This window comes from Salvelinus alpinus, chromosome 2, assembly GCF_045679555.1.
Source record: "Salvelinus alpinus chromosome 2, SLU_Salpinus.1, whole genome shotgun sequence".
NCBI classification, from domain to species: domain Eukaryota; kingdom Metazoa; phylum Chordata; class Actinopteri; order Salmoniformes; family Salmonidae; genus Salvelinus; species Salvelinus alpinus.
In genome coordinates this window covers 75436030-75507459 of record NC_092087.1, presented here as the reverse complement: position 1 = coordinate 75507459, position 71430 = coordinate 75436030, and the positions used below count along the sequence as shown (strand labels likewise).

General features: G+C 42.1%; 4 protein-coding genes and 1 long non-coding RNA gene across 7 annotated transcripts in view; 1 reads left to right on the top strand and 4 right to left on the bottom strand.

Moving 5' to 3' along the window:
- The window catches only part of LOC139567748 (sodium/potassium/calcium exchanger 3-like), a 74331-nt gene extending 71000 nt beyond the window's left edge, over positions 1-3331 (bottom strand). Inside the window, exon 1 of the mRNA XM_071389213.1 lies at positions 2776-3331. Within this exon, the coding sequence (XP_071245314.1) occupies positions 2776-2974 (199 nt within the window). The 5' untranslated portion in view covers positions 2975-3331. The remainder of the gene's footprint in view (positions 1-2775) is intronic.
- Positions 3332-7041: 3710 nt separating this feature from the next.
- Positions 7042-19349, bottom strand: LOC139567747 (D-aminoacyl-tRNA deacylase 1-like). 2 transcript variants are annotated; one of them, XM_071389212.1, is made up of 6 exons: positions 18977-19349; positions 18426-18516; positions 17882-18117; positions 11841-11938; positions 9012-9179; positions 7042-7456 (listed from the first exon to the last, which is right to left on the bottom strand). In XM_071389212.1, the coding sequence occupies exons 1-5, from the start codon at positions 19017-19019 to the stop codon at positions 9021-9023; spliced, it is 627 nt and encodes a 208-aa protein (XP_071245313.1). In that variant the 5' UTR covers positions 19020-19349; the 3' UTR covers positions 7042-7456; positions 9012-9020. The 2 variants fall into 2 exon arrangements, with proteins under 2 accessions (XP_071245313.1, XP_071245312.1); XM_071389211.1 differs by having other exon boundaries at positions 8980-9179; positions 18977-19130.
- Positions 19350-21303: 1954 nt separating this feature from the next.
- LOC139567746 (uncharacterized) lies at positions 21304-22524 on the bottom strand. The gene is made up of 2 exons (XR_011673463.1): positions 22296-22524; positions 21304-21969 (listed from the first exon to the last, which is right to left on the bottom strand). It is a non-coding gene; the product is annotated as an uncharacterized lncRNA (long non-coding RNA).
- A 10495-nt stretch (positions 22525-33019) lies between these two features.
- On the top strand, positions 33020-62367 carry LOC139567745 (collagen alpha-1(XVII) chain-like). 2 transcript variants are annotated; one of them, XM_071389210.1, is made up of 53 exons: positions 33020-33241; positions 36002-36063; positions 36346-36396; positions 38297-38626; positions 38774-39073; positions 39973-40020; positions 40128-40181; positions 40358-40408; positions 40716-40859; positions 41080-41223; positions 41552-41623; positions 43079-43153; positions 43285-43335; positions 43809-43964; positions 44752-44838; positions 44925-44972; positions 45121-45243; positions 45484-45795; positions 46012-46062; positions 46200-46226; positions 46332-46358; positions 46455-46517; positions 46635-46739; positions 46850-46912; positions 47111-47146; positions 47240-47293; positions 48362-48433; positions 48627-48689; positions 48818-48853; positions 48977-49048; positions 49167-49193; positions 49285-49320; positions 49407-49442; positions 49624-49704; positions 49893-49928; positions 50022-50108; positions 50250-50330; positions 50478-50528; positions 50865-50927; positions 51294-51344; positions 51467-51484; positions 51633-51683; positions 51829-51936; positions 52168-52347; positions 52600-52713; positions 53239-53337; positions 53448-53582; positions 57201-57356; positions 57743-57934; positions 58246-58407; positions 61333-61413; positions 61570-61641; positions 61857-62367. In XM_071389210.1, exons 2-53 carry the CDS (start codon positions 36012-36014, stop codon positions 61904-61906), a joined length of 4734 nt encoding a protein of 1577 aa, XP_071245311.1. In that variant the 5' UTR covers positions 33020-33241; positions 36002-36011; the 3' UTR covers positions 61907-62367. The 2 variants fall into 2 exon arrangements, with proteins under 2 accessions (XP_071245311.1, XP_071245310.1); XM_071389209.1 differs by lacking the exons at positions 33020-33241; positions 36002-36063; positions 36346-36396; positions 38297-38626; positions 46332-46358 and having other exon boundaries at positions 38775-39073.
- Positions 62368-65406: 3039 nt separating this feature from the next.
- LOC139567743 (STE20-like serine/threonine-protein kinase) overlaps positions 65407-71430 on the bottom strand; it is a 35247-nt gene continuing 29223 nt past the window's right edge. Inside the window, exons 15-18 of the mRNA XM_071389205.1 lie at positions 70230-70421; positions 67813-67938; positions 66130-66243; positions 65407-65690 (exon numbers count right to left, since the gene is read on the bottom strand). Of these exons, the coding sequence (XP_071245306.1) occupies positions 65544-65690; positions 66130-66243; positions 67813-67938; positions 70230-70421 (579 nt within the window). The 3' untranslated portion in view covers positions 65407-65543. The remainder of the gene's footprint in view (positions 65691-66129; positions 66244-67812; positions 67939-70229; positions 70422-71430) is intronic.

Here is a 71430-nt window from a genome sequence, read left to right as displayed (position 1 = left end):
TAGCCTACTGACAACATTACATAGGTTAGTGTAGCCTACTGACGATGTTACATAGGTTACTGTAGCCTACTGACAACATTTCATAGGTTACTGTAGCCTACTGACGATGTTACATAGGTTACTGTAGCCTACTGACGATGTTACATAGGTTACTGTAGCCTACTGACAACGTTACATAGGTTACTGTAGCCTACTGACAACATTACATAGGTTACTGTAGCCTACTGACAACATTACATAGGTTACTGTAGCCTACTGACAACGTTACATAGGTTACTGTAGCCTACTGACAACATTACATAGGTTACTGTAGTCTACTGACGATGTTACATAGGTTACTGTAGCCTACTGACAACGTTACATAGGTTACTGTAGCCTACTGACAACATTACTGTAGCCTACTGACAACATTACATAGGTTACTGTAGCCTACTGACAACATTACATAGGTTACTGTAGCCTACTGACAACATTTCATAGGTTACTGTAGCCTACTGACAACATTACATAGGTTACTGTAGCCTACTGACAACATTACTGTAGCCTACTGACAACGTTACATAGGTTACTGTAGCCTACTGACGATGTTACATAGGTTACTGCAGCCTACTGACGATGTTACATAGGTTACTGTAGCCTACTGACAACATTACATAGGTTACTGTAGCCTACTGACAACATTACATAGGTTAGTGTAGTCTACTGACAACGTTACATAGGTTACTGTAGTCTACTGACAACGTTACATAGGTTACTGTAGCCTACTGACAACATTACATAGGTTACTGTAGCCTACTGACAACATTTCATAGGTTACTGTAGCCTACTGACAACGTTACATAGGTTACTGTAGCCTACTGACAACATTACATAGGTTACTGTAGTCTACTGACAACGTTACATAGGTTACTGTAGCCTACTGACAACATTTCATAGGTTACTGTAGCCTACTGACAACGTTACATAGGTTACTGTAGCCTACTGACAACATTTCATAGGTTACTGTAGCCTACTGACAACATTACATAGGTTACTGTAGCCTACTGACAACATTACATAGGTTACTGTAGCCTACTGACAACATTACATAGGTTACTGTAGCCTACTGACAACGTTACATAGGTTACTGTAGTCTACTGACAACATTACATAGGTTACTGTAGCCTACTGACAACGTTACATAGGTTACTGTAGCCTACTGACAACGTTACATAGGTTACTGTAGCCTACTGACAACATTTCATAGGTTACTGTAGCCTACTGACAACATTACATAGGTTACTGTAGCCTACTGACAACATTACATAGGTTACTGTAGCCTACTGACGACGTTACATAGGTTACTGTAGCCTACTGACAACATTACATAGGTTACTGTAGCCTACTGACAACGTTACATAGGTTACTGTAGTCTACTGACGACATTACATAGGTTACTGTAGCCTACTGACAACATTACATAGGTTACTGTAGCCTACTGACAACGTTACATAGGTTACTGTAGCCTACTGACAACATTACATAGGTTACTGTAGCCTACTGACAACATTACATAGGTTACTGTAGCCTACTGACAACGTTACATAGGTTACTGTAGTCTACTGACGACATTACATAGGTTACTGTAGTCTACTGACGACATTACATAGGTTACTGTAGCCTACTGACAACATTATATAGGTTACTGTAGCCTACTGACGACATTACATAGGTTACTGTAGCCTACTGACGACATTACATAGGTTACTGTAGTCTACTGACAACATTACATAGGTTACTGTAGTCTACTGACAACATTACATAGGTTACTGTAGCCTACTGACAACGTTACAAGCGTAATTCAGAAATTAGGGAGAGATGGTTAATTAGAGAAGAATGGATGGACATTTCAACGCTAGCTAAGGATACTATAGTTGTCACATTGGATTTATTAACTACAAAAAAGGTAAGACGTGTTTTTATTCTAGTGCTGCTCTGCACACACAAGCTTGTTAGCTAGCTAGCTGACGTTTGCGGTGGTCCAACTTTAAACCAACAAGCCCACCGCTTCAAGCCAAGCTTCCTCCTCAGAATTTGAGTTGCATATTGCGCTGTGATGGGCAGCACAGTGTGTGTTATTATGATTAAACCGTACTGTTGCGTCAAAATACAATTTGCTCTTAATAACTTTCCTATACAGATTAAATCGCTTACCCGCTCCACAGCAAACTGCTCTATGCACATCGATTGGTGAAGTCATTTATTGTAGAGCTAAATGTAAAAAATATATATATATTTCAGAGGTTTAAAAAGGAATAGAAAGGAACGCCATAAACTGTAACGTTATTTTGTTTCGAACTGGTTCAGAACTTTATTATGCTGGTCAGAACAGTGGAATGGAACGAAATAAAGAATGGTTCTGTTCAGAACGAAACCATTGGGAAATATATTTGGTTCCAACCCATGCTCAACATTGCAGGAGAAAAAAAACCTGTTCAGCTGTTTGACAAATGACCACACACACACATACTTTGTGCCCCCTCAGATTTTTGAGGTGCATGACACCCCTGACCACACTCCAGTCCAGTTCAGAACTGTGCAAAACGAGAACAACTCAAAAGTAGCCTACAATTAAAACACAATTTGCATGATGTGCAAAATCAATGTAACACTGTATTATTACAAAACATGGTAACAAAACAATGGACTCTATGGGCTACATAACAGCCATTATGGAACTCCCACTTCAGCATTCCATCCCTCAACAGGGGGGTAAGTTGATAGGCCTACCCTCACCTGAATTTTCTGCTAGGTAGGAGAACCCCTTGACGAAGAGAAGCATCCCTCCCATCAAGCATATTTGGATCAAAACCAACTCCTTTCGCTTTTTCCGTCTCGCTTTGATCTTTTTCTGGTTCAGCATCACTTGCGGCGGGCGATTCCGGGGTCGGACGCCGGCTGGAGGCATCCTTTCCGCGGCTTCTTCCTCGTCCATGTAGCCGCCGGAGTGAAATGAGCAGCAAAGCCCTCTGAAAGAATTTTACACGAACGGATATAAAGTGGGGGAACGGTGTGAGGGGGGGGGGGGGTCTGGTAAAAGTTTCAAGTCGGTATCGTTGGAAAGTCGCGAGTGTTGAGGTGTGGACGGCAAGGTTTGTTTTCCTTTTGAAGTGCCAGGGCTTCTTGCTTCTATGTCATATTACATTTTTATTCCATGCAATAGTAGGACAGGCTGCAGGAGCGCTCCATAGATGCGACTGTGGCGGCTCGGGCGCGCAACGCGAGATTGCTCACTGATGTGTATGGTGATGTGATTGTAGGATGCTGTGTCCGACAAGAAAGAGAGAGCGAGAGAGAACGATTGATCAAATGTGCAAGCTGTTTGACGTAGAAATTGCCTAGAGACAGTGAGAGTATAACATAATTTTTTTTCGAGGCTCGGTACACTGCCTATCACTACCCTCTTCTTGGAAAGTTTTTTTGCATGATGTTGGCATTAATACATGATAGCTGAATTACATACATTTACATCAATACACAGTTGAAGTCGGAAGTTTACATACACCTTAGCCAAATACATTTAAACTCCGTTTTTCACAATTCCTGACATTTCATCCTAGTAAAAATTACCTGTTTTAGGTCAGTTAGGATCACCACTTTATTTTAAGAATGTGAAATGTCAGAATAATAGTAGAGAGAATTATTTATTTATATATATTATTTTTTCCTTTATTTAACTGGGCAAGACGGTTAAGAACAAATAATTAATTTCAATGACGGCCTAGGACCAGTGTGTTAACTGCCTTGTTCAGGGGCAGAACGACAGATTATTACCTTGTCAGCTCAGGGATTCGATTTTGCAACCTTTCGGTTACTAGTCCAACACTCTAACCACTAGGCTACCTGCCGCTCCATCACATTCCCAGTGGGTCCCATCACATTCCCAGTGGGTCAGAAGTTTACATACACTCATTTAGTATTTCGTAGCATTGCCTTTAAATTGTTTAACTTGGGTCAAACGTTTTGGATAGCCTTCCACAAGCTTCCCACAATAAGTTGGGTGAATTTTGGCCCATTCCTCCTGACAGAGCTGGTGTAACTGAGTCAGGTTTGTAGACTTCCTTGCTCGCACACACTTTTTCAGTTCTGCCCACAAATGTTCTATAGGATTGAGGTCAGGGCTTTGTGATGGCCACTCCAATACTTTGACTTTGTTGTCCTTAAGCCATTTTTCCACAATTTTGGAAGTATGCTTGGGGTCCATTTGGAAGACCCATTTGCGACCAAGCTTCAACATCCTGACTGATGTCTTGAGATGTTGCTTCAATTTATCCACATACTTTTCCTCCCTCATGATGCCATCTATTTTGTGAAGTGCACCAGTCCCACCTGCAGCAAAGCACCCCCACAACATGATGCTGCCACCCCCGTGCTTCACAGTTGGAATGGTGTTCTTCGGCTTGCAAGCCTCCCCCTTTTCCCTCCAAACATAACGATAGTCATTATTTTTGTTTCATCAGTCCAGAGGACATTTCTCCAAAAAGTACGATCTTTGTCCCCATGTGCCGTTGCAAACCGTAGTCTGGCTTTTTTATGGCGGTTTTGGAGCAGTGGCTAATTCCTTGCTGAGCGGCCTTTCAGGTTATGTCGATATAGGACTCGTTTTACTGTGGATATAGTACTTTTGTACCTGTTTCCTCCAGCATCATCACAAGGTCCTTTGCTGTTGTTCTGGGATTGATTTGCACTTTTTGCACCAAAGTATGTTCATCTCTACGAGACAGAACGCATCTCCTTCCTGAGCGGTATGACAGCTGATTTCTTTTGATTTTCCCATGATGTCAAGCAAAGAGGCACTGAGTTTGAAGGTAGTCCTTGAAATACATCCACAGGTACACCTCCAATTGACTCAAATGATGTCAGTTAGCCTATCAGAAGCTTCTAAAGCCATGACATCATTTCTGGGAATTTTCTAAACTGTTTAAAGGCACAGTCAAATTAGTGCATTAACCTCTGACCCACTGGAATTGTGATACAGTGAATTATAAGTGAAATAATCTGTCTGTAAACAATTGTTGGAAAAATGACTTGTGTCATGCACAAAGCAATGTCCTAACTGACTTGCCAAAACTATAGTTTGTTGACAAGAAATGCGTGGAGTGGTTGAAAAACGAGTTTTAATGACTCCAATCTAAGTGTATGTAAACTTCCGACTTCAACTGTATCTTCAGAAGTTGTTTGTGCCCAGGCCACTTTATAGAATATTTGAGTAGACTATAGGCTATTATGCATACGTTACATAATAGATCAATGAATGCATTGCTCATGAATTTTACATTAATTTATATCTATGTCATCAAATAAGATGGACTGTATTTCCCACTTTACAGTGGGAAATATAACTATCTTGACGTTATCTACTATCATTAGACATTGAATAAACAGGCCTAGCCCAGTGAAAGGCTTCACATAATGTAAATGATATGAAATGAGGCAACTTTCCTCCAAACAAATTATATTAGACTATTCACATGAATTATGAAAAAAATAAAAAGGTTTCTAGGATATTTATAATTTTAGGATAATAACTTAATTCTGACAGTCACTCTTGATTGTGAGTTTGATTGTTTGAGTTTTCTTATAAATAGCACTGGAAAGTTTCCAGCAAGAGTGGAAAAAGTGGTTAGGGCTCTTAGCAACTAGGTTTCATTGTGCCTCCTTTAACCCTTTGAGTCAAGGAACGAGAGCGAGAGAAAGAACCAAAAACAAGAGAGAGAACCAGAGAAAGAGAGATAAAAAGTCAAAAGAGATGGCAAAAGGTGGTGTGAGAGAAATGTAAGGGAAAAAAGTAGCATAATAACACAACAAACAAGATAGTGCTTTATGTCTCAGGTTTGTCCTCTCACACTAGTATCATATAAGCTACCTGACCACAGAAGGAAGTATGCCATTGTACTGTCATGAGAAAATACATGAGAAATTAGAGCCAGACATCACACACAACCAAATTGTCGGTTGCGACACAGATGTGGTTTTATGCATAAAACCATCCCTGAAATGAATGATTGCCTATAACCTGTAGAGAGGAATCCTGCACTCAACCCGGGCATGGAGTTATTTAGTATACTAAATAAGATGAATTCCCAAAGTCTCAGAGGTGCACAAAAGAAAAGAAAGAGGGGGAGGAGGGAGGGAAGTGGGGGGGCAACAAATTAAATCCAGTTAAATTGTTTTTCCATAGCCAGTGGGGTTTGGCAAGAGACTGGCTCACACATGAGAGGCAAGATAAAGCCTCCGAAAGAAACAGACAACCCCAAACGCTGTAGCAGTCTCAGATGTAGCAGAATGCCTGGAATTTAACCCACTTTCCCATGTCCAACTGAACTGACACCGCGCCCAGACACAGCTCCAAAGGCCTGGAAGTTGATACACACACGGAAGTGCACACTTCTAGTACAGTACTGAGATCCACAATGAAACATTATCAAAGACGGAACAACCCACACACAAACTGTAGAATACACCCTTCCACCATCAATGAGTCATTGCCAGTAGGGACCCCAATACACACTTGGAACCACACACAGTCTCAACTATGCACCATTAAAATCAAAATGGCTTTCATCACTTCTGCTGTACTGTCTTGGTTGGTATCTACATCCATAATCCAGCAGTCACTTTCCCTGTTGCGATGAAACATAGGTCGGGGCTGTCTGGAGCGTAGAGCCCCCTAAAACCCACAGTAGATCCAGACATATTTGGGTCATGTCTTGTCTTCTCCTCATATGATATCTCCAGAGCCTGACGTTGTTTCTCAGTTTCCTCCCGTTCTGTTCACAACCAGAAATAAACATGGAGAGAAATCTCATCCCAGCACAACATCACGCTGCGAGGGCACAGCAGTTCCTGTAGGCCAGGAATAGATGCTCTGTCAACTAAATACTGGAGTTTTGAAGGTATTTGTGTTCAAATGGGAAGGGAGGTGTGTTCCTCCCTCAGACCATCCAAGAACAAGGATAGAGCATGTACGCACTCACACACAGACAACAAACACAGCATAGGTCCACACACCATGTTTTCTTTTATAAAATGACAACATTTACATTCAAATCCACTAAACAGCAGTATAGCATATCATGTTCACAGCATTCATAAATATCAAATGTGTTGTCCTTATTAAAGACAAGAACTACAAAAGTAAGGTGAGAGAATGTCCTACATCTCCATCTTGTGATGCCACGAGCCCTCTCTGTCATAGGTGCCTTTGGAATTTGGGTGGAAGGTTCCATGTCTTTGCCACGGTCTTCCTCTACTCAGAGAGGGTAGAAGGCAGAGACAGCCAATGTTGTAGAGAAAGATGGAGAGGAAGAGGCCCATACATTCTTCCAGGAGGACAGTCCAGAGTCACATCTCACAGTCTCTGCAGATGAAGTTCATTTTGGCAGACTTGGCTCCTCCCATCATCAATATGGTAAATCTATAAGATACAACGCACATCGTTATCAGTATATTCATATATAGAATATCAATTAGCAGGTGCTATTATCCAGAGCAACTTGTATAGACTGTTAGTAGCATTAAGACATAGTACCATTAGACACAGCAGCACTGCACACAGCAGTATTGGACACAGTAGCACTGGACACACTAGTATTGGACACAGTAGCACTGGACACAGTAGTATTGGACACAGTAGCATTAGTAGGAGTGGTGGCCGTGTAAAGAGCAGTAGTTGTAGTATTGAGTCTTGCAGTAACAGAACCACAAGAACATTTCATTTAAATAGAACATTGCAGGAAGGAAGTGAGGGAAGATAGGACGAAGACTTGTCACAAAATGACTCTAATCATTCTGAGACACACAGTGGTGCACACTGCTCATGTTTAAGTCACAGTAAGCAAACCTCAGGGAAACAAAGTTCCCCTTTAAAAAAATGAAGCGACGGAACTGAGGAAGTGAGAGAGAGGAGAGGAAAGGAGAGGAAGAGATGAGGAGGAGAGTGAGCATTTCTCTACCTTCAAGTTCAAGTCTGAGCTTGCTTATCACACAGAGAGCTGCTGCCTTTGCGTTCCCCCCGAAAGTGAAAAATGAAAACAACTCTCAATCTCTCCCTCCCCCCTCCCTCGGCTTTCGCTCTCTGTCAGACAAAGTGGCCTTATGCAACCATCTCGGGGAGGCCTTGCTGATGTCTTGCGGCATATTTACCCAGCCTACCCCCCTCTCCAGTTTCCTTCTCTCTTTTTGTCTCGTAAAGTGAGGGGAGTACAGTGTCCTCACCACCGGGGAGTCTGGGATACCGCCGGAGGCTGAGGATGAAGATCCATGAGGGACATGGAGTGTGTGTGTTGTGTCTCTAAATTACATATATTGTATGTACCGTGTGTGTGTGCGTATGCATGATGTGGGTAAGTGTATGTGCATGGTTATGAAAGAGAGGATACGTCACCCAGTAGTGACGTCGTGTGGTGGCGTGTTCGCTCCGATGCCACACCAACTCGACCACGGGTCACTGCATTTTCGACCCCAACACGGGGTAAGGCGTAGTCGCGAACACACCACAACACAGGCTCGCTCACGCGAGCAAGCAGGGGCGGGCTGACTGACTAACGCAGTGACTTCTCTGTTTTTAATAAACAAACGCTAGGGATGAATAAGAGCAAAGCCCTCTAATCCGGAGATCTGAACACTTGTATAAGAAACAACCTCCTTCTGGATTTCACCACAAATGTCAACAATAACACGGAGCGACCAAGGACCATGTGCAGTACAACATACACCAATGTGGATTGAAGTGGTTCTATTTCATCCATGATTGTGTGCAATAAATACAGAGAGGGAATCCAGAAGCTGGAACAAAGGACCAGTGACGTGAAGCGTTTCGTAGCAGATGCATACAACACTAGATACCACTACTTTGACCTGACATCAACCCTCCAAAACAGAGGACAACTTTATTGGTTATTTATTTGTACATTTTAAATATAAGTAATATAGCACTACCAGTACAGCAGGTTGGGTGACTCCAGGCTCACCGTGCTGCCCTAAGTCTCCCTCTCTGACGACACGTCTCCGTCTGCTCCACTGCTGGCGTTAGGGTCCTGTGCTCTGGGGCGCGGGGCGGCCCTCTCCCTGCCTGACTCCAAGGGTCCTTTAGAGCGCGGCTTCTCTTTCCTCTGCTGCTGTTTCTCCTGTTTAGCGAGCTGAGGGGGGCGGGGGTAAAGGGTTAAAAAGAGAAGGACAAAACCTGGATTGATCTAATACAATTAGTAGGGACCTGAGTTGTTTGTGGTCACGTGACCTGTTTTTACTGGTCAAGTCACGTGCCCAAGAAAAACCCAGGGACATAGCTATGTAGAACTGTATCAAATAATTGGCTACAGTAAAACAAGAGAAGAGAATATGAAAAGAAAAGGGCAGAACAAGAAAGAGAAATAAACATCAGAGCTTTGTTTCACTGTACTGCTAGTTTCGGAAGCCATGACCATTTCGATGAAGCATTAACTGTCCTGACAATATAAAGCGGTCACGCTCAGAAAGAGCCGAGTCATCTTCCCATTCACTCACCATCTACGGTTAGCTGCGAGGCTAATCTATTGAACTCCTCTCTGAGGAAACTACTGTTGCAGCTATCTCTGTTCTGCTCAAAGAAGAGTAAACAACCACCCTACACTAAAAGGAACACAACTACCCCTGAAAAGGTTTGTAAACATACATGCTAAAACTTTCATGAGCGCCACATGAAATATTTATGACTTAAATGTCATGCTAAAGCCACAACATCCCACAAACTCTTAATTATTTAAAGAAATAAGACAAAAAAAACCACCATGTATCTAGTTATCCCTGTACAAACTACATTGGGGTTAGCTAGCTAGCAAGCAATGATACCATCTTACCCAGGGTGTTGTGTTGCTTTGAAGACCCCCAATAACAATGATCACATGACATTTCAGTGATTAAGACCACTGTTTCATATTCAAAATTACTTTCACAGAACAATAGAAACAGAAAACCTTAATGGTATTGTTTGAAAGGCTCTGTTGTCCATCTCCTAGGATCCGATAAAACTTCTTATTCATGGAAAGGAAGTGTCTGTGTGTGTTTCAGCTGCTCCCCCAGTTGACTGGTGATCCTCTCAGTCTTGGCATACTCCCCTCTAACTGCACAACAACATCCCAAATATCCAAAACAGACTAGATTAAAATTCTGAGGACTGCCGCTTACATCCATTGGACCGAGCAGTCAGCCAAGTTTACACACACAAAGACCACACATGCAAACACAGAAGTGACTGGAATCACGTTCAGGAAGTCTTCAACAATTGACAAATAACAAAAACACTACAATTTCAAAATACTCACTGTACCTCCGCACATTGACTAGGTACCGGTACCCCCTGTATATAGCCTCGATATTGTTATTTTATTGTGTTATTTAAAAAAAAAAAATTAACTTTAATTTATTTGGTAAATATTGTCTTAACTCTTCTTGAACTGCACTGTTGGTTAAGGGCTTGTAAGTAAGCATTTCACGGTAAGGTCTACACTTGTTGTATTCGGAGTATGTGACAAATAAAGTTTGATTTGATTTGAATAAACTACAATGTGAAGCGGACGGTTTAGGAGAAGCGGGGAGGGATGTCCCTACTCCCTCATGGCTGCTGCTATTTGGAGTGGACCTGACTGCTGTCTGCTAAGTTTGGATCATAGCGCGATGTCTTCAAGTAGATGTGGTGGTGTAACACATTCATCAAGGCTTTTGCTCCTTCAAATCCCTCTGTGTTACACAACAGGACTGGGAGATACTGTGGAATCAGCAGTGTTACCCAACGGTTATCCATTTGTCATGTTTAAAGATGGATACATTGCCTAAAATACACTTAAAATGAACTGAAATGACTTTTAACATAGTTTACCATTCAAAAACAGATGCCCAGTAATACACTAAAGGCCAGTTTCTTGGATCAGGATTAAGCCTAGTCCTGAAAGCATGTTCAATGGAGAATTTAGATTGAGCATGCTTTATAGTCCAGAACAGAGCTTAATCTAGGTCTAGGAAACTGGCTCTAAGAGAGGACATCCATTATTAATATACCATTGTGGGTGAACTTGTCACTACTTAGGCTACACATCAGAACTCATAAATCATTATTCCACATTCAAATATATTTCTTAGCCAGCATGGCCTGAGTCTCCCCTGCAGAGGCCGTCGTCATGGTAACAGAGTGCACAGTGACTCAGGAGTCAACCGATCCCTGTGGGGAGAGCGGTGGCGGCGACCCCCCCACCCCACCCCACCTCGCCCTGGCCTGCCAATCATATGTTATGTCTCCCCCACACACACACACACACACACACACTTCTGGACACTTCTGGTCAATCAGTGGTCTTTCAGCTAGGCCAGAGGGGTAATGGGATAGAGCAGGACAGATTCATGGGATAATCAGTACACATCTACAGGATCAGGATTGGTTTTTGTATCAGGGACTGGCAAATCTATGGTTCACCTCCTTAAAGCCAGGGACTAAAATTACAACAAAAAACTGACCAACTAAATGTCTGACAGCTATCTCGGGGACCGCTAAGCCACATCTCAGGGAGCGGTGCCGGTCCATGGACCAGAGGTTGACTAACTAACTGCACTAAGAAAAACAATAGTGCAGCTTTGGAGAAGTTAGGCCTGCATCACCACCTGCTGGAGGATAGCAGGATAGACAGTGAGTGCTGAGAGAAAGTCTGGACAATTTAGAACAAATATAGTCTAGCAATACATAGCCTAATAAAGGGAGACTCCGCAATATGACACCATCATACACCATGGGCCAACTTCCTGCTTGCAGAAATCAACAACAACAACTGTACCTGTTTGGGGTCCATGGAAGCAGAAGGAGACACCAGTTCGATGGTGACTGGTCCGTCATTCTGGATGTGAACCTGCATGTAGGCCCCAAACTGCCCGTCTAAAAACACAAGACAAAAGGAAAATGTAAAGATGAACCTTAATACATATAAATGAGTCTAAAACAGTTAGAGGACCTAGAATCCTCCTTTGTTTCCCCCTTCCTCTACAGGCCCATATAAATGACACCACTCAACGTTCCATCCAGTAACAGCCACTGCAGTTTGCTTATTGTGCATATTAATCTATATCAATGATTTATAAGCAGGTGGCATCTCAGTACAACAGGGACATGGGGGTAGAGGGTGTTAAGATATAATAAGACAGGACGTTTATACTTAAATGTTCCCCGTTGGTCCAGGTATGCTTCGATTTATTACATCATCTGCCCATGAAACCGGTGGCTGGGTGGTGTGTTCTAAAAAGTGCAGAATCATCTCGTTTCTCCCACTCAGGCGATTGGGCCTTGGCAGTGAGAAGACTAATTAGAGAGCTTGCGTCCCGCGACAAGCAGGGACACAGAGTTCCTCCACTACACCTTCTCCCTGGTGGCTTGAACCAATTCACCACCAAACACCATCCTCAACTACGACCTGATAAAAGAAAACCACCCCAATGTGGAACCGCCATAACCCTTGCACTGTGACCCATATAATTAAATATTTTACCTTTATTTAACTAGGCAAGTCAGTGAAGAACAAATTCTGATTTTCAATGACGGCCTAGGAACAGTGGGTTAACTGCCTTGGTTCAGGGGCAGAACGACAGATTTTTGTACCTTGTCAGCTTGGGGATTCGATCTTGCAAACTTTCGGTTACTAGTCCAAAGCTCTAACCACTAGGCTACCTGCCGCAGCGAAAATGTTATATAACAATGTTTATTTCTATGCTGTGACCAACGACCTTATAATTCGCCACCAAACATGGCCTGACAAACCAACCCCCTATGTAGATGTGGAACCACCCTAACCTTTGCACTGTAAAGTCCATGGAGAATAAGAGCACCTCCTCCCAGCTGCCCACTGCACTGAGGCTAGGAAACACTGTCACCACCGATAAATCTACAATAATTGAGAATTTCAATAAGATTTTTTCTACGACTGGCCATGCTCTCCACCTGGCTACCCCTACCCTGGCCAACAGCTCTGCACCCCCCACAGCAACTTGCCCAAGCCTCCCCCACTTCCCCTTCACCCAAATCCAGATAGCTGATGTTCTGAAAGAGCTGCAAAATCCAGACCCCTACAAATCAGCTGGGCTAAACAATCTGGACCCTGTCTTTCTAAAATTATCCGCCGCAATTGTTGCAACCCCTATTACTCGCCTGTTAAATCTCTCTTTCGTATCGTCTGAGATCCCTAAAGTTTGGAAAGCTGCCGCGATCATCCCCCTCTTCAAAGGGGGAGACACTCCAGACCCAAACTGTTAGAGACCTATATCTATCCTACCCTGCTTTTCTAAGGTCTTCGAAAGCCAAGTTAACAAACAGATCACCGACCATTTCGAATCCCACCGTACCTTCTCCGCTATGCAATCTGGTTTCCGAGCTGGTCATTGGTGCACCTCAGCCACCCTCAAGGTCCTAAACGAAATCATAACCGCCATCGATAAAAGACAATACTGTGCAGCCGTCTTCATCGACCTGGCCAAAGCTTTCGACTGTCAAATGACTGCCTCGCCTGGTTCACCAAATACTTCTCAGATAGAGTTCATTGTGTCAAATCGGAGGGCCTGTTGTCCGGACCTCTGGCAGTCTCTATGGAGGTACCACAGGGTTCAATTCTCGGGCCGACTCTTTTCTCTGTATAGATCAATGATGTCGCTCTTGTTCCTTGTGATTCTGATCCACTTCTACGCAGACGACACCATTCTGTATACTTCTGGCCCTTCTTTGGACACTGTGTTAACAAACCTCCAGACGAGCTTCAATGCCATATAACACTCCTTCCATGGCCTCCAACTGCTCTTAAAAGCAAGTAAAACTAAATGCATGCTCTTCAACCGACCGCTGCCCGCACCCGTCCGCCCATCTAGCATCACTACTCTGGACTAGAGGTCGACCGATTAATCGCAATGGCCGATTAATTAGGGCCGATTTCAAGTTTTCATAACAATCGGAAATCGGTATTTTTGGACACCAATTTGTCCGGGTTTTTTTGGGCCTTACCTCCCTAATCTTACTACATTTGCACACACTGTATATAGATTTTTCTATTGTGTTATTGACTGTTAGTTTGTTTATCCCATGTTTAACTCTGTGTTGTTTGTGTCACACTGCTTTGCTTTATCTTGGCCAGGTCGCAGTTGTAAATGAGAACTTGTTCTCAACTGGCTTACCTGGTTAAATAAAGGTTGAATTTTTTTTTTCAACTATGAACTATGACCTTATAGACCAATGTATGTAACCTCTGTTTCAACAGGAAAGCAGGGGATTCAACTAATTCCGAGCCTTTCAGGTTAGGAGTCAAGTCTTCAGTGGCCTCAAGGATAAAGGCTACTGCACGTGACCCTGTAGTCTAGGCTGTTTCACTTAGGAATGCATTGGCTTATCAACCCTAACCCTGGTCAAGCCTTAAGCTTGTGTCTCAATTCCCCAGGCTATGAACAGCAACCCTTCTATTCACTATTGTTCTCCAGGTGTTTGTGATATTGACCTTAGGCTATCAATTACACTGAACAAAAATTTAATGTTGAGTGTTGGTCCCATGTTTCATAAAAATATCCCAGATTTTCCATATGCACAAAAAGCGTATTTCTCTCAAATGTGCACAATTTTTTTTGCATCCCTGTTAGTGAGCATTTCTCCTTCGCAAATATAATCCACCCACCTGACACGTGTGGATAATCAAGAAGCTGGTTAAACAGCATGATCATTACACAGGTGCACCTTGTGCTGAAGACAATAAAAGGACACTTTAAAATTGTCACACAACACAATGCCACAGATGGCTCAAGTTGAGGGAGCATGCAATTGGCATGCTCACTGCAGGAATGTCCACCAGAGCTGTTGCCAGATAATTGAATGTTCATTTCTCTACCATAAGCTGCCTCCAACGTCATTTTACAGAATTTGGCAGTCCATCCAACCGGCGTCACAACCGCATACCACCTCCACATCTGGCTTCTTCACCTGCGGGATCATCTGAGGGGGGTGGTGAGGAATAATTCTGTCTGTAATAATGCCCCTTTGTGGGGAAAAACTCATTCTGATTGGCTGGGCCTGGCTCCCAAGTGGGTGGGCCTATGCCCTCCCAGGCCCACCCATGGCAGCACCCCTTCCCAGTCATGTGAAAACCATAGATTAGGGCCTAATACATTTACTTTAATTGACTTATTTCGTTATATGAACTGTAACTCAGTAAAATCTTTGAAATTGTTGCATGTTGCATTTATATTTTTGTTCAGTTTAGCTTCACCTCTTTGCTTGAACAAATGACCTTTTGCAACCATTACCCTGATCAAGCAAAACATTGACCCAATGCTATTAAATATTAAAACCACACAATTAGAAGAATGCCGATCCGTTTACATATCTATTAAATACCCAAGGTATCAAAATGATCTCTTCATTTAGGCTTTTCCTATCTAGAGTGTCTTATGAGAGTTAATTTCTCTCCGCCCACAAACTGCCTACACAGCAAAGTGTCCTCGACACTTTTGGGTCACTGGATGTGAAATTCTGTTCAATAGCAGTCTATTTTAAAAACTCTATATATGACTCATTTTGCAGTGTTTCTCTCACCAGCCCAGGCCAGTAGATAGCGTATATTACAATATACCCCCTCCCTTTGCCCTCAGAACAGCCTCAATTTGTCGGGGCATGGATTCTAGAAGGTGTCGAAAGCGTTTCACATGGATGCTGGCCCATGTTGACTCCAATGCATCCCACAGTTGTGTCAAGTTGGTTGGATGTCCTTTGGGTGGTGGACCATTCTTGATTCTCACAGGAAACAGTTGAGCGTGAAAAACCCAGCAGCGTTGCAGTTCTTGACAGAAACCAGTGCGCCTGGCACCTACCTATATGTCGTTCAAAGACACTTAAATCTTTTGTCTTGCCCATTCACCCTCTGAATGGCACACATCTGCAATCCATGTATCAATTGTCTCAAGGCTTAAAAATCCTTCTCTAACTTGTCTCCTTCACTTCATCTACACTGATTGAAGTGGATTTAACAAGTGACATCAATAAGGGATCATAGCTTTCACCTGGTCAGTCTATGTCATAATTTTGTACACTCAGTGTATAGGCCTAGTGCTTGTGTAGCCTACTGTATTCTTGTACCCTTTTCACACTATCGCGCTGACCCGATCTATAGTGCTGGCTCTGATATTATCGGTTCACATTGTCCTTTCCAGCATGGTTCCAGCAACTAAAGTGGAAGCGTAACCAGGTCAGCACATAACACACCTCAGCTTGGTTCAACTCAATAGTGAAAAAAGGAAATGGGATACCAAGCAATGTTCCCTAAAAAAAATTGGGCACTGAGCAAATTTAAGGTCTGCTCAGCGCAAACTTGAAGGTTGTGAAAAAAAATTGCAACTTCCGGCACGCGTTTACTGTGAACACTGAGGCTGTACCCGCTTTAAGTTACAGTTGTAAGAGTGGTCAAGTAGGCTACTGTGGCTATTTGATCATAATGTAGACCTACCCGAGTGGCCTACCATCAAAAACAATGGAGAAAAATGCATCCCAAAACATTTTTACACGGAAATAGCTTTTCTATCATTCAGCCTACAGTAGCAGCCAATGTGCCGTGTTCAATGTAAGTCTACATTCCATGAGACTTTTGAAAAAAAACATGCAGAGCTTGACATTAACCTGTTTATACACCTGTCATTCAGACAAGGAGACGACTGAAACTTTTCAAAATAAAATACATTATTTCCATACCATTATTACAGAGAATCAGACAAATTGAGCTATGCTCTGCTTATTGTCTCAAAATACAACACTGCCCCTTTTAAGACCTAAAAAAAGCTATTTACCTGACTCGTTTTCAAAGATGTCAAGAAATGTACACGTTTTATGCTTTTGTAGGAAGCAACCACTCCCACATTGTTGACTAGAAATAATCTATAACTGGGCTAATAACTCACTAACTAGCAAAGAATATGAACAAAAGTGCACAGGTGGCAACATGCAGCTCTCGCTATGATCTCAAAACAAGACCGCTCATACTGCAGCCTAAAAACAGTCCAGTTCAAAGAGAAAGACACAGATCCATATACGGCAATGGTTATTTGCATATAGGCCTACTGCAGCTCTGATTAGTTATGGCGCACTGGTCTGTGTAGAGTACCTGTCTGTCAATACTATAGAATCCTACTCCAATGCGCTCTTGCCTACAAGAAAATATCTTGCACAGTTAGTTTTGCATAGCAAGTCTTGAATAGTTTGTTGTATGGCGGTATGTTACATTGAAATTGGTTAACATTGCGTTGATTCGATCACAACTCCCACAGTAGAGCGACATGTTGATAGTGTTAATTAACTAAAGGGGAAAAGTCAAGAAAGGTGAGTGAAGTTCAAACTCATGCGTCTCTGGCTGGATGGATATTTCTTCTGCGCGGCAGTCTGATGGGAGCTGTACGCAGCTTAGAGGGAACACTGACACCTAGTCAGTTGTACAACTCAATGCATTCAACTGAAATGCGTCTTCCGCGTTTAACCCAGCCCCTCATAACCAGAGAGGTGCGGGGGGGGGGGCTGCCTTAACCGACACCCGGGGAGCAGTTGTTGTTAACTGCCTTGCTCAAGGGCAGAACGGCAGATTTTTACACCTTGCCAGCTCTAGGATTCGAACAAGGAACCTGCCGGTTACTGTACCAACGCTCTAACCGCTAGGCTACCCACCTTTGATCATCTCAGGCTTGTTGAGTAGCTCGTAATATAGTTATAGCAGCTGATATAGGCCTAGTGCGTATTTAGCAGACTGTATGTGTCAGTCAATGATGTTCACCCATAGTAATATCGTTTTCTATTTAGTCCTGTGTGTTCACCCACCTTTGATCATCTCCGGCTTGTAGGTGCTCCTCAGGTGTTCCAGGATGTTATTATAGAAGGGCTGGGACAGCTCTGCAGGCATGGCAGCATGGAAGTCTGGCTTGTTACCCTTCAGTATGCACTGCAGAGTGAACTGACTGACACACAGGACTTCATATTCCTTGTCCATGACGCTTTTGCTCCACGCCCGGCCGTTCTCATCGTCAAACAGACGCAGGTTGAGGATCTTACGAACCCTGAGAAGCAAAGGAATTAATGTTGGGGCGTAGAATTGATTGAAATATATAATTAATTTATTCAAATCTTTATGTGTTGGGGTCACAAAGGAGATGGCTATAGGAGTGAGCAAGTATTTTGTGCAGATGTTCCAAACGTATTGGGCTAAATACAAAAGAATAGCTCTAAGTGAATGATACGGTTGTCTTACAAATTCCTATTACAGATATGAACCTGACCTGGCCCTTATGCCCTGCCTATGTAGGAGAAGGTCTACAGTACCGTAGCGCAAAGACAATGTTTTGTGACTGAATGAACCCACACTCACATGTAGTCAACATCCTTCTGTGTGTCCTCCATGGATATACCCAGCAACACACACAGTCCTCTGCCTATTGAGCTAACGGGCACCTCTCCCACTGTGACAACACAGTACAGAATTATCAAATCAATCATTTTCATTATTCAGTGTCAGACACATCCTCCTAAAAAAGTGTGGTTAATCTAGCACACACTGGCAGTCTTGCAAGTAGTAGTATGCTGCAAATTTATGGAGTAAATTGTACATTATTTTCATTAGGAATGTAGACGTGAAAGTAAAAGTTGTCAAAAATATAAATAGTAAAGTACAGATACCCCCTAAAACGACGTAAGTAGTACTTTAAAGTGTTTTTACTTAAGTTACTTTACACCACTGAAAATGTGTTTTATAAATAACGTTACATTTGATTGGATATCCGTGCGGCTACCAAACTACTGTCGCTAACGTTAGCAATCCTCTGTGCTGCCTGCGAATTGCCTACCGGTGAAGAACTGTCATTCTTTGACACTATGAGCGATATAGAAATAAATTAATAATAAGTAAACAGCGTTACTCACCTGACACGCACGCTGTTGTCACTCTTTGAATGATTGCCTTCATTGTTTTGATTAGCTCGCTCGCTAGAATGAATCAGATTGAAGTGGTGCACATACGTAAACGTCATACTTCCCATGAAACCTTGCTGCGTTGTCAGAGGCATCTAGCGGCAGCAGTTGGGAGTACAGTAGATTACTTTTGTTACCATATCAGACAGCATAAACGTGCTAAAAATACCGTCTGTACTGATTCCTGGGGTTAAATTGGTGTTTTGCACATCTGTCCCAAAAACCTACAGTACTGTCATTATGAGCATTTTCGAAGGGAAGGGAGCACTGTCACTACCTCGCTCTCCACACCAGGATGCATGAACTGTGGAGCAAAATGAAGAGGAAATTCAGCAACTCCTGGAGGGCAGTGTAATAACCATTTCAGACAGAAAATGTGGTATATTACTTGTAAAAAATAAAATATATATTAGGCAGACTCCATGAGGGTGGTATGAAGGCCCGACGTCCACAGGTGGGGGTTGTGCTTACAGCCCAACACCGTGCAGGACGTTTGGCATTTGCCAGAGAACACCAAGATTGGCAAATTCGCCACTGGCGCCCTGTGCTCTTCACAGATGAAAGCAGGTTCACACTGAGCACATGTGACAGACGTGACAGTCTGGAGACGCCGTGGAGAACGTTCTGCTGCCTGCAACATCCTCCAGCATGACCGGTTTGGCGGTGGGTCAGTCATGGTGTGGGGTGGCATTTCTTTGGGGGGCCGCACAGCCCTCCATGTGCTCACCAGAGGTAGCCTGACTGCCATTAGGTACCGAGATGAGATCCTCAGACCCCTTGTGAGACCATATGCTGGTGCGGTTGGCCCTGGGTTCCTCCTAATGCAAGACAATGCTAGACCTCATGTGGCTGGAGTGTGTCAGCAGTTCCTGCAAGAGGAAGGCATTGATGCTATGGACTGGCCCGCCCATTCCCCAGACCTGAATCCGATTGAGCACATCTGGGACATCATGTCTCGCTCCATCCACCAACGCCACGTTGCACCACAGACTGTCCAGGAGTTGGCGGATGCTTTAGTTCAGGTCTGGGAGGAGATCCATCAGGAGACCATCCGCCACCTCATCAGGAGCATGCCCAGGCGTTGTAGGGAGGTCATACAGGCACGTGGAGGCCACACACACTACTGAGCCTCATTTTGACTTGTTTTAAGGACATTACATCAAAGTTGGATCAGCCTGTAGTGTGGTTTTCCACTTTAATTTTGAGTGTGACTCCAAATCCAGACCTCCATGGGTTGATAAATTTGATTTCCATTGATAATTTTTGTGTGATTTTGTTGTCAGCACATTCAACTATGTAAAGAAAAAAGTATTTAATAAGAATATTTCATTCATTCAGATCTAGGATGTGTTATTTTAGTGTTCCCTTTATTTTTTTGAGCAGTGTATATATATGTACTTGTTAAACAAAATCTCTTTCTCTGAGCAATTGTATTAGCATAAAATATTATAATTGCAAGTTTTTTGGGAGCATAAAATATTGTAGTTCAATATTTGTATTATTTATTTTATACAGTCCTTTTTGTTCATCTTTATCAAGGGTGTCAATAATTTTGGACCTGACTGTATGTGGATAAAAACACATTTTTATTAACCAGCCTTTAACCTTCATCAGGGATTAAAATGTAGTAGTAGTAGTAGTAGTTACTCTTGGTGGTATGGCTCAAGAAGCATCTGCTTTATCCAGTGCTTCATTTGTAAATCAGTTGGCGCTGGAACACAAAGCGAACACTAGTGCAGGGTGACCTGGGGGGGATCTGAGGTACCGCTGTGGTGATCCTGATGGCTTCTATGTTCAGCTACGGACAGAAGTGACTTTACGTAGCAGGTTAGGAGAACTAACACAGCAGGCAAGGAGAACTAACGCAGCAGGCAAGGAGAACTAATGCAGCGGGTAAAGAGAACTAATGCAGCAGGTAAGGAGAACTAACGCAGCGGGTAAGGAGAACTAACGCAGCAGGCAAGGAGAACTAACGCAGCAGGTAAGGAGAACTAACGCAGCAGGATAGGAGGCGTTTAAAAAAAGCTACTTTCACTACCCTCCAAGAATTGTTGAATTCCCTCTTCACATCATGAACATTTTCAACTGTGAAATATTTTACTGCTAACAGTTGTCTCCAATTAAAAAGTGGCGAGTGGTACTGGTACTTCCCCAATTTTATCATCCAGACACAATCAACAGATCATAACAGGCTAATGTGTAGTGTGTCCTCAGATAAATGGATATTACATTACTGTGATCAACACAGACGACAGCAAACATTGAATTAGCAGTTGCACTTAATTTACAAACTAAGTTTATTTGACAGAAGTTTTATTGATTTAATCTTGAAGTGCTGAAAATCATGCATGATATAGGCCAGCTTGTCAGACACTGCTAGTTGTATAAAGGTTATGATCCTATTTCAGATTTTTGTAACAAAATGTTACATGGACTGAATGTAATACAGCAGCAATGCACAGGACAGGTTATCACTGCCACATCTAGAAGTTCAACGGCCAGATGTTGTCTACACTTTGCATTGAGAACGTGTGCAGTGTAGGTAGAGGGTTTCAAGGCTTGCAGAGGGGTTCTCGAACAGAGGGATACTGTGGTATTTCAATTCGTACAAGTGACAAATAATTTCAGTCAGTGTATTTTACACAGAGATATATTCAATGTACAATTTACAGTGTTCATTCCTAAGTATTTTGCTACACACATCTCAATTGTGGTAGCCTAGGCAGGCAATGGCATCAGTTCATGTCAATTTTAACTTTTTCACCATTACTTTGTATTGTCTTGGCTATCAGCCGATGCAGAGTCCCGACTGAGCGAGCTGACAAAATTGTAGATCCTTGTAGAATAAGGAACAAAGTTTTCCTTGTAGACGATGGTGGTTTTCATGTGTGCACTCTGGATAGTCACTTCTCTAGGATTTGGAGGTTGTTCCTCCTCTTCTTTGACTGCAGAATGATAAGATGAACACAGAATTTACTAAACATGCAATTTTGTAATTGAAAAGAAAGTACATTTGTGCTGAATTCTGATACAAGTCTAGCTTGAGCTTATCAACAATTGCAAGGTCAAGGAAATTCAATATTGTCAATCTTTGGAAGCACTTCCATTAGAAATCATTAGCAGCTTGTCCAACAACAGTCCATAATATAATGTGATCTGTAGCTATGGTATTGATATTTAGATAAATAGCTACCTAGACAAACTGTGACTGCTAGCTAGTTAGCCAACGTTAGCTAACGCTAGCTGAGTTGCTGTGCCGCGCGTAGCCTACCTGGCTTTACTTCATTGCGCCCCATGTACTGATAATATCCGTATGTGCCGAGCATTGTCCATATACCGAAAGCATACAGCATAGACACCCGTACATTCCACTTTACTACTTCTTTGATTTGCATGTTTAAAAAATTTTGGGAGCTTTACTGTAGATGTATCGTAAATCACAAGGACGCGGCCATGTTGGATTAATCCGGGAAAAAAACGAGTTGGACGATAACTTCCGGGGTAAAATAAATAAACAGATAACATAAATAAAGAATGGAAATGTAAAACAGTAACTTAACTTAATAATATAAATACATAGGCATTTTTTATATTATGGTGCAACTGATTAATACATTATAATAGCCATGTAATTAATGGAAAATAAAACTTATTCGATGTGTATTCAACTCCATTGTTAGTCATCCTATAACTAATTAGCAGAGACTCCTGTTGCCCAGAAATCCACTAACTGCTAGTAGTGTAAAAAGTATACAATTGTCATACTTGAGTAAAAGGAAAGATACCTTCATAGAAATTAACTCAAATAAAAGTGAAAGACACTCAGTAAAATACTAAAGTAAAAGTCTGAAAGTATTTGGTTTTAAATATACGTAAGTATCAAAAGTAAATCTATGTGGACACCTGGTCATCGAACATCTCATTCCAACATCATGGGCATTAATATGGAGTTTGTCCCCCCTTTGCTGCTATAACAGCCTCCTCTCTTCTGGGAAAGCTTTCCAAGAGATTTTGGAACATTGCTGTGGAGATTTGCTTCCATTCAGTCGCAAGAGCATTAATGAGGTCAGGCTATGTTGGGCTATAGGAACTGGCTCGCAGTCGGCGTTCCAATTCATCCCAAAGGTGTTCGATGGGGTTGAGGTCAGGGCTCTGTGCAGGCCAGTCAAGTTTTTCCACACTGATCTCGACAAACCATTTCTGTATGGGCCTCGCTTTGTGCATGGGGGCATTGTCATGCTGAAACAAGAAAGGGTCTTCCCCAAACTGTTGCCGCAAAGTTGGAAGCACAGAATCGTATAGAATGTAATAGAATGCTGTAGCATTAAAATTTCCCTTCACTGGTGGGGCCTAGCCCGAACCATGAAAAACAGCCCCAGACCATTATTCCTCCTTCACCGAACTTTACAGTTGGCAGTATACATTGGGGCAGGTAGCGTTCTCCTGGCATCCGCCAAACCAATATTTGTCCGTTGGACTGCCAGATGGTGAAGCGTGATTCAGAGAACGTGTTTCTACTGCTCCGGACTCCAATGGCGGTGAGCTTTACACCACTCCAGCCGACACTTGGCATTGCGCATAGTGATCTTAGGCTTGTGTGCGGCTGCTCGGCCATGGCAACCCATTTCATGAAGCTCCCGACAAACAGTTATTGTGCTGACATTCGGGACTCCCGAGTGGCGCAGTGGTCTAAGATGCTGCATGTCAGTGCTAGAGGCATCACTACAGACACCCTGGTTCGAATCCAGGCTGTATCACAACTGGCTGTGATTGGGAGTCCCATAGGGCAGCGCACAGTTGTCCGGGTTTGGCCGTGGTAGGCTGTCATTGTAAATAAGAATTTGTTCTTAACTGACATGTCTAGTTAAATTTAAAAAATCCAAAGGAAGTTTGGAACTTGTTAGTGAGTGTTGCAACTGAGGACAGACTATTTTTACAAGCTAGGTGCTTCAGCACTCGGCGGTCCTGTGTTGTGAATTTGTGTTTTTATTTATTTATTTAACCTTTATTTAACCAGGTAGGCAAGTTGAGAACAAGTTCTCATTTACAATTGCGACCTGGCCAAGATAAAGCAAAGCAGTTCGACACATACAACAACACAGAGTTACACATGGAGTAAAACAAACATACAGTCAATAATACAGTAGAAAAATAAGTCTATATACAATGTGAGCAAATGAGGTGAGATAAGGGAGGTAAAGGCAAAAGAAAGGCCATGGTGGCGAAGTAAATACAATATAGCAAGTAAAACACTGGAATGGTAGATTTGCAGTGGAAGTAGAAAATATAAATAATGGGGTGCAAAGGAGCAAAAGGAGCAAAATAAAAAGGAGCAAAATAAATAAATACAGTAGGGGGAGTTGTTTGGGCTAAATTATAGATGGGCTATGTACAGGTGAAGTAATCTGTAAGCTGCTCTGACAGCTGGTGCTTTAAAGCTAGTGAGGGAGATTAGTGTTTCCAGTTTCAGAGATTTTTGTAGTTCATTCCAGTCATTGGCAGCAGAGAACTGGAAGGAGAGGCAGCCAAAGGAAGAATTGGTTTTGTGGGTGTCCAGAGAGATATATCTGCTGGAGCGCGTGCTACAGGCGGGTGCTGCTATGGTGACCAGTGAGCTGAGATAAGGGGGGACTTTACCTAGCAGGGTCTTGTAGATGACCTGGAGCCAGTGGGTTTGGCAACGAATATGAAGCGAGGGCCAGCCAACGAGAGCGTACAGGTCGCAGTGGTGGGTAGTATATGGGGCTTTAGTGACAAAACGGATGGCACTGTGCACTGTGATAGACTGCATCCAATTTATTGAGTAGGGTATTGGAGGCTATTTTGTAAATGACATCGACGAAGTCGAGGATCTGTAGGATGGTCAGTTTTACAAGGGTATGTTTGGCAGCATGAGTGAAGGATGCTTTGTTGCGAAATAGGAAGCCAATTCTAGATTTAACTTTGGATTGGAGATGTTTGATGTGAGTCTGGAAGGAGAGTTTACAGTCTAACCAGACACCTAGGTATTTGTAGTTGTCCACATATTCTAAGTCAGAACCGTCCAGAGTAGTGATGTTGGATGGGCGGGCAGGTGCAGGCAGCGATCGGTTGAAGAGCATGCATTTAGTTTTACTTGTATTTAAGAGCAATTGGAGGCCACGGAAGGAGAGTTGTATGGCATTGAAGCTCGTCTGGAGGGTTGTTAACACAGTGTCCAAAGAAGGGCCAGAAGTATACAGAATGGTGTCGTCTGCGTAGAGGTGGATCAGAGACTCACCAGCAGCAAGAGCGACATCATTGATGTATACAGAGAAGAGAGTCGGTCCAAGAATTGAACCCTGTGGCACCCCCATAGAGACTGCCAGAGGCCCGGACAACAGGCCCTCCGATTTGACACACTGAACTCTATCAGAGAAGCAGTTGGTGAACCAGGCGAGGCAATCATTTGAGAAACCAAGGCTATCGAGTCTGCTGATGAGGATGTGGGGATTGACAGAGTCGAAAGCCTTGGCCAGGTCAATGAATACGGCTGCACAGTATTGTTTCTTATCGATGGCGGTTAGGATATCGTTTAGGACCTTGAGCGTGGCTGAGGACCCATGACCAGCCCTGAAACCAGATTGCATAGCGGAGAAGGTATGGTGGGATTCGAAATGGTCGGTAATCTGTTTGTTGACTTGGCTTTCGAAGACCTTAGAAAGGCAGTGTAGGATAGATATAGGTCTGTAGCAGTTTGGGTCAAGAGTGTCCCCCCCTTTGAAGAGGGGGATGACCGCAGCTGCTTTCCAATCTTTGGGAATCTCAGACGACACGAAAGAGAGGTTGAACAGGCTAGTAATAAGGGTTGCAACAATTTCGGCAGATCATTTTAGAAAGAAAGGGTCCAGATTGTCTAGCCCGGCTGATTTGTAGGGGTCCAGATTTTGCAGCTCTTTCAGAACATCAGCTGACTGGATTTGGGAGAAGGAGAAATGGGGAAGGATTGGGCGAGTTGCTGTTGGGGGTGCAGTGCTGTTGCCCGGGGTAGGGGTAGCCAGGTGGAAAGCATGGGCAACCGTAGAAAAATGCTTATTGAAATTCTCAATTATAGTGGATTTATCGGTGGTGACAGTGTTTCCTGTCCTCAGCGCAGTGGGCAGTTGGGAGGTGTTCTTATTCTCCATGGACTTTACAGTGTCCCAGAACTTTTTTGTGTGGCCTACCACACTTTGTGGCTGAGCCATTGTTGCTCCTAGACGTTTCCACTTCACAATAACAGCACTTACAGTTGACCGGGGCAGCTCTAGCAGGGCGGAAATTTGATGAACTGACTTGTTGGAGCGGTGGCATCCTATGACGGTGCCACGTTGAAAGTCACTGAGCTCTTCAGTAAGGCCATTCTCTGCCAATGTTTGTCTACAGAGATTGCATGACTGTGTGCTCGATTTTATACACCTGTCAGCAACGAGTGTGGCTGAAATAGCCACTAATTTGTGTCCACACACTTTTGTATATAGCCTTCTGTAATCATTGCATCTAAATGGTCTCTATCCTGTGAGTCCTCATGTGTACTTCAAACATACAGTATTTCACAGACTGCAATGATTGTCCCCCTGTACGGGACCTCATGTGTATCTTTTGATGTCCAAATGGATTGAAGCCTGTGCCACAATCAGGGCAAAACATATGTTTTCTCCGCTGTCTGAATTTGTATGATATTTTTTCAGAATCCTTTGCAACTGCAATGCTAAGAACTAAGAACCGTTTTTGGAAGAAAGGGTTCTTTGATGATTATTTGGAAGACAATAAGGGTTCTACATAGTGTTCATCACTTCATAAATAGGCCTAGTGAGAAGTTAAAATGATACATTTACTTAATTATAGATTATATAGAGTTATAGAGTTATAGAGATTTTTTCCTAGCCACTGTGCTTCTACACCTGCATTGCTTGCTGTTTGGGGTTTTAGGCTGGGTTTCTGTACAGCACTTCGAGATATTAGCTGATGTACGAAGGGCTATATAAAATAAACTTGATTTGATTTGATTATATTATTATGAATTATTAATACGTTCTATTGTTAATGCAACTGATTCATATGTTATTATATTCATGCAATTTTGCGTCACTATTGTATAAAGTATAAAGTTGTATAAAAGCAGCTATGTGATTGCTGATTGAAAAATGTATTGTACTCAATGTTTTATTATTTTTACTGGAAGAAAGATAGAGAGAGAGAAAGCTCCACCAAAACTCATTCCCTAACACATCCCGGAATGGATCCCACGCTGCTAAATGACTCAAATGTAAAAATTGTAATAAACAGGGTCAGGTCATGAGTGAGTCATACCTCTGTCGACCTCATGAGATTTATACCCTTCAGAATTCCATCACATGAATGAAATACCATACCATGCAAGCCTCAGCATCACAAGTCGAAACCCCCTGGCATATTCCTTGTAATTTCCCCATTTGATTTAGTCTCTTTGTTTTCACAGAAATATGTCCCAAACTGTGGGTTAGTAGCATAGACTTACAGTACCAGTCAAAATTTGGACACACTTACTCATTCAAGGGTTCTTCTTTATTTATACTATTTTCTAAGTTGTAGAATAATAGTGAAGACATGAAAACTATGAAATAACACATATGGAGTCATGTATTAACCCAAAAAAGTGTTAAATAAATCAAAATATACTTTAGATTTGAGATTTTTTTAAGTTGCCACACTTCGCCTTAATGACAGCTTTGCACATTCTTTGCATTCTCTCAACCAGCTTCACCTGGAATGCTTTTCCAAAAGTCTTGAAGGAGTTCCCACATATGCTTAGCACCTGTTGGCTGCTTTTCCTTTTTCCACTTGCTGGCTGCACTCTGCGGTCCAACTCATCCCAAACCATCTCAATTGGGTTGAGGTCGGGTGATTGTAGAGGCCAGGTCATCTGATGCAGCACTCCATCACTCTCCTTCTTGGTCAAATAGCCCTTACACAGCCTGGAGGTGTGTTTTGGGTCATTGTCCTGTTGAAAAACAAATGATAGTCCCACTAAGCACAAACTAGATGGGATGGAGTATCAAATTTGGACTCATCAGACCAAAAGACAGATTTCCACTGGTTTAATATCCATTGCTCATGTTTCTTGGCCCAAGCAAGTCTCTTCTTATTATTGGTGTCTTTTAGTAGTGATTTCTTTGGCAATTCAATGTGTTTGTTACTTGAACTCTGTGAAGAATTTACTTGGGCTGCAATTTCTGAGGCTGGTAACTCTAATGAACTTTTACTCTGCAGCAGAGGTAACTCTGGGTCTTCCTTTCCTGTGGCGGTCCTCATGAAAGCCAGTTTCATCATAGCGCTTGATGGTTTTTGCGACTGCACTTGAAAAAACTTTCAAAGTAATGATGGACTGTCATTTCTCTTTGCCTATTTGATCTGTTCTTACCATAATATGGACTTGGTCTTTTATCAAATAGGGATATCTTCTGTACACCACCCCTACCTTGTCACAACACAACTGATTGGCTCAAATGCATTAAGAAGGAAAGACATTCCACAAATGAACTTTTAACAAGGCACACCTGTTAATTGAAATGCATTCCAGGTGACTCATTCATGAAGCTGGTTGAGAGAATGCCAAAAGTGTGCAAAGCTGTCATCAAAGCAAAGGGTGGCTACTTTGATGAATGTCAAATATAAAATATATTTTGATTTGTTTAACACTTTTTTGGTTACTACATGATTCCATATGTATTATTTCATAGTTATGATGTCTACAATGTAGAAAATAGTAAAAATAAAGAAAAACCCTTGAATGAGCAGCTGTGTCCAAACTTTTGACTGGTACTGTATACACTGAGTGTACAAAACATTAGGAACACCTGCTCTTTCCATGACATAGACTGACCAGTTGAATCGAGGTGAAAGCTATGATTCCTTATTGATGTCACTTGTTAAATCCCCTTCAATCAATGTAGATGAAGGGGAGGAGACAGCTTAAAGAAGGATTTTAAGGTCTTGAGACAATTAAGATATGGATTGTTTTTGTGTGCCATTCAGAGGGTGAATGGGCAAGACAAAATATTTAAGAGCCTTTGAACGGGGTATGGTAGTAGGTGCCAGGCTCACCTGTTTGTGCCAAGAACTGCAACGCTACTGGGTTTTTCACTCTCATCAGTTTCCTGTGTGTATGAAGAATGGTCCACCACCCAAAGGACTTCAAGCCAACTTGACACAACTGTGGGAGGCACTGGAGTCAACATGGGCCAGCATTCATGTGGAACACTTTCGACACCTTGTAGAGTTCATGCTCTAACAAATGTAGGCTGTTCTGGGGGAAAAGGGGGTACCACTCAATGTTAGGAAGGTGTTCCTAATGTTTTGTACACTCAGTGTAGTTAGGTTAGTAGAGATAGGCCTATCTGCTCCTCAGGGACATGCTATAAGGTTCACCCTTGGATGATTGTGTGTCTGTGGAGATTGTAACATTTAGGCTAATGTCACAATGACTACACGGTAAGATACTAGGGGATGTCACAGGTAAGCTGCCTGCTACTGCTCACTGACACAACTGTTAATCCCTGTCTCTGGTGCATTGGAGTTTTCAGGATCTTGTACCCAATTTGTTACAAGGTGTGACTCAACCAGTCAGTCTTATCTTGAGGCACTGCAGAACAAAAACGGGCTGAGACTAAGCGTTGCTTCAGTCTGTAGTCCACTTCTATAAGGCTTGACCCATACAACCACATAACAGAGAAGGAACTTCACAATGCTGCATTACTTAGAAATGTTTAGAAGATGCCTATAGGCCTAATCTGAAAACACATATTTATCTTGTAAATGGTAAAAGACGCTTCATATAAATAAATAAATAAATAAATAAATAAAGATATAGCCAAATTAATGCTATAGGACTTAGGGCACTGTACAGGACAGGTGTTCAGTGGGGCCTAGTTTCAACATCACCCAGAGGCCAAATGACTAACCATAGTGCATTGTGGGAGGTGATTCATAGCAGTCCTACTAAGGCTATCCTAAGGCATATATTATTCGACGCTATTAAAATCCGTGATTCATCAAAGAAGTCATCAGAATATCTAACCCCTTACGTTACCTTCATGCACACACAATCAGTTGCGTACCGAATAGCTTGGATTGAACTACAAAGTACATGAAAAAAGTTTTGTGTAAATAATTTCCTTCTCGGAGGACTAACTATTATATTCTACTGTTTGTTAAAAAAACAAAACAAGGATGACAAGTACGATGAGGACCTGGCACGAAGCTGCATGCATTTATTAAGATACACGCACCATGTAGGTACAATATGCATTATCTCTCAGGCTTTTCCCAAACATTGTTTACAACCACATGTCTTCAGAAGCAGCCATGGGAACATCGTTTCTGTCTTGTCTATGCCAAGAGACAGAGTCATATGTGATTCATAGGCTACAACCCACTGTTTGTTTGTGAAGGAATATCTTTAGACACTGGCATATGCACTAAATCAACACCATTAGGCATTATTTGACCATTGCCATGGAATTCATAAGATTACCCAAAGCAATGTCTTTTTCCTGGCTAGAAATACAGTGTTTGAAGATCACCTTTGCCAGCCAAAGTAATACCGCTGAGTGATGTTGGCACCTTGGCACCATACTTCACGCAACCTTAGCAGCCTCCAGATTTGTAGAGGGCATATAACTGTCACCTGCTTAGCACCTCAGTAGTTTTCTTAACAACCAATTACGACTTCCAGAGAGATGATGGGAGATGGTTGAAAACGTTGTGGCATGTCTCAGAATTCAAGTACTATATGTCTTTTTCTGTTGGGTAACCTAACCGTTACACCCACTCCCATGTTTAAAACTAGTATTCAACTACATATCTATACTATTTTTTATCCTTCTATGCATATAGAATATACATCCCAAATGGCACCCTATTCCCGATATAGTGCACTACGCCTGACCACAACCCTGGTCAAAAGTAGTGAACTGTAGGGAATAGTTTGGGATACAGACATAGACACTATTTATCCTCTCTCTATAATGTAACAGCAGCAAGGAGTGGGTTGAAATCCACAGTCCATGCCTGCCTAGACTCGAACATGCCTGTGTGATTTTTCTTTGCCTTTAGGTTAAGAGTTTGGGATTTTTAATACCGTCACTAATTTCCCGCTAGGCCTGGGCTATAAGTTAAGACATAGTAAATCTTCATATTACGGGTGCTGAAGTGACAGCTCAGTTTAGCCCAACCAGGCTAACAGGTAAAAACAACTCTGCCAGCCATCCAACTGTCACGTATACTCCCTCTCTGGCCTCCAGGTCACCAGACTGCTGATGATTACGCACACCTGTCACCATCGTCACGCGCACCAGGGCTTATTGACACTCACCTGGACTCCATCACCTCTTTGATTACCTGCCCTATTTATGTCACTCCCTTTGGTTCCTTCCCCAGGTGTTATTGTTTCTGTGTCTGTTTCATGTCGGTGCGCTGTTCGTGTTTCTTGTTTTGTGCATGTTTGTTTATTTACGAAATGTATTCCCTCCCTGAACTTGCTTCCCGACTCTCAGCGGACATCGTTACACTAACCAACCAACCAGTTTTTGTTGTTAGAGTCAATAAAGAGGAATAACATATAGGCCTTGGTAGGATTGCAAAGAATGTAGAAAAAAAGGAAATAAATCATTTGAGGCTACTGATGTATTTTTATAGTCCAGAGAACTCCATGAGTGTTGAATGATCAAAATGGACGCTTATCTGTCACTAAAGAATTTGACAACCTATTTCACTCAGGATGTCTCACTCAGACTTGTTCAGGCAACGACACTGTCTTGTCGAGCGATTTCAACTCCATCAAAAGTACAAAATCTTACACAATTCTTGTCTTCTCAGAAGACTTCTGAGTCTTCTGAGAATCGAACAAATGAGTCTTCTGAGAATCGAACAACTTGAGAGATAAGTGGGTTGCAGAAACAGGGTCGGAGTCATGGCTGTATTGACATAAATGTCTTGCTCTCAGACATTTTTCTTACAGTTAGGGAAAAACAAATGCTTTTTTGTCAGTAATCCATGCACAGCCAATAACAGCCAAAACGTTAGAAGAAAAACCATGTGGGTGTGTACATGGTTGTATTAAAATCGTTTCACTGTAGAATCTCAAATCACTCCAACTTTAAATATACATTTTTATCTAATCCCTGTAAGATCCGGATGCTTGGGGAGGGAAAACAGTGCAAATATTTATTGTTTTTCTCAGCTACACTGGATATAAATAGAGGACATAGTGCATTCCTGGTTCAGGTGGGAGTCTAACACCATGTGGATGTAATACACTTAAACAACAGGCCTCACTGACTCTCCTAGATTCAAGCATGCCAACAAACTCATCCGTGCAAATATACACCCTCACCCGTGTCTTATATTCAGAAGCTTTCTATTTAGTTCATTTGTGTGATTACATGATAGATAGCCTTATGATGAGCAAGGAAGTTATGTACCATTCACTGCCCAAACAAATAAAAAAAACAAATGGCCATTTGGATACACAGTGTGGAATTTGATGCTACTTTATGATTCCCACGCAACTCAAAATAAAACACCCCATCACAGTAGCCTAGGCTTTGCACATGGACTTATGAGTAGACTATGTCACTATTTTTTTAATTTCCAGATTTAAAAGAATGAAGTTACTTTCCTCTCTCCATGTTAACGTTCAGAATTATCTAGGTATGTTTTAATTGTATTTTTCACCTTTTTCAACATCAAGTTAAATTCAACTGCATAATAGGCCATGCATTGCAAAATGCAGCAATGTAATGTGCTACTTCCTTGCTATAGAAAATGTAAATATCCCAAATGGACTAGAATAGCCTATGTATCTTATTTAGAAAAATATTAATCATTACGCAAATCCATCCATATTTTATCAAATCATTTACAGTATTTCATCCACCCATCGACTTTTCTTTTCCCTGGGCATCCCCTCCCCTATCCAAACGCAGAGTCTGTCACCGGCTGAAGTTACAGCACCGTTACAGCTGTTTTGTTCCAACATGTTGGTACGGTAGAAGCAATGAGTCAGAAAAGACTCATACATAAACGGGCCAGGCACATACAGCTCATGAACACCGCTGACCATATCCATAACGCACCTGGAGATATTGCAGAAGAACATAGGATCGCTGGTGCCATCAAATCATTTTCTGTGAAAATAGAGGAGAGGAGAGGAAGATCATCTTTGGGAAAAGGGCTGAGGTAGGCATAATTATTTTCTTTATTTTCTTAATTTTTTTACAATCCAAATAGAGGCAGTACTAATCTATCCCCTGTTTCTGTCTCACCTGTGTAGACCTAATAACACATTCCTTACACATTTTGGGGAGAAATGCTGATTTATTGTTTTGGATCACATTCACATGTTCATCCCTCCAAATTCAAGAGCCGATTGGAATAATTGTGTTGCAGTCTGCATAGTTAAGCCCTTTGAGATATTATGCCTAATTGTCGCCAAATTATGCCTTCCGGTAATTATGCCTACCCTTAATTAGAAGTTCCTAATTTAATTGCAATCCCAAATCCAATGTGCCAATTAGGTAGTATAGTATTATATCGCACCATATCAAGACTGTGATGGATTCAGTGCTTAGTATACCAGTGTTTTTTTCATATACATCAAAGAGGTAAATGGATACATCTGCAGCTGTAAGAGGTCTCCTCTCACCACTATGTGGCTGTGGAAGGGAGAGTGTTGCAAATAGACTGTACCTGAAGGGGTGATACACAGGTGTGAGATACACGTACACACAGCCTATGGCAACTGATACTTCCTTCTCTCAACCTCAACGTCTTTCTCTGCTTTTCTTGAGGGCAAAAAACAAGTAATTGAACTATGTTTGATGGTCATTACCACCACATAGTGATGATTTGATCTGTATCTATTGGTATATATAATCCTATTTACCTCAGGTATTTGTGTGTTAAGTGTCTGAATTGGCACCCTAGAGTAAATAGTCACTACATATTTGTTGCACTACTTTTGACCAGGGTCCATAGGGCTCTGGATTGCCTATAGGAATAGGGTGCCATTTTGGATGCAGACATAGACTGCCCTCCTGACCTGGTGATGCTAATTAGAGGTCATAGGTCATCTACTATGTAACATGACACCTTTGTGTACCATGTGGGGGTAGCTATAAAGCATGAATTACTTTACAAGTGGTCATATTTCATATTCAATAGTTTATATGAATTTCTGAATGACAGTGATTCAAGTAGTAGCCTATTCCTGCGGCTATGGAACTCTGACCTGTTCACCGGACGTGCTACCTGTCACAGACATGCCGTTTTCAACTCTCTAGAGACAGCAGGAGTGGTAGAGATACTCTCAATGATCGGCTATGAAAAGCCAACTGACATTTACTCCTGAGGTGCTGACTTGTTGCACCCTCGACGACTACTGTGATTATTAATATTTGACCATGCTGGTCATTTATGAACATTTGAACATCTTGGCCATGTTCTGTTATAATCTCCACCCGGCACAGCCAGAAGAGGACTGGCCACCCCTCATAGCCTGGTTCCTCTCTAGGTTTCTTCCTAGGTTTTGGCCTTTCTAGGGAGTTCTTCCTAGCCACAGTGCTTCTACACCTGCATTGCTTGCTGTTTGGGGTTTTAGGCTGGGTTTCTGTACAGCACTTTGATATATCAGCTGATGTAAGAAGGGCTACATAAATACATTTTATTTTATTTTATTTGATATTCAGTATTTATAATACATCATAATATCACATAGAATTCAGTATCCAAGTATGTGTTCAAATGATTCAAGTAATCAATTAAAAAAATTCAGGCTTATTTGGATGATGAGATAATTGAGGCAGCCAATAAGGAATCCACACAGGTCTGGCCTTGTTCATGTTAGCGTCCACAATAAATAACATTGATGTGTTAGAGAGAGGATTACATTTCTGTTCTTTAATAAGAAGATGAGCTTACATTAGAATAATGTACACAGTATTTTCCCAATATTTATATCCATTAGCATCCATTTGGGGCTGGTGTATTTGTACATTTTTACAGTTTCATCCTTCCTAGTGTAGGCTAAATCCTTACGCTGACCATGGTTTTGCTGCAGAACCTGTCCACACTACATCCATCAGTCAATGCTATTGAAACAACCTGTCCAAGAGATGCTGTTGTGTCAGATTATATGTTAAGTCATGTTATGCTATGTTATGCTATGTTATGCTATGTTATGCTATGCTGTGTTATGCTATGTTATGCTATGTTATGCTATGTTATGCTATGTTATGCTATGCTGTGTTATGCTATGCTGTGTTATGCTATGTTATGCTATGTTATGCTATGCTGTGTTATGCTATGTTATGCTATGTTATGCTATGCTATGTTATGCTATGTTATGCTATGTTATGTTATGCCATGTTATGTCATGTTATGTTATTAGACAGGAGCCTTTGGCCATGACTGAAATCTTGTATCAGTGGTATAGTGAACTGAACTTATAAATGATTTCAACACCCAGACCTGATTTCAGTCTGAGTCCCTTTCAGTTTCACAGGAAAATCTATAGGCACCGCCAGTAAATCACTGCTCCCTATAAAAAGAGCTCTCATTTATCAGGTGAAGACAATATACAGTACACACCTTGGCTTGCCCAGGGCTAGGGTCTCCGCTTAAATCAACAACACATTCTCAATCAGGGAACTTTGGAATGTTTATAGCAGAGAGAGAGAGAGTGTGAGCGTGAGAGCGAGAGAAACAGAGAGAGAGAGAAATAAAAGAGAGAGAGAGTTATTACTAGTAGGACATAATGCCAAATATGGAGAAATACTTTGTAAAAATGCCATAAAAAATACAAATTCTGACAAATCTATATAGTTTGAAGTCCTGTTAGTTAGATAGATATTTCCATGCAGTGCCTTCCTTAGATTTTTTTCTGCATGCACCAGTGTGATAAATGATGTAAAAAGAAATACATGTTCTGTTTTGAAACAGTTAACATGGGATGGACAATCTAACGACAACCAAGATTGTAAATGCTGGTGCCGGTGGCAAGGGTAAGAAGTCACTGAATATTCTAGAGAAAATACATGTTTTATTTTGCTTTGCTTTTTTGGCTTTGTTAGAAGAAGCTTGTTTTGATGTTGATACAGACTGAAGGTTTGTAGTTTTGTAGTTGTTCTCAATGACCAAATATATATCACCTGTCAGCCACAACACATTATTGCAGTGTACCATGATATTGAACCTGGTACTCTTCAAATATATTATTACAAGTGTATTGGCCAGCAATACATGAAACCTATTTATGAATTGTCAATATATCTTTTTTTTTATAGTCGTCAAAGAAACAGTAACCACAACAACCCGGTTGACATCACTGCCGCCAAGTGAGTTGTGTCCTCTCTGAAGGTTTTCATAATTTATACACACTACATGTACCTGTGAATATAATATCCCATAAATATGAATTTATCCTCTGTCCATCCGAACATTGAGTTTCTATAATTCATTAAACATTTTTTTTTCATACTATCATTATTGGTAGTGGAGATTATTCATGATAATTTTCAGCAGTCTGGGTCCTTGTTCGATTACTTCAGAAAAGCATCCTTCCTTCCTACCTTCCTTGATGTAATCACAGATCTGAGAAAAAAAGAAGGATGAATTTCTAAAGTATTCGAAACAAAACCAGTGGTGTAAAGTACTTAAGTAAAAATACTTGAAAGTACTACTTAAGTAGTTTTTGGTGGTATTTGTACTTTACTTTACTATTTATAGTTTTGACAACTTTTACTTTTACTTTACTACATTCCTAAAGAAAATTATGTACTTTTTACTCCTTACATTTTACCTGACACCCAAAACTATTTGTTACATTTGGAATAATTAGCAGGACAGGAAAATTGTTAAATTCACACCCTTATCAAGAGAACATCCCTGGTCATCCCTACTGCCTTTGATCTGGCAGAATCACTAATCACACATACTTCATTTGCAAATGATGTCTGAGTGTTGGAGTGTGTCCCTGGCTATCCGTACATTTTAAAAACAAGACAATGGTTCTGTCTGGCTTGTTTAATAAAAGGAATTTGAAATAATTTATACTTTCACTTTTGATACTTAAGTATATTTAAAACCAAATACTTTTAGACTTTTACTCAAGTAGTATTTTACTGGGTGACTTTCACTTTTACTTGAGTAATTTTCTATTACGGTATCTTTACTTTTCACTCGAGTATGACATTTGGGCACTTTAACCACCACTGAACAGGACCCATGTCCTCTGCATTGGTCTCTGACTGTACCTCATTTCTCCACAAGAGGGAATCACTAACTCTGTCATCTACAACCAGAAGAGTGTGTCCTCCAGCAGTTCTAGTGGAGTTTCAGTTGTGGAGAGGAAGGTCATCTCTCAGAGCAGTGGCAGCAGCAGTAGCTCTGCCATAACATGTTCAAGACATGCTCAGACAGAGCGCCAGTGGAAAAATTCTAGATTTAAAAAATAATCTATATCCAAAAAAACATCTGTGGTATTTTTCTTTTTTTGGCACAGTGTGACAGTTTTTTTAACACCTGCTCATTTGGAATGCAGTCAGAATCCTGTAAAAGACCGTTTTTCTTGTACTGTCAATCACAGCCTAAACTCTTCCAACGAAAGAGCTTAGAAGCTCCTATAGAACTCCTATGGTCACTGATATATAATCCATTACTTATAGGATTCAATAGATATATAGACAGCTAAGCTACATTCAGCGGTGTCATGCCCATAGGGGGCCCAGGGGCAAGTGCCCCCAGAGATTTGTCCTATATAAAAATATAGATATATACTTTTTTGTTGATTGTTTGTTTATTCTCTGTAATATTACTAGCCACTTAGCAATTTTATAAAGTTGGCTTTAGCTAGCCCAGACAGGTTCCCAATCTCCCAACCTTGTAACTAGCTACCGTGAAGCAATTTCAGGTTATCAATCAAGGTAGAGTAGCTAGCTTGTCTATCTTATCTGGCATGCCTGCTGGCAAAGTCTGTAGACTTTAGAAAAGCAAACAATAACTAAATGTACTGAATAAGACTCACATTCCTTTCAATCTTTTACCCATATTTTACCAGAGAAAAAAACACACCAGTCAGGAGGTATGCTTAGATATGCAGAAAAATATGCATATTTTTTTACATATAATTAAGCATAATGATACATTGTTATATGTCAGGCTACTGTATAAGAAAAAGTCACTTTCTCTAAGCTCTGTATAAGTCCTAATCATTATTTTTCTCCTTTCCTCTTCTAGCCTCAGGTGGTCTCTCTTCGAGGAGTGGGCTGCTCTCTATTGGAGGAGGAGAGTCTACCAGTAGAGCCATCACAGGAGGCAGTAGCTCAGTGTCAGTATCCTCCTCTGCTGCAGCCGGGTCTGTGGGTGGAGCTAAGTCTGGGTACGGAGGGGGATCCGTCAGCAAATCAACCACCATTACCACTATAGAGTCCCCCTCTTTATCCTCCGGTGCTTCAGGGGCCTCTGGCGCAGCTTTTCGGTCTTCAGGGGCTTCGGGGTCATCGTTCGGGGCGAGCAAGACCAGCGGCTCCCTCTCCGTTTCTGGAGAGGGTCTTATGTCTAGCTCCAGTTCCAGTTTTGTCACTGGTTCCAGTTCTGGTGGTTCCAGTTCTGGTTTTGTCTCTAGTTCCAAAGGAGCAGGAGCAGGAGGAGGCGGTTTTGTCACTGGTTCTAGTTCTGGTTTTGTCTCTAGTTCCAAAGGAGCAGGAGGAGGAGGAAACAGTTTTGTGACTGGTTCCAGTTCTGGTTCTAGTTCTGGTTTTGCCTCTAGTTCTGGTACCGGAATCGGAGGAGGGGATTCTTCTAGTGCCAAAATGTCGACCGGCGGCTTGGGCTCTGTGACCGTTTCCACGGTTACCAAGTCCAACTACAGCTCCTTGGCGGGGGCGGGTTCAGGGGGCGTGAAAAGGGGCGGGGCACAGGGGTCTGCATCCTCTTCTGTCAGCTACTCCCCCACCCCCATGGAGAGAAAGAGCATGACCACCACCATGATCGCCCGCTCCATGGGCTACGAAGGTCAGTGACAAGGTCAAAGGTCAAAGGTTAACCATATTCATATGCTGCGTTCATAACCAAGTGGGAAGGTGGTAATTACCTGTTGTGAAGTCGTAAATACCAGTTGGATGCATGCAAGTTCTTTGAACTCATTGAGAAACACAGATTGGCTAATGGCCAACAAGCTGCGTCAACCATAATCTAAACGTACAGCTATATGTGCTTGTAAACTAATTATAGTGTTCAAAAACCGTATTAATAGATTGCTTTTAAAAAATAATGTTCTGTTGTTGCATTTAACCGCGGAAAATGCTGTTATCAAGGTCATTTCCTTAGTAGATGTCAGAGGTCAGCATGTGGGAGAAGTCGAAGCTCAGGGATAATAGTCGAGGTTCCTACTAGTAATTACCAGTTGGAGGGGCGTTCAAGTGGACTTTTCCCAGTCATATGTGGTAAATACCACCTTCCCACTTGGTTATGAACGTAGCCTTATATCCAGGGCTAGGATTTTTTTCCTGACCACAAAACCTCTGGGTACCTAAGATCATATATCGGGCGCTTTCCTCTGCCCAGGTGTTGCTGATGCCTGCCAGATCTTACAACGCCTGGATAGGTATTTTACGTATTAGCTAACCACATCATATGTTACAACAATCTGTCGGTCAATGACACCGTCGATGACATGGCACGTAACCATTGGTTGCAACGTCTGAGGGAGGGAGCGCAACCATTTCTTGGTTCATGTCATGTGCTCAGGAAACTACTGGCCCTACGTAAGGTCCTCTGATGCTCTTTAGTACAGGTGCAGATATCAATAATAACGTCATTAAGAATATCATTAGGAAGTTGAAGTATGACTTCAGTTATGACACGAAGAAGGAAAAGTAATCAATAGTGGTGTTTTTCTTCTGTGTATTCAGGAAGATCCAGTGGAAACTCATCTCCGGAATACACAAGGAGAGAATATGGTAACTACCAATCTTAAATGTGACTTCAAAATGTTTTTAATTCCGATGTTTAATAAAAGTGGATATTAAAAATGACATAATTGATTTTTGATAATTGATTGTTTCAGCTGCAGAAAGTGCAGCTGCCAGGTCACCCACCAGAGGGCGGAGCCACAGCAGAGGTACTAGCTGTTAGCGCACAGCACCATCAATCAGACCATACACTACTGCAGAATGCACTTATTCTTTTTTGGCAATTTGAAGTGGCTGCATTTGATTAAAATAGAACACTACACTACTCTATTCTAATCTATTCTATACTTTTCTATTCTATTCTATTCTGTGTGTCCTGTTCCAGAGAGTGAGATCAGATGCAGACTGCAGAGTGCCTCTCCCACTGCCAAAAGATGTGAGTTGCCTAATGCCACGCGGGCTCTTATCACTAACCTATGACTCACCCGATCTGCCCTGGAAAATACACGTGGACCAAGATGATATTAGTTTGACTTCAACAAATAGGGAGACAATATGACTCAGTCAGAAAACGTAGAAAGGAAATGGAACGTGGATGCTTGAAGATATGCTGAATATGGAAGATAAATACAGTTTGATAAAAATCGGTCTTTATAATTAAAAAGCGGTTGAAAAGCCTGCACCCTGTACATTTCCTAAGTGACATTAGATGACACTAGAGTCTGTTCTCCCGTGGCTTGTAGGGACGGAGCTGGATGATGTGAAGCGGCTGCTGAAGGGGAGTCGCTCCAGCAGCATCAGCCCCCCTCGCTCCCCCACCAGCACCCTCCCTATCCCCAGGAAGGCCAGTGTAGAGACCAGAACCATGCCAAACAGCTCCCAGTCAGGTACACACCCTCACCAATATAATCATGATCAAACTAGGTAAATAGGTACATGAGTTGTAATTACACAAGTAAGAAAGTACATAAATAATCACTGATGCATTAGATGGCCAGAATATGTTCTTAATTAACTGACTCACCTGGTTAAATAAAGGTTAAATAAAGGTTAAATAAACATACATAAACATACATAAAACCAGTTAACCCTTTCCCTCTCTCCCAGGCCAGTACGACAGTGCCACCCTGGACTCCGTAATGCCTTCCTACGTGTGGTCAGGCCCCACGGCTGGAGGCTATGGTTACCACAGCAACGCCATCAACCGGTCCCCCACCTCCACCCTCCAACACTCACCCACCACACTCACAGGTCAGCAATAGACAGCAATCACCAAATATACAGTCACAATTATTCTAACAAGAATGGCATGATACGTAGTGATAATAGTGCCAACAGAAATGTAATCTGAATTTAATCCTTCACACCATCAACAAAGATATTTATATAACTGAACAGGTTTAATCCAAGAGATTAAAAGGACATAATTAAAATGAACTAGATTTGTGTGCGACATAAAAATCATAAGAAAGTATAAAAAAGAAAATGTCCCCTAATTTTCTCATTCAGTCAATGATTACTGTATATGTTACTGTGGGTGTGACTCAATCGATGTGGGTGTTTATCAATGTTTCTACAGCCACGGGGCTTCATAACAACCTGGCTCTCAGCTCTACATCCATGAACTCTGGACTCTCTGCCTCTAGCACTGGTAAACATCTCCCTCAACATATATCATCTCTCTATCGGTGCGTCCCAATAATCTTTCCTTTCTCCCAAAGTGTTCACTTGTTCCCTTCCCTTCACAGATTTGAAAGTAAGTGACTGGTATGCAGAGATGGGCAGTATTTGTATTACATGTATTTGAAATATGTATTTAAATTATTTCTGAGTATTTAGTCGTTTGTATTACACTGGGCTGAACTTCACTCCAATGTATTTTGTGATAAGATACTTCGAGAGCTCTAATTTTGTATTTTTAAAATACAAAATACTTTTCTATACCGTTTTTCAGTGGTGTAAAGTACTCAAGTAAAAATACTTTAAAGTACTCTTAAGTCGTTTTTTTGGGGTATCTGTACTTTTTACTTTTTTTTACTCTTTTTTAAATTTATTTTACTTTTAATATTTTTGGTAAAAAGAAGATAAAGAACTTTTTACTCCATACATTTCCCTGACACCCAAAAGTACTCATTACATTTTGACAGGACAATTGTTAAATTCACACACTTATCAAGAGATCATCCCTGGTCATCCCCTGCCTCTGATCTGGCGGACTCACTAAACACAAATTCTTTGTTTGTAAATTATGTCTGAGTGTTGGAGTGTGCCCCTGGCTATCCGTCAATAAAAAAATTTTTTTTAAATTGTGCCGCCTGGTTTGCTTAATGTAAGAAATTTGAAATGATTTATACTTTTACTTTTGATACATAAGTACATTTTAGCAATTCCATTTACTTTTGATACTTAAGTATATTTAAAACCAAATACTTTTAGACTTTTACTCAAGTAGTATTTTACTGGGTGACTTTCACTTTTATTTTAGTCATTTTCCATGAAGGTATCTTTACTTTTCCCGTCACTGCCATTTTTTATATCGGTTCACAGTTTTGTGGCCCCCTTTCACGCTGCCTTGGTATCAGAAGGCTGATTGCACTATGGTGTCATAAGAGAGTCCGCTAAATTCATTAAATATAAATGTATATGTAAAAATGTACAATTGCAAAGCATGCTGAGTAGTATTCTCTGAGCTCTACCCCGGAACAAGGCCAATAATAATACCCAGTATGTTCACATAATTTACATTTTGGTAATTTAGCAGACACTTTTTTCCAGAGTGACTTAGAGTCAGTGCATTCAACTAAGGTAGATAAACAAAACATATCACAGTCATAGCAAGTGAAATGTTTCTGTAACCGTGACTGAGAATATTGTTGCTGTTTGGGTCGTTTACTTGCAAACATATTTCTATATTTTAAAATACAAAATACATGTATTTTAATTAAATATATTTCTAAATCTTGATACATTGATCTTTATAGTATTTTGTCATTTTTGACAATCCCTGCTGGTCTATAGAAACTCCCTCTAGCCCATGTCGACACCAATCCGATACTTTCAGTAGTAGTAGTGTATTGAATATTTTCTCTCCTTTGTCCTACTCTAGTTCACGGTATGCAGAATAACCTGGCCAGCACCACTGGCGGTATCCTAACAGCTAATGGAGTCAACGCACAAACAGGTATGAATGGAGTGTTGAGTGTTCAGAAATCCACTGGGATCAAGAGAATAATGCCCATGTTCATTGTGGAAGTTATATTTCATGTTTAAATCATGTTACATTCACCCTGCTTGTCTTTCTATTTCTGGCAGTCTATGGTGTGCAGAAGAATGTCACAAGCACAGGGGTGTCCACAACCGCAGGTGAGTCCAAAATACTTTGTTTTGCATAGATAACAATTAGGCAACCATGGACATAAAACATTTGATTTGATGTACATATGTACAAGCAGCAGCAGCACCAAGACAAGTATAGCGCTTTCCTGCAGTCAATTGACCAAATCGCCTTCTAGTTGCTTCATGGGAGGAACGTTATTAATATTTTTCCTCTTCTTTGATGTACATGAAGTGTAATATTGGGATGCAAACTTAAGATGTAATACATTTCAACTCTATTTCTGACATAGTACAAGTGTCGTCTTTTTTTTAACCCCATAACCATGTGTGTGAGGTATATACTTTTGTTTCAAAGTAGATTTGTTTAAGACTACCAAGAAACACTGTGTGAGCCTGATTTAGCCCACTGCAGTAAAATGATATCCTCTACTACTCTATCTTATCATGTATTCATGACACTTACCAGTTTATACTGAATGTTTTTGCTGCCTATTTCTCAGTGGCACCCAGCAGTCCTACCAGTGATGAGGTCTTCGCCAAAGAATACAAATTCATGCTGCTGGAGAAAGAGAAAGCTCCCGTCAAAAAGGAGACGGAGAGACTCATCATGGCCAAAGATACCGGCAAACAGTTCTCCTCTGCTGGCACTGCTATTGGTAGGCAAAACAAATAAAATTGAATTGGTCACATGCTTCGTAAACAGCAGATAGGAGGTAATTGATGTAAATATGTACATATAAATAAGAATAAAGTGACTAGTTAACAGGATAGATGATAAACAGTAGCAGCAGCGTATGTGATGAGTCAACAAAGAAAAAGTTTGTGCAAAAAGGGTAAATGCAGATATTCCAGGTAGCTATTTGGCTAACTATTTAACCAACTATTTAGCAGTTTAATGTTTTGAGGGTTGAAGTTGTTCAGGGTCCTGTTGGATCCAGACTTGGTGCATCAGTACCACTTGCCATGCGGTAGCAGAGAGAACAGTCTGTGACTTGGGTGGCTGGAGTCTTTGACAATTGGTATAGAGGTCCTGGTTGGCAGGGAGCTCAGCCCCAGTGTTGTACTGGGCCATATGCACTATCCTCTGTAGCGCCTTGTTGTCGGATGCCAAGTAGGATTCCAGATTCCCTGCTTATCCTGGGAATCTTCTAAGCATCATTCCTAGAAACTTGGGAATTTTGGGAAAGTTGCCGGAATATTGCAATCCAATACGTGAGAATACCAGAAATGTACACATAGAGGAGGGTTTTCACTAAATACATATGATTTACTAAATATTCAATTGTCTGCTCAACTAGAAGAACCTTCTGAGGGAAAATGGTACCAGTCCTATCAGATCTTAAATGTTTCCATGCCCAATAACATACTACAGTCCCACTGTCTTAGTGTTAGTCGTTGTCTGTGAGTTATGGCGAAGTTTACTTATCTTTTGACATTTAACAGCCTATTCTGAGGACTCACTGAAGAAGGAGAAGAAGAAGGTGTCCAGCTTTGTGGAGCCAGCTACAGCCAGAACCACAGAAACTAACGGTAGATAACGGAAGTGAATAGACATTTTCACCACACCTTGACTTGTGTTACTAACACACTGTTCTTCCACTGCTGTTTTTTTAAAGCTGGATCCTTGATGAAAGTCTCAACGAAAGACAAAGCAACCTATGCAGGTAAAGTCTAACTATACTTTGAAATTGAAATGGCTGAATCCCAATGTAACAATCTTCAGCCCTGAATGCCTATTCTTATGCATTTTTCATGATACTCTACTGATGCTGGTTCTTGACCCCCGTGTCCTCTACCTCTCTCTTCGATCAGAGATACGTAAGGACGAGTCTGGAGGAGGATTCTGGTCCTGCTGTTCCTGGTTGAAGTGGCTGCTGGGCCTCCTGCTGGGTCTTCTGCTCCTCCTGGGGCTCCTCCTGGGACTCATCGCCCTGGGTGAGAGAGGAGGAGCAGAGCTGTAGGGCACTGGGGTGGTTTGATTTATGTGGTTGTCTCTGTCATAGAGAGCTAGAGTTACATCCGTGTCTAAGTAAATCTCTCTGTTTTTTTTCTCTGTTCTTTCTCTCCTGCATTTCTCTGTTTCTCGCTTCTCTCACTCGATCTTTGTCCTTGTTTCTCTCTGTTTCCCTCTCAATTTCCCCCCCTCCTCTTTCTTTCTCTTCCAACCACTTACAGCCGAAGAAGTCAAACGTCTTAAAGCTCGTGTGGACGCCTTGGAACAAGCCTCCAGCTCTTCCTCAGCCCATTCCAGTCGCTTCTCCTCCTCCTCAGCCATCAACATCATAGACCCTCTGGAGTCTGCATACATAGACAAGACCTCCTCTCCCTCCTCTACCACACTGCTCCGCTCTGATAATGGTATCAATCTGGGAGTGGCAGCAGGAGCAGGTCCAGGATCAGCTAATGGACCAGGCCAAGACCCTGTAGCTCTGCAAAGGGCAGTACAGCAGATAGTCAGGACTGAGCTGCAGTCCGATACTGTACGAGGTACAGAACCAGCACCAGAACTTACACTGTGCACCAGCCTTGTGTTTTGTGGGTATATGTTGAGCTTTTCAACCATTAAAACAAAGGAACGATTCAGTCAAAAATCCCAAATCATGCAAACTTGTGAATTGTAAGAATATTTTTGAAAGATTTTATACATGTGTGGTTTTTATTGGATTCTATATATTGACAACAATGTTTATTTATTTGTTACAGCAACACTTGCACACTCAATGAAAGGAGCGAGAGGAGAGCCTGGGACCAAAGGTATTGTAGGGCATCCACTGCATGGACATGGAAACATACGTAGATGGATCCATCCATCCATAGATGGAAACAAACTGTATTGGCAGAGCAAGTGTTGGCTGTGTCTGTTGATGAACATTTCAGCTGTTTTATTTCAGGTGACCAAGGTGGTCCAGGAGTCAAAGGTCAGTGAGCCATAGACCTACATTTCATTTCAATGACGTCACACATGCAAATACTGTACACGTTAGAGTTATACTGTACAAATGGAATTCATTCATTCGTTTCAGGTGATAATGGATTCCCTGGCCTACCAGGTAGAAACACAATCTACTAGTTTTATTCTGGAGTGGCTACAGTAAATAATCATCTGCTTAATGATAGCAGACTGATGTTTGGCTTCTCTTCCTTAGGTCCTCCAGGTCAGATGGGTCACAGTGGACAGGAGGGCCCGAGGGGACCTAAAGGAAATGCAGGTAATGCTTAAGGACACAATTTGACTTAAAATTACAAGGTCTCAATCTTGCAACCAATGAGAAATGTATTGTATAGACTCTCACTCCCACAATGCATCTCTTCTCATCTGTGAACAGGTGAAGCTGGTGCAGAGGGCTCCCCAGGCCAGAAGGGCCGAGAAGGACAAACGGGATCACGTGGAGAGCCTGGTCCTCCAGGGTTTGGAGAGAAAGGGGACAAAGGTATGTTCATAAGTGTATTTGATGGCGTCACAGTTAGTCACGGTATATCTTCAGAGAAAAGATGATGTGTTCCTGTTCAAGCTCTTATGTAATGTTATGTGATGCCATAGGTTCTCCTGGTGAACCCGGAGGGCCTGGGCCTGCTGGCACTGCTGGGCCTGTTGGGCCTAAAGGTAAGGCCAAAGGTCATCATCAATGCAGGAAATACGTCTAGATTGATGAGATACATTAAATCATCACTAATTGTAAGTCGCTCAGGATAAGAGCATCTGCTAAATTACTAAAATGTAAATGCATCAACATGTAACTGTTGGCCACCGACTGTAACTGTTGGCCGCCGTTGTGAAAGTGTATTCATTTTGGTTTTCCAGGGTCAGTGGGTGGTCAGGGTGCTACAGGTATCCCAGGTGAGTGCTCTTTGCCCTTTTTGTGTACCATTGTATTGGAAGAAGACACAAGCGTGCGATCTCTAAAGTTGTGTATTCGTCACTTTTCTTTAGGAACTCCTGGTCCACAGGGTTTCAGAGGTGAAGCAGGCGCTCCGGGACCGAAAGGTATTCTAGACCAACATGTTGAGATGATGTACTGTGTTGTATGCAGGCCTATTTGCTTGATTTAGATTCACAAAGTAGAAAGCTACAAATATAGCTAGAAACCTTAGTTGATACATCCATTTTTTCACTTAAACATTTATAATATATACCCATTGATTCTTGAAGAATATAACTTATTAATGCCTCATGAGCTCAGTTTAACTGTCATTCCCCATCAGAACCCCAAAAATATGCTTGCTTTACTAACATTTTGGTAAAGAACGTAAATGTAAACAAAGACTGTATAGCCTCAAAACATGGTGAAAACTATACATTTGGTACCATGGATGGTCAGTCCTTGCATCTGTAACCAGTGTGAAATGGTTAGCTAGTTCGCAGTGCGCACTGGTAGCGTTTCAATTGGTGACGCCACTCAGTCTGAGACATTGAAGTAGTTGTTTCCCTTGCTCTGCAAGGACCGTGGATTTTGTGGAGTGATAGGTAGCGATGCTTCGAGGGTGACTGTTGCCAATGTGTGCAGAGGGTTCCTGGTTCAAGCCCAGGATGGGGCGAGGAGAGGGACGGAAGTAATACTGTTACACAGCCATAGTGCTGTCTATGAATTTGAGAGTGGTTACATTTCTCCAGCCCCCATCCCCTCATTTTTTTCTCGTGAAAGAGGGGCGGGGAGGTGGCTTTGTTGTTGTTTTAATGGAGGATTCTAGCTTTAAAGGTGTAATATGCAGAAGTTGCTCTGCCATTCCCTGGTTGCAAAATGTCTAATAGTTTGCCTAATTTCAGTTTGTGACATAACGAGCAGTTGTGTAGAGAATCATTGTGCCATCTAAACCTCTGTGAAGTACTGTATCTTTCAGCTGTTTGAAAAACTGAAAGTAAAAGACGCAAAAATGAAATTTAAGAATGGAAACATGGAACATATCATCCTCTTCTTAGACTTACGTTCAACGAGAATGACAGATCTCTAACTCACATTTCTATGTGAATTTGGTCAGGTCGCCCAAAAAGGTACATACTGCAGCATCAAACAAAGATCATATCAGTGAGGCTATTGTTTCTCTCCTCGTCCAGGAGAGAAGGGACCAGCTGGACCTCCAGGAAATAAGGGCGAGCCAGGAGAGAAAGGACTCCGCGGAACATCAGGTGTGTATCGGTCTGCCCTGAATAGTTAGAATCACATGGGATTCAGAACTTTGTGTCTCCTCTTTATTTCTTATCGCCCCCTTCTCTAGGAAAACCCATAATTGAGAGAAATATGCACTATATACGTAAACTGGTGTGAAAATGGATTGTAAGTACATTTCATAGTGGTTATGTACCCTCTCCGTCACCATAGGTGACCCAGGTCAAAGAGGACTTCCAGGACCAGACGGAGCAAATGGATCCAAAGGACCTGCAGGTAAGTGAACAGAGTAGTGAAGAAAAGATTGTGCTGCTAGAATAATCTCAGGCTGTCCGAATATAGACACCCTAATAGTGAAATTCTTCACTCTTATCAATTCTGTATGTGTGGGTGTTATTCAACAGGTGCTCCCGGGGCTGACGGTGAAAAAGGCTCTAGAGGTAAAAACAACAACATCCTTTGGTAGATAGAAACCACAACAATATATTTTGGTTGAAAAATCGAGTTGTCCATCTAACAACTTTGAGATTTTTACAGGATAGTTGATACCTTTATCATTCCAGGTGACAAGGGATCGGATGGGTTGCAAGGTCCCAGAGGACCAGCAGGACCTCCAGGAGATTCAGGCCTCCCAGGTACAATCAATCAATTAATCAATTAATTAAACCATATATCCATGCATCCATCAATCAATGCTTAGTATTCACTATTTACATTTCAATAACATACATTTTCCATTTGCTTCCGCTGTAGGCATTCCCGGGCTTCAAGGTCCACCAGGTATGACTCTTTGATTTCAGATGCATGGTTTCTCAAATATTGTACAGTAGGCTATAACATTTTTGTAACCCTCCCCCTCTACCCTGTATAGGTATAGCAGGTAATCCTGGTCAGCCTGGAGGTAAAGGTAATGTACCTATTACATACTTCCTCTATATCTTTAGTCAAACAGGATTATGCTTTCATTCAATCTATCATCATGTTATCTTCTAGGCGAAGCTGGAGAACCTGGTAGAATCATCAATGCAGGTAAGTAAGAGGAAACGACAAGGCGAATTAGAGACATCGTTACACTGTTGGATAGGCACTCTACATCTACAGCTGTAAATATTTCTTGAGATGACTTTATAGTACAGTGTCCACAGTAGAACAGCATCACATGTCCTTAAGTAATGGATGGTCATTGGTCAATCTCCTGTTTGAATTCCAGCTGGTTCCAGTTCGGTTGCCATCCCCGGACCTCCGGGCAGCCCCGGACCCACTGGTGTTTCCGGATCCCCTGGACTCTCAGGTTGGTACTGAAGCTCTGCATTCTTAAAATGTTCTAAGACGTTGTTCTACAGTTTGAGTAAACACTATATTGCCTTGACCAGATCTGGATGAAGATCTAGATGTTGGAGATCTTTAGGGAGTTCCTCATAGACTTTCCATTGAAGTACAATACGATTTGTGCTCAGTGCTTCTGTTGTGTCTCCTCAGGTCCTGTTGGCCCTGCTGGTCTTCCTGGAACGCCTGGTAAGACCTATTTCTCAGATATCCAATGAGACATCAGGGTCCACATACTGTACGTACTTTCCCTTTGATTGTTCATTGTCTTTGTCTCTATAGGTCCCAGGGGAGAAAGGGGAGAGGAAGGAGAGAAGGGAGACCAGGGAAAGCCTGGTATTACTGTACAGACTGTGGAAACCATAGAGAGTGAGTATGTTTTGCTCATATCAATGAATTCTTCCAGACGGCTTGTAACTACCTGACTTGTGAAAATATGTTCTTGTTTTAGACTCGTTACAGTATAGGACTTTCTTATTACCTTTCAACTTACATTACCCCTTACAACAGGACGTGCACCTGCGGCTAGTCTTCCTGGCCCACCTGGCCCTCCAGGGCCCCCAGGAGAACCAGGTCCCCAGGGTCTTCTAGGTAAGCCATGTGGTTCATTCTCCATGCACTTTAGGACTTCAATGTATTTTTGGATGTATAGCCGTTTTATTTTATTTAGTTCTGATCCCTTTTTCTTTTGGATTCTGTCCTTTTTGTAAAGCAAATTCATACCTTATTCCTTCTCAGGTAACGGTCCCCCAGGTCCTAAAGGTCCTCAAGGAGAGCCAGGTGTACAAGGTAAGGGTCCCCCAGGTCCTAAAGGTCCTCAAGGAGAGCCAGGTGTACCAGGTAAGGGTCCCCCAGGTCTTGAAGGTCCTCAAGGAGAGCCAGGTGTACCAGGTAAGGGTCCCCCAGGTCCTGAAGGTCCTCAAGGAGAGCCAGGTGTATCAGGTAAGGGCCCCCCAGGTCCTGAAGGTCCTCAAGGAGAGCCAGGTGTACCAGGTAAGCCATAACATTTCTACCTGAGAAGAATGCACAATATTATATTGAAATTATATTGTAAAATAATTAAGCTATTGTAAGAATTGTAAGTTACTCTTCAAACCATTTTGATGAATTTCAACTAAACCACAGGTGTTGGTGTGCCCGGCCCCCGAGGTGATAAGGGAGAGCCAGGTAGCTTCGTGCCCAACTCAGGTAGGTGGCCCTTACCAAAGCTACACTACACTCTCCATACTGTTACCTCAACACAATCACAATGACTCTACAGTCAAAGATAGAAGCTGTTGATCAGTATATATTTTACCTTTATTTACCTAGGCAAGTCAGTTAAGAACAAATTCTTATTTTCAATGACAGCCTAGGAACAGTGGGTTAGCTGCCTTGTTCAGGGGAAGAACGACAGATGTTTACCTTTTCGGGTCGGGGATTTGATCTTGCAACCTTTTGGTTACTAGCCCAATGCTCTAACCACTAGGCTACCTGCCGCCCCATATGATATGGTATGATATGGAAGGTCACGTAATGTAACGCAATGTAGTGTAACACTGTGTTGTCTTTCAGGAACCTTCTTCGCTGGGCCCCCAGGACCAACTGGTCTTCCGGGATCACCAGGTACAGAGAAGTCCAACTCACTGTCTATACCATTTGTGTTTTTATCATAGTCAATTTGGTCGAAACAGAGGTTATGTGCACTCATCTTGTAAATCATTTGATTGTTTCCTAATGCAAACCAGGACCCCAGGGTTACCAAGGTAAGCAATTTTAAAGGCATGTCCATGTCAAAGGGCTGGATTGATGTCATAGTAAGCTATGAACTGGCTCAATCACATACTATTTACATGGCAGACTTAGTGATAGACTTAAAATGTCAACCTTAACGCAATTTGATCTATGTTTCAGGTGACCCAGGTCAGCCCGGTTTACCAGGAGTTCCCGGAGATCCCGGTGTCGGTGGGTGGATCAAATATTTATCAGAAGCATAGTTAAACATTCAAGCCTACACCTGTGGCTTGGGTTACAATCAACATTTACTTCTGAATTTACTTGATCCTTTTGGGTATGTGTTGTATTGTTCATTGTATTGTTTTCTCCCCAGGTTTCCCTGGACCCCAGGGACAACCTGGAGGTCCAGGACCAGAAGGGGACAGTGGACTTCCAGGGCCCCAAGGTCCAGAGGGCCCCGAGGGGCAACCGGGTCCAAAAGGTACACACTTACACCACTTTAAAGATGCAGTCTGGGATCTTAAGCACTACATTCGTAACATATCATACGAATGGCAAAAATAATTAAAACTGGGACCTGTTTTGGCTCATGAGCACTATTTTCAAATCTACTGGCTAAAATTATACAAAAGCTCTGGAGTATCACATTAACAATGTTTATCACTCAATATGGATCATTTGTGTAAGTTAAGCCTACTTATATTTTTATTAGGTGAGGCTGGTGTTCCAGGTGCTCCAGGAATCCCTGGCTACTCCAGTGGTGGATCATCCAGGAGTTCCCCTGGAGCACCAGGTCCACCTGGACCTCCCGGGGACCCCGGCCGTGATGGGCCACCTGGGTCTGGGGATGGAACACCGGACGTCCGTCAATACATCACAGAATACCTCAAGAGTGAGTGAGATGCTAGGATTTTTCTTCTTACCTCCAATGAAAAGGAGTGGGGCTAAACTATGTCCATCCAAAGACCGTTACAATATTTGATAGCATACGTGACCTCCATGGGATAATATGGTCGACAAAACACGATTTAGTTGTTGTTTGCGTAGATGAGGCTAACTAAAATGGTGCCTCAAGATCTAAAACCTTTTCTATGCTACTGTTAAGCAGTGCAGTAACTTGTGTATTGTGTTGTCCTTCATGTAGGTGACGGTGTCAGGGAGTACATGTCGGGTCCTCCGGGTCCTCCGGGTGTACCGGGGCCCCCTGGTGGCGAGTCAGTGGACGATCTTGCTAGTCGCGTCATCGCGTACATCCAGAGTGAGTCCAGACAAACCAACATCTTATCAAAAGCATTACATATATGAAGTACAGTAATCCCTCGTTTATCGCGGGGGTTACGTTCCGAAAATGACCCGCGATAAGTGAAATCCGCGAAATAGAAATTTTTTTTTTTTTTACAATTAGCAACTATTACATGTATACAAATACAGTGACTCACGTGTAGGCCGTTTCGTCGACATTATGGGTTTAGGAGATGTTCGAAATTACAAGATAATTTGGCCAACTTAATGTAAATTTGCCAAGCTGTTTTATGTACGTACACATAACTGCACGAGACGACAAAATGATAGCACAATTCGTAGCATGTTTTGATACAAGAAGCGGGAGTGAGTTTTTAGCGAATCAGAATGCAGAGCACAATGCACCAAAAAAAAAAAAAAAATGCATTATGAAAATCCGCGAAATAGCGAATCCGCGATAAGTGAACCGCGAAGTGGCGAGGGATCACTGTATATCATATTGTATGTTTACCTGGATCTAATACTTCTGTTGACATTTCAGGTGGAGGTATTGCTAGTGGGGTGCCTGGACCTCCAGGCCCGCCTGGCGCTCCCGGTGGAGGCAGTACATCGCTAAATGACATCATCAGCCTTCTACAGAGTAAGTCAGTTGTTTGAGCATAAATGTTGATAATCGGGTCAGAAAAAAGAGATAACATTGTGTCATGAGACAGTCAATGAAGTGCCCTTGCCTGATCCGTACCCTCTCAGGGGAGGAAGTGCGACAGTACGTCATCGGTCCTCCTGGCCCTGCTGGACCTCCTGGCATCCCAGGGATCCCATGGAGAGGAGGCTATGGCTTTAATACCCATGAGGTGGCTGGACGAGTCCTCACTCTAATGAATGGTAAGGAATCACTGACACAGCCATGTCACATTCACATTTAGATTCATACACACACCATTTGCTTCTTTAACCATAGTGTGTGCAAGTGTTTCCCAAATGGTGGGCCGGGACCTACAGATGGATCTTGGTAAGTAGTTCAATTGATTTAAAATAGTCACGTGATAAGATTTCAGGATTGGGATTGGTTGTGGCATCAGAGCAGGGTATGGTGGGCATGCTCGTACCCCCTGGACCTCCTGGCCCACCAGGCCTACCTGGGTCTTACAGTGACATCTCTTATCTTCTGCAAAGTAAGAACTCTGACTAGAGTTCCAAAATTCTGGGAACTTTCAATTAATTCAATTTTTCCGGAATCAGAAGGGAATAGCAGGAAATCCAGAATCCTCCAACCGGGACATCGGAAAAACCAGGAAATGTATTGAAAGTTCCTGGAATTTTGCAACCCTAGCTCTGACTACGGACTTTATACTAACATTAGCGTTTAGCACATGTTCTTTTCCGGAAGAGCTAAAGGACACGGTTTTGGCCACACATTATATTCCAATCATCTATCATACAGTGCATTCAGAAAGTATTCAGACCCCTTGACTTTTTCCACATTTTGTTACGTTACAGCCTTATTCTAAAATGGATTAAATAGATGTTTTTCCATCATCAATCTACACACAATACCCCATAATGACAAAGAAAAAATAGTTTAGACATTTTTGCTAATTTAGTACAAATAAAAACCTGAAATATTACATTTACATAAGTATTCAGAACCTTTACTCATACTTTGTTGAAGGACCTTTGGCAGCGAGTACAGCCTCAAGTCTTCTTGGGTATTTATTTAAAACATTTATTTTACCTTTATTTAACTAGGCAAGTGAGTTAAGAACAAATTCTTATTTTCAATGACAGCCTAGGAACAGTGGGTTAACTTCTTATGGGCGGTAGCGTCCCACCTGGCCAACATCAGGTGAAATTGGAGAGTGCGAAATTCAAACTACAGAATTATAAATATTTAACTTTCATAAAATCACAAGTGCAATACATCAAAATAAAGCTTAACTTCTTGTTAATCCAGCCGCTGTGTCAGATTTCAAAAAGGCTTTACGGCGAAAGCACACCATGTGATTATCTGAGGACAGCGCCCCGCATACAAAACCATGAAAAACATATTTCAACCAGGCAGGTGCGACACGAAAGTCAGAAATAGCGATATAATAAATGCCTTACCGTTGATGATCTTCTTCTGTTGGCACTCCAAAAGGTCCCAGTTACATCACAAATGGTGCTTTTGTTCGATAATGTCCTTCTTTATATCCATAAAAACAAGGTTTAGCTGGCGCGCTTCAGTCAATAATCCACCCAGTTTCCCTCCATCAAAATGCATACAAAATGAATCCCAAATGTTACAATTAACTTTTCCAAACAAGTCAAACAATGTTTATAATCAAACCTTAGGTACCCTAATACGTAAATAAACGATACAATTTAAGACGGATAATCGTTATTGTCTTTACCGGAGAAAAATACCAAAGAACGCTCTCTCATTCACGCGCTTGGAAACACTACAGCCAAAATGGGAGCCACCTACAAAAACTACAATTTCTGGCTAATTCTTCCAAAAACCAGCCTGAAAATCTTTCTAAAGACTGTTGACATCTAGTGGAAGCCCTAGGAACTGCAATCTGGGAGGACTTCGCCTTATAATAAAAGTGACAGCCATTGAAAATAGTGGTAGGCTGAATTTTTGTTTTTGGGGGGGGGGGGGGGGGGGGGGGTTTGTCCTCGGGGTTTCGCCTGCCATATCAGTGCTGTTATACTCACAGAAATTATTTTAACAGTTTTAGAAACTTTAGAGTGGTTTCTATCCAAATATATGCATATCCTACCTTCTGCACCTGAGTAACAGGCAGTTTACTTTGCGCACGCTTTTCATCCAGATGTGAAAATCCTGCCCCCTACCCAAGGGGAACAACAGATTTTTACCTTGTCAGCTCAGGGATTCGATCTTGCAACCTTCCGGTTACTAGTCCAACGCTCTAACCACTAGGCTACCTGCCACCCCAAGCTTGACACCTTTATTTGGGGAGTTTCTCCCATTCTTCTCTGCAGATCCTCTCAAGCTCTGTCAGGTTGGATGGGGAGCATTGCTGCACAGCTATTTTCAGATCTCTCCAAATATGTTCAATTGCGTTCAAGTCCAGGCTCTGGCTGGGCCACTCAAGGACATTCAGAGACATGTCCCAAAACCACTCCTGCATTGTCTTGGCTGCGTTCTTAGGGTTGTTGTCCTTTTGGAAGGTGAACCTTCACCCCAGTCTGAGGTCCTGGAGAAGGTTTTCATCAAGGATTTTAAAAATATTTTTTATATAACTAGGCAAGTCAGTTAAGAACAAATTCTTAGTTGCAATGACAGCCTACCGGGGAACAGTGGGTTAACTGCCTTGTTCAGGGGCAGAACGGCAGATTTTTACCTTGTCAGCTCAGGGATTCGATCCAGCTACCTTTCGGTTACTGACCCAATGCTCTAACCTCTAAGCTGCCTGCCGCCCCAAGGATCTTTCTGTACTTTGCTCCGTTCTTTCCCTTGATCCTGACTAGTCTCCCTTTCCCTGCCATTGAAAAACATACCCACAACATGATGCTGCCAGTACCATGGTGCCAGGTTTCCTCCAGACGTGACTCTTGGCGTTCAGGCCAAAGAGTTCAATCTTGATTTCATCAAACTAGAGGATCTTGTTTCTCATGGTCTGAGAGTCCTTTAGGTGCCCTTTGGCAAACTCCAAGGGGGTTGTCATGTGCCTTTTAATGAGGAGTGACTTCCGTCTGGCCACTCTACCATAAAGGCCTGATTGGTGCAGTGCTGCAGAGATAGTTCTGGAAGTCACTCCTCAGTCCTTCTGGAAGGTTCTCTCATCTCCACAGAGGAACTCTGGAGCTCTGTCAGAGTGGCCATTGGGTTCTTGGTCACATCCCTGACCAAGGCCCTTCTCCCCTGATTGCTCAGTTTGGCCGGGCGGCCAGCTGTAGGAAGAGTCTTGGTGGTTCTAACTTCTTCCATTTAAGAATGATGGAGGCCACTGTGTTCTTGGGGACCTTCAATGCTGCAGATTTTTCTTACAGTTCCCCAGATCTGTGCCTCGACACAATCCTGTCTCTGGGCTTTGTCAACTGTCAACTGTGACACCTTATATAGACAGGTGTGTGCCTTTCCAAATCATGTCCAATCAATTGAATTTACCACAGGTGGACTCCAATCAAGTTGTAGAAACATCTCAAGGATGATCAATGGAAACAGGATGCACCTGAGCTCAATTTCAAGTCTCATAGCAAAGGGTCTGAATACTTACTGTATGCAAATAAGGCATTTCTGTTTTTTATATTTGTAATAAATTTGCACACATTTTTTAAAATCTATTCTCATTGTCATTGTGGGGTATTGTGTGTAGATTGATGAGAATTGTTTTATATTTTTTGAATCCATTTTAGAGTAAGTCAACAAAGTCAAGGGATCTGAATACTTTCCGAATGCACTGTAGGTCTAGAGCCAGAATTACTTACTGGACAGGCTGCACATGTATTCCTCTTAACAGTTTGACTGATGTCAATTCTGCCTGTCCTTTCTAGATGCTGAATACAGAGGCGTCTTGGGCGCTCAGGGTTCTCCTGGTCCACCTGGTGTTCCAGGCCCTGCTGGCCCTCAAGGCCCTGCCGGTCCTTCAGGACAGGCCCCCTACAGCGGCTCTGGATACAGGCTGGAGGAGGTCAAGGACTACATACAGAGTGAGTATAGTAAAAATCAATAAGGGTTTCACAAATGGTTTTCTACTAAGTGGATAGTGATATGGTTTTACAGTACTATCCAAAGACTCCTACAGTTACAACAGTACAGAAATAGTTTTCCATTATCCCCCCTGTAGGTCTAAAACCAGGAAATAAAAGTTAATAGATTACTTGAAATGCATTGAGCCTGTACAATAGGTTACCCTAATTACATCACTTCATGGATGTCCTTCCCAAGATAAAAAGGTTACTTATTTAAAAGAAAAATAGACCTTGATAGGGGATTTTACAGACTCCCATTCATTTCAAAGCAATAATTTACCCTTACTGCCCCAAATCAGTGGGTATCAGTGGGTGTAACTGGCATATTGTATTATCCTCACCAGGTGGTCTAAGAGGGGGAATGTTTGGGCCCCCAGGCCCCCCAGGTCCCCCTGGACCCCAGGGAAACAAGGGAGAGCAGGGTAACTCTGAGTACGGCCACGCCTTTGACCACAGGACCAGCGAGGGAAGAAGGCTGGCTGAGACTGAGACAGACTTCTCCAATATAGCGGTCCGAGTGACTGACTACATCAAGTGTAAGTGAAACTGAATATCCAATACTGTCATCGCAGTGCTACAATATGCTTTTCAGAGCTAGACACATTTAACAACATTTAAATGCAATTCTTCAAAGCTTATTTGTTTCCAATGACAATGGATCAAAGGAATGGCACATTGACTTGAATTGGGATGCCAGTTCTAGTAATTCAATTTATATGCCAATGGGACACACATGTTGATAAGTAAGGATAGCGACCATCGACAATGAATGAAGAGTCCTACTTTGCTGGTCATTGGATGTAAATGCATATGCTATCTCTGATCTTGATTGTTTCCCATCCCGTAGACCATGGTCTGTTGAGGGACGTGGTTGAGAACCGGTCTCAGCTGGAGAAGTCACAGGTTGTTCAAGGACCCCCAGGACCCCCTGGCCCTCCCGGTGTGCCAGGATTCAGCCGTGTGTTTGGTTCCCATAGTAATGTCACTGACCTTATGGAATACATCAGAGGTGACAATAATACAGTATAAATGCAATTCATTAACATACAGTACCAGTCAAAGGTTTAGACACACCTACACACCTAAGGGTTTTTCTTTATTTTTACTATTTTCTACACTGTAGAATAATAGTGAAGACATCAAAATGATGAAATAACACATATGGAATCATGCAGTAACCAAAAAAGTTTTAAACAAATCAAAATATATTTTAGATTTTAGATTCTTCAAAGTAGCCACCTTATGCCTCGATGACAGCTTTGCACACGCTTGGCATTTTCTCAACCAGCTTCACCTGGAATGCTTTTCCAACAGTCTTGAAGGAGTTCTCACATATGCTGAGCACTTGGCTGCTTTTCCTCAACTCTGTAGTCCAACTCATCCCAAACCATCTCAATTGGGTTGAGGTCGGGTGATTGCGGAGTCCAGGTCATCTGATGCAGCACTCCATCACTCTCCTTCTTAGTGAAATAGCCCTTACACAGCCTGGTGGTGTGTTCTGGGTTATTGTCCGGTTAAAAAACAAATGATAGTCCCTGTCACGCCCTGACCGTAGAGAGCTTTTTATGTCTCTATTTTGGTTCGGTCAGGGTGTGATTTGGGTGGGCATTCTATGTTCATTTTCTATGTTTTGTATTTCTTTGTTTTTGGCCGGGTGTGGTTCTCAATCAGAGGCAGCTGTCTATCGTTGTCTCTGATTGAGAACCATACTTAGGTAGCTTTTTCCCACATGGTTTTGTGGGTAGTTATTTTCTGTTTAGTGTTTTGCACCTAACAGGACTGTTTCGGTTATTCTCTTTGTTATTTTGTTATTAGTGTTCAGTTTCAATAAAAAGCATGAACACTTACCACGCTGCGCTTTGGTCCGACTACTCTTCTTCAGATGACGAAAACCGTTACAGTCCCACTAAACACAATCCAGATAGGACGGGGTATCGCTGCAGAATGCTGTGGTAGCCATGCTGGTTGAGTGTGCCTTGAATTCTAAATAAATCATAGACTGTGTCACCAGCAAAGCAACCCCACACCATCCCAACTACTCCTCCATTCTTCACGGTGGGAACCATACATGCGAAGATCATCCGTTCACTTATTCTTCATCTCACAAAGACACAGCGCTTGGAAACAAAAATCTCAAATTTGGATTAATCAGACCAAAGGACAGATTTCCACCGGTCTAATGTCCATTGCTCATGTTTCTTGGCCCAAGCAAGTCTCTTCTTCTTATTGGTGTCCTTTAGTATTGGTTTCTTTGCAGCAATTTGACCATGAAGGACTGATTCATGCAGTCTCCTCTGAACAGTTTTGTTGAGATCTGTCTGTTACTTGAAGCATTTATTTGGGCAGCAATCAGAGGTGCAGTTAATTGCTGATTTCTGAGGCTGTTAACTCTAATGAACTTGTCTTCTGCAGCAGAGGTTTCTCTCGGTCTTCCTTTCCTGTGGCGGTCCTCATGAGAGGCAGTTTCATCATAGCACTTGATGCTGTTTGCGACTGCACTTGAAGAAACTTTCAAAATTCTTTAAATTTTCCGGATGGACTGACCTTGATGTGTTAAAGCAATGATGGACAGTCATTTCTCTTTGCTTATGTGAGCTGTTGACATAATATGGACTTCTTTAACCAAATAGGGCTATCTTCTGTATACCACCCCTACCTTGTCACAACACAACTGATTGGCTCAAACGCATTAAGAAGGAAAGAAATTCCACAAATGAACTTTTAACAAGGCACACCTGTTAATTGAAATGCATTCCAGGTGACTCCCTCATGAAGCTGGTTGAGAGAATGCCAAGAGTGTGCAAAGCTGTCATCAAGGCAAAATATGGCTATTTGAAGAATATAAAATATAAAATAAATAAAACTTTTTTGTTTACTACAGTACACTACATGTGTAATTTCATAGTTTTGAAGTCTTCACTATTATTCTACAATGTAGAACATAGTACAAATAAAGAAAAACCCTTGAATGAGTAGGTGTGTCCAAACTTTTGACTGGTACTTTATTTCACATTATACATTTTAATTAAGAACAGTACCAAGTGTGAAGTCCAATTGGTCACGATTGAACATTGGTGGGGCTTTGCCAAAATGCTGATTGCAGCTTTAACCTCTCTGGGATATGTGGGACGGTAGCGTCCCACCTGGCCAACATCCAGTGAAAATGCAGAGCGCCAAATTCAAATAAATTACTATAAAAATTTAACTTTCATGAAATCACACATTCAATATACCATATTAAAGCTACACTTGTTGTGAATCCAGCCAACATGTCAGATTTCAAAAATGCTTTACGGCGAAAGCAAACAATGCTATTATCTGAGGATAGCACCCCAGCTAACAATCACAGACCATCATATTTCAACCTTCCCGGCGCGACACAAAACGCAGAAATAAAGATATAATTCATGCCTTACCGTTGACGAGCTTCTTCTGTTGGCACTCCAAAATGTCCCATAAACATCACAAATGGTCCTTTTGTTCGATTAAATCCGTCGATATATCTCCAAAATGTCCATTTATTCGGCGCGTTTGATCCAGAAAAACACCGGTTCCAACTTGCACAACGTGACTACAAAATATCTCAGTTACCTGAGAGTTACCTGTAAGCTTTGTCCAAACATTTCAAACTACTTTTGTAATACAACTTCAGGTATTTTTTAACGTAAATAATCAATAAAATTGAAGACGGGATGATCTGTGTTCAATACCGGAGGAAAACAATGTGCAGCATGCTTTCTGGTCACGCGCCTCTAACAAACAGTACACTTCACTGGAGCCATGGCTACTTCACTGGAGCCATGGCTACCATGGAACATGGCTAGGAGTAGGAGGCAGTTTACTCTGGGCATGCTTTTCATCCAAACGTGAAAATGCTGCCCCCTATCCTAGAGAAGTTAACTTTATACGAAATAACCTTATGTATCCTCCATAGCCCATGGAAACATTGTGGGACCCCCTGGAAGGCCAGGACAGAAAGGGGACATAGGACATACAGGTCACAAAGGCGAGAGAGGTACCTTTTGAACCATTACGCTTTTTAAATCTTTACAGTTGCGCTCTTGATTATTTGCCAGGTCTTTGTAAACCATTGTGTTAAGCTACTCAAGCGAGACAAAGTCATAAAATCTGTCCCATTGTGACACTTTCACTCTGAATTCTGGTAAACCAGGACTGGATGGCATCCCAGGAAGGACAGGCCTCCCTGGTCTGGAGTGGAAAAGGTGGGGAAAGGGGGAGAAAGGTACGTCATGATTATCACAGAGAACCTCTTCAAGTTTTCCCTTTACCAACATACTTAAGCATGATGCTACAGTAGGATCCATTCTAGGGATACTATATGTCATTCTGTCATGATAGTACCCTCAATACAAGTGTCCCTGCTATGCATGATGTGTTGATCTGACCTAGTTATGCAAAAGAGACATGGTTTCATTAAGATTTCACATTTTTCCACAGGAGAATACACACTCGTGACCAACAGAAGAAAGAGGAATATTGGTGTTTGAGAAACAAATGATTGATAAATACTCATTAAAGGTGAATGAAAGTCCTATGAAATATGTCATGAGTCATGAGCATACATGTCTGGGGCCTATTGCCTTGGAGACATTACCGATGTAAATATATAGTTTTCTATAGGAGAAACTGTTGAACGAGACAGTATTCCATGCGCTGATGTATTGTGTTGTGTCCAAGATGTCTTTATGATCTATTTTTACTAGTGTTTGATCTGGAGTATGTTTCCAATTCACCTCCTTGCATGTTGATAGCAGGAATAGTTCAACTATGTGTTGAAAAATAGAACAGGGTGTGCTATTTCTATTCAATATCTTTTGTACCATTATCGTTATTGTACTTTTGTACTTTGAGGAAAAACATTTCATATCGAACGAAACTAAAAACATTGTCAAAATCTCCTTTCAATGTACTGTTATCACTTTATAAAAATAAAGCTTTGTTTATCTTATTTAATCAAAGTGGAACGTAATGTTCACATTGTTGTTATAGACTCACTGAAGAAACAAACAGGTACACGCTATATTGTATACAGGAAATGGTTTATTTACAGAACAATGCAAATCTACAGTACATAGGCATTCTATAAACTATAATGTAAACTTGTCTTAAAAATGCACATTATATTTTCATGGTAGTTCAATTTCAAACAACATTCTGAAATCAATCATGATACAATTTGAAAATCAGAAGGAAATCGTGACACTGATAACATAACACATATTGACATGATTGGTATTTAATTATATTTTCAATTCAGCTTAAATTTCAGATTTTAAATGACTATTTGACAATTGAGGAAACTACAATACTGTAGTAAAGATACATTTCCACATAAATAACTACTGGCAGAGAATCTTCATTTTGTATAAGGTGCACAGCACTCCTTCATTGTGTAGGATGTTTTGTTTTTGTTTGCTATTTTATAATTGGTCTGTAAAAGTGGCATCGACTGATTGTTGTTCCTGCAGCCAATCAAAAAAGGGTGAGATAACAAATGGACCAATCAGAAGCCATGATGGCCTAAACCAGTCAGGTCCAACAGTTCCTTTTTAACAAATGATTTTAAACTGTGTTGAAGGTTATTGACTACCACCACTTTAGAGTAGATCATGCATATCTATGATAAAATAAGCTAAAACTGTAGTTCTGAAAATGTTATCAAAACGGTTAAACTCATGATAACGTCATATTCATTATCCTTAGATTAAATAAGTAACGAACAAAACATTTTGATTATGATACAATAGGCTATACGAATATAAAGATCACTTGGGGCGGGACTAAGTCTGATTAAAATAACTTCACAGAGGGCCACAACATGAATACTGTATCTTCATACATTTTGTTGAAAACACTAAGGCTATTAGCTAGTATGAATGATAATAAAACAGTATCATAATTTCCTTACAAACAAACCGAAAAGCCATGCAGGTCAACTGATGAATATGGTAATGTCATAATACCTTATTAATGGGAGGCAATTTTATAAACAATACACAGACATACCAAACATTTGCATGAAATTCTAACAGACTTTCATATAGGTTCTCACAGATTTCTATCGAATTATATAACGACGCCATTTGAGCAACCACAGTGAAAACCTCGTCTCTGTCTGGATATATAAACAAACACCATTTTAATACCCCCTCCTTGATATGCTAAAACAAAATGGTCACTCGCCGACTACGCCAAATTACAAAAAGAGCGAAACAAATCTCAAGAGTTGTGCTGAAGATGAAAGGCATGCTCATGAAACCTGAAGAAAGGTACTAGCCGGGGAATCTCAACCGTTTCGCGAATGTTCAAGTAAAACAACAGTGAAAGTAGTGATTCAGTTTGGATTCCAGGCTAGAAGAAAGGAGCCATTTCCGGCAGAAAGATATAAATCCCAAACTGCTGTTAATAAGCTCCAAAAAATAACATTTGATACCATAATTATAACATAAGAAGTCAAACTTGCATTGAAATCCATACACAACTTCAGGCAGTCACTCCCTAGTCCATTGGAAACTAAATTCAATATCTTGTCAAGATATGTGTGATTGCATATAAAATGTATCATGCCTTTGTCAAGATTCATTATAAAAAATGTGCTGTTCATCCTTTACCAAAAGTACATTCTTATCATATCATTAGCTCGCTCAAACATCACCATAGATATTGAATATATAAGTTCATTATATTGGACTTCAGTGGTACAAAATGTTACTTCATCCTTCTTATTTAGTGCAGGGCTGCCCAACCCCCTTCCTGGAGGTCTACTGTCCTGTGAGTTTTCAGCCCAACCCTCTTCCTGGAGATCTACCGTCCTGTGGGTTTTCAGCCCAACCCTCTTCCTGGAGATCTACCGTCCTGTGGGTTTTCAGCCCAACCCTCTTCCTGGAGATCTACCGTCCTGTGGGTTTTCAGCCCAACCCTCTTCCTGGGGGTCTACCGTCCTGTGGGTTTTCAGCCCAACCCTCTTCCTGGAGGTCTACCTTCCTGTGGGTTTTCAGCCCAACCCTCTTCCTGGAGGTCTACCGTCCTGTGGGTTTTCAGCCCAACCCTCTTCCTGGAGGTCTACCGTCCTGTGGGTTTTCAGCCCAACCCTCTTCCTGGAGGTCTACCTTCCTGTGGGTTTTCAGCCCAACCCTCTTCCTGGGGGTCTACCGTCCTGTGGGTTTTCAGTCCAACCCTAATTTCACATACCTGATTCTACTAATTAGCTGCGCAACAAGACCTTAACTAGCTGAATCAGATATGCTTAATTAGGGTTGGACTGAACACCTACAGGACAGTAGATCTACAGGAAGAGGGTTGGGCAGCCCTGATTTAGTGCAAATAACTAATGGTATAAAAATCAAGCAGCAATAGTTTCTTTTCAGAGGAAGCTTACATTTGAAAAGCCAGTCCATTGACATAAAAGTATACAGGCACTAGATTCTTCAAGAAGAAAAAAAAGATTCACAAATGAAAAATAATCGTCAGTGAAAAATGTAATCTGCCTGAGACACTTTAGTGACTTGGAGGCAAGGATTTGAGGAACAGAGTGCCAAAGTATCAAATTTGAAAATGCATAATGTCAAGAATCTCCTTCATAACTCATTTCAAAAGAGGAAGCTATAAGAAATAAAACTGTTTCTTTTTTTCAGTCAGTGGAAAATGATTTGAAATGGAGTGAAACGCGGAGGTACTACTTCTACAATAAAAACACAAATTCAAACTCTTGCTACGGTGTGCCCGACTGAACACGACCCTATACAATGAAAAAGGGGTAAATTATATATAACAGATCACCATTAAAAAGGTCTTCATGATTAACACAGTCTGTAGCTTGAGGGCTACTGTCCCATCCTCGTCCAGAAACCGATAGAGGGGTACACACCCCCCTCGGAGATATCGCCCCTTTGTCCCCGAATGTCATCAGTGGAGACGGGGCAAGGCAGCAGAGGCTCAGTCTTATTAGTCTGTCTGTCTGTGTGTGTGTGTGTGTGTGCACGCCAGTCTATTTGTATATGTGTGTGTGTGTGTGTATGTGTGTATCCATCTGGAGTGTGTATATCTATTCATTGTGTGTGCCTTCAATATGTGGGTGTGGATATATGTTCATGTCCATCCGGAGTGTCATGATAGGGTTAACCCCTAGAAGCCAGTGGAGTGGACACTGGGGATGGGGTAGAACTTGGAGATGCGGCTCTGGGCTGAGGGGTTAAGGCACTCTGACTCTCCACTCATCTTAAAGAAGACCTCCTGCTCCTGAAGCTTCCTGGCAAACTCTTCCTCCAGAGCCTAAGAACAACAGACAAACGGTTGGTGAGCGGATCACAAGCAAGAGATTACATAATATTCATTTGGCAGCTGCTTATATTCGTACTGTTTTACACATGTACCAGATACACATTTGTTTTTTACATATGGCTCTGAGATTCCCCCTGAGACACCCTCAGAGTGGGGTCACAGTCAGGGTCAGGCATTATCAGCGGAGCAATTAGGGTTAAGTGTCTCGCTCAAGGACACGTGGACAAGTGTTTCACCTTGTCAGCTCTGGGATTCAAACCAGCGGATTTCGGTTACTGGCCCAACACTGGAACCGTTAGGCTACCTCCCACCCTACCTGCTACCATATGTTTCAACTACAAGTATCTCATCTCCGAAACAAAATATGTGCCAAATACTCAATAGAAAGTGAAATAGTTTCCTGTCAAGGGTTAACTGGTGTAATGGTTACCTTCTTCCTGGGTCGTAGTTTCTCCCTCCACTCCTTCAGCTCCTGGCTGTGCTCCTCATCCAGCTCCTTCAGCTTCTGGGTCTCGTGCTCTATCAGGATGTGGCACTTCTCATTCTTGAAACACACAAATACACACATTGGGTGTTACACGCTTTAATGAATAACAGATGAATCAAAGTGTGTGTGTGTGTGTTTTCTGTTGCACCTTGTGCAATTACAGAATCCCTGATATGCATGTGGGCGTACTATATATTTTATACCATACACTCTTACAAATAAGGATACGGTATTGTTCCCTGGAGTACAAAAATATCTAAATACGCATAATGTAGCTTCAGAGGTAAACATAATGATCTCACATGGTACTGTTTTGTACCTTTTAGGGTACATGTGCAGACAAAGAGTGTAATGGTACATTTTCGTAATCCATATTATGAATATAAAAAGGTACAATCATCACACTCAAAAAAGGGGTAATGTGAAGGTTAATTTCCCAGGTGAAAAATGTATTTTGTTTACCTTCAATACCCACCATACAATGCTAACTTTTTGCCACCTAAAAAGAACTAACGGCTTTGTCACTGGGGTGGTATCCCAAAAAGGCACATTTGTACCATAATTATTATCATCATATTTCCCAGCATGCTCTACTGCAGGTTAATTTTTTAAGAATCGTTTTTAATATCTGTGTTTTTGCATGTACATTGATTGATTAATCATATGCTACACAAAGATAAATAACATAAATGTTTCTAAACTAATCCAATCAGTTAGTTCGATTTTTTTCTCCCATTACGCACATGGTTGTTCCAATTTAAATGACTTAGGTAGTCTCCTCAAAATGTTCCTAACTCTGGCAGTCATTGTGAATGCATGTTGCAGGTGAATGAAATTCCAACAGTTGGATATCCTAACTCTGGCTGGATTCCAATAGGAATTACAAATCACTTTGCAAATCAGCATAAAATGACTTGCAGGTATACTTTCAAAATTCTGGTAAATTTCCCAGGTTTCTAGAAATCACAGTCGGAAGATTCCTGGAAACAGGAGGGAATAAGGAGGAAATGATTCAACCAGAATATCCCAAAATTCCCAGAATTTGGGGTATGTTACCAGAACTTTGCAAGCAGGCCTGATGTAGTCTATAAACCATGAGTTTCATGCCACTGTATTAGAGTAAAACTAGGCTTCAAAATAAGGCCTCATGAGATATGTAATGTATTGTCATAAAGAGTTTAATTTTAATGGTAATATATGCTTAGGAACTCACTTGGTGAAGACCACATGACTGAAAATAAAAGAATTTAACAACAATGTTTCTGTTACTAACAAATACAGTCATGGGTGGTAACTCTACAATTCAATCAAAAAGGCAAATTGGGAAATTGTATTGGAGGCTTGGCACAGCGATGGAGTGGCTTTCAGATAGTTACTTTTGGCCACCCGTGAGTGGAAATATTGTACAATTTTAAGTGGTCTATGGTAGAGGTCCATTGTTGCCACTTACAAGGAACAAATGGCTTTGTCACTGTGATGAAAGGTACTATCTGAGGTATGAACTTGGGTACAAATATGTACCCATAACTAAAAGTACAAAAGGAGGACCTTACAGGGTACCACCCCAGTGACAAGAAGTTGTACCCCTTTAGGAACAAATCTACACCTTTATTTCTGAGAGTGTACCTGTAGCTGCTGCAGCTCCCTGATGTTGGCGTCACACTGCAGTTGCAGGTCTCTCATCTGGTTCTCATGTTTCTGGTGCTGGTGGAGCCTCTCATTCTTCTGCCTCTTCTCCTCCTGGGCTGCAAACTGTCAAACACACAGCAACATCTCAGTTATTCAACTCGCACTAGTATTAAAATAGGCCCAATTACAGTTGGAACTTGATACATGCTTCATTTGCACTGAGAGTCTCAAGCTTGACCTAGCATTGCCTAAAGTACTGTAAATCCAACTAAATCCTTCAGTGCCTGGGAAAGTCCCTTTGACTTGGATCAACAAGCTCTGAGACTTTACCTCTTTCTCCACTGAAAGCAATGTCTATAATCCCTCATTAGCTGGCAGCATTGGCGCAAAACAAAGCGCGAACCACCGCATTTAACCATGGCAAGGTGACTGGGAATATGGTCAAATAGAAACAGTGTAGTTATTCCCTCCATAAGGCAATCAAACAAGCAAAACGTTACTACGGAGACAAAGTGGAGTCGCAATTCAACGGCTCAGACACGAGACGTATGTGGCAGGGTCTACAGACAATCACGGATTACAAAGGGAAAACCAGCCACATCACGGACACCGACGTCTTGCTCCCGGACAAGCTAAACACCTTCTTCTCCCGCTTTGAGGAAAACACAGTGCCACCGATGTGGCCCGCTCCCAAGGACTGTGGGCTCTCGTTCTCCGTGGCCGATGTGAGTAAGACATTTAAACATGTTAACAATCACAAGGCTGCCGACCCAGACGGCCTCCCTAGTCGTGTCCTCAGAGCATGCGCAGACCAGCTGGCTGGAGTGTTTACAGACATATTCAATCTCTCCCTATCTCAGTCTGCTGTCCCCACTTGCTTCAAGATGTCCACCATTGTCCCTGTACCCAAGGAAGAAAAGATAACTGAACTAAATGACTATCGCCCCGTAGCACTCACTTCTGTCATCATGAAGTCCTTTAAGAGGCTAGTTAAGGATCATATCACCTCTACCTTACCTGACACACTAGACCCACTTCTATTTGCATACCCAATAGATCCACAGATGATGTAATCGCCATCGAAACAGCACACTGCCCTGTCCCATCTGGACAAGAGGAATACTTATGTAAGAATGCTGTTCATTGACTATAGTTCAGCCTTCAACACCATAGTACCCTCCAAGCTCATCATTAAGCCTGGGGCTCTGGGTCTGAACCCCGCCCTGTGCAACTGGGTCCTGGACTTCCTGATGGGCTGCCCCCAGGTGATGAAAGTAGGAAAAAACACAGGGGCATGCTCAGCCCCCTCCTGTACTCCTTGTTCACCCATGACTGCGTGGCCACGCACACCTCCAACTCAATCATCAAGTTTGCAGATGACAACAGTAGTAGGCCTGATTACCAACAATGACAAGAAAGCCTACAGAGAGGAGGTGAGGACCCTGGTGGAGTGGTGCAGGGAAAATAACCTCTCCCTTAACGTCAACAAAACAAAGGAGCTGATCGTTGACTTCAGGAAACAGCAGAGGAAGCACACCCCTATCCACAGACAGAACCGCAGTGGAGAAGGTGGAAAGCTTCAAGTTCCTTGGTGTAAACATCACTGACAATCTAAAATGGTCCACCCACACAGACAGTGTGGTGAAGAAGGCACAACAGAGCCACTTAACCTCAGGAGGCTGAAAAAAATTGGCTTGGCCCCTAAGACCCGCACAAACTTTTACAGATAAACAATTGAGAGCATCCTGTCGGGCTGTATCACCACCTGGTACGGAAACTGCACCGCCCGCAACCGCAGGGCTCTCCAGAGGGTGGTGCGGTCTGCCCAACACATCACCGTGGGGCAAACTACCTGCCCTCCAGGACACCTACACCACCAGAGGTCACAGGAAGGCCAAAAAGATCATCAAGGACATCAACCACTCGAGCCACAACCTGTTCACCCCGCTATCGTTCAGAAGGCGAGGTCAGTACAGGTGCATTAAAGCTAGGACCGAGAGACTGAAAAACAGCTTCTATCTCAAGGTCATCAGACTGTTAAATAGCCATCACTAGCTGGTTACCACCTGGTTACTCAACCAGGCATCAAAGAGGCTGCTGCCCTATATACACAGACATGGAATCACTGGCCACTTTAATAACGGAACACTAGTCACTTTAATAATGTTTGCATACTGCTTCACTCATCACATATGTATACAGTGTATTCTATGCTACTGTATTTATTCAATGCCACTCCAACATTGCTCGTCCTAATTCAATTATTTTACTTTTAGATGTGTGTGTATTGTTGTGAATTGTCAGATACTACTGCACTGTCGGAGCTAGGAACACAAGCATTTCGCTACACCAGCAATAACATAAATATGCTAAATATGTGTCCAAAACAATTTTTTGGGACCATTATCTCTCACCTGTTTGATCTTCTCCCTCTCCTGCTCGGGTGTGATGGGGCCCCCAGTGATTCGGAGGCTCTTCTTGAACATGGCCATGCGCGTCTTGGCATCGCTGCGCTGGATCTTGGGTAAGCGGGCCCTCTCCTGTGTCTGCCTGTTCTTCATCTCCTCAATCAGACGCTGGTTGTAGCGCTGCATCTGCTCCATCTCCTACACACAGACAGACAGACAGACAGACAGACAGACAGACAGACAGAGAGGGAAATAGAGGGAGGAAGGGAGAGAGAGAGAGAGGGAAATAGAGGGAGGAAGGGAGAGAGAGAGAAATAGAGGGAGGAAGGGAGAGAGAGAGAAATAGAGGGAGGAAGGGAGAGAGAGAGAAATAGAGGGAGGAAGGGAGAGAGAGGGAAATAGAGGGAGGAAGGGAGAGAGAGAGAGAGAGAGAGGGAAATAGAGGGAGGAAGGGAGAGAGAGAGAGAGAGAGGGAAATAGAGGGAGGAACGGAGAGAGAGAGAGAGAGAGAGAGAAATAGAGGGAGGAACGGAGAGAGAGAGAGAGAGAGAGAGAGAAATATAGGGAGGAACGGAGAGAGAGAGAGAGAGAGAGAGAGAGAGAGAGAGAGAGAGAGAGAGAGAGAGAGAGAGAGGGAAATAGAGGGAAATAGAGGGAGGAACGGAGAGAGAGAGAGAGAGAGAGAGACAGAGGGAAATAGAGGGAGGAACGGAGAGAGAGAGAGAGAGAGAGAGAGAGACAGAGGGAAATAGAGGGAGGAACGGAGAGAGAGAGAGAGAGAGAGAGAGAGAGAGAGAGGGAAATAGAGGGAGGAACGGAGAGAGAGAGAGAGAGAGAGAGAGAGAGAGAGAGAGAGAGAGAGAGAGAGGGAAATAGAGGGAGGAACGGAGAGAGAGAGAGAGAGAGAGAGAGAGAGAGAGAGAGAGAGAGAGAGAGAGAGAGAGAGAGAGAGAGAGAGAGAGAGAGAGAGAGAGAGAGAGAGAGAGAGAGAGAGAGAGAGAGAGAGAGAGAGAGAGAGAGAGAGAGAGAGAGAGAGAGAGAGGGAGCGAGAGGGGAGGGGGCAGAAACACATCATTAGCTTCCATAGAAATGAGATATTTGAGATATTAGACTAGTTCCCAAAGTGTTAGCCATTTAGTTGTCTTGTCCGCATTTTGCAAAACAATGACGCATCATTGTTGAATGCAGAAACAGATATACCCAGGCA

What these genes read in the sequence shown, in the direction of transcription:
- LOC139567745 (XM_071389210.1), top strand. Translation starts at nt 36,012, where the DNA reads ATGGACAATCTAACGACAACCAAGATTGTAAATGCTGGTGCCGGTGGC. An exon ending in TGCTGGTGCCGGTGGCAAGG is followed by an intron (nt 36,064 to 36,345) that starts GTAAGAAGTCAC and finishes TTTTTTTTATAG; the next exon opens with TCGTCAAAGAAACAGTAACC. An exon ending in GCAGTCCGATACTGTACGAG is followed by an intron (nt 45,796 to 46,011) that starts GTACAGAACCAG and finishes TATTTGTTACAG; the next exon opens with CAACACTTGCACACTCAATG.
- LOC139567747 (XM_071389212.1), bottom strand. Translation starts at nt 19,019, where the DNA reads ATGAAGGCAATCATTCAAAGAGTGACAACAGCGTGCGTGTCAG. An exon ending in CAGAAGGATGTTGACTACAT is followed by an intron (nt 18,118 to 18,425) that starts GTGAGTGTGGGT and finishes TTTGCTTCTCAG; the next exon opens with GGTTCGTAAGATCCTCAACC. An exon ending in CAAGCCGGAGATGATCAAAG is followed by an intron (nt 11,939 to 17,881) that starts GTGGGTGAACAC and finishes TTGTGTTTTTAG; the next exon opens with ACGGGCAGTTTGGGGCCTAC.